At 34.9% G+C, this 67,477-nt stretch overlaps 2 protein-coding genes across 2 annotated transcripts; both read left to right on the top strand.

The window, feature by feature from the left end:
* Window positions 1–19,068: 19,068 nt before the first annotated feature.
* LOC149575911 (putative receptor protein kinase ZmPK1) lies at window positions 19,069–22,227 on the top strand. Its single transcript, XM_089815955.1, has one exon. It carries the CDS (start codon window positions 19,297–19,299, stop codon window positions 21,802–21,804), a length of 2,508 nt encoding a protein of 835 aa, XP_089672081.1. The 5' UTR covers window positions 19,069–19,296; the 3' UTR covers window positions 21,805–22,227.
* A 28,054-nt stretch (window positions 22,228–50,281) lies between these two features.
* On the top strand, window positions 50,282–52,903 carry LOC149575912 (putative receptor protein kinase ZmPK1). The gene has a single exon (XM_089816050.1). It carries the CDS (start codon window positions 50,282–50,284, stop codon window positions 52,742–52,744), a length of 2,463 nt encoding a protein of 820 aa, XP_089672176.1. The 3' UTR covers window positions 52,745–52,903.
* The last annotated feature ends 14,574 nt before the right edge of the window (window positions 52,904–67,477 follow it).

Genomic DNA, 67,477 nt, shown 5'->3' on the forward strand with positions numbered 1-67,477 from the left:
CCCATCTACCTGGACTCGCATCTAATATTAAAAATGATAAGCATCCCATTGATGAAATAATGTCTCAAGATGTTGGTACACCTTCCACTTCTTCCAAATCCAAAATTCCTCCTTCCAAACCTAAAGCTTCCCATCCTCCATATTCCAAGTCCATTCTAGGTCCTTATCTTCCATCCATTCTAGGTCCTTATGTTCCATCATCAAACCCTTCATCCCTTCCATCCAATTTGGGCCCTTACATAGATTCATCCACCATATCCATGTCTTCCACTTCATCCACTCATGCTCCTACTAAAGATCAACAAAGGCACACATCCTTGAATTCCTTCCAACGTTCACCATCCATACGCTCTCCTTCATGCACCTCTACCATAGCCAATGGAAGCAAATTAGATGCTAAAGAAAAAGCGAATGAAGCCAAAAATTCACAAAAGCACAAGGATCAACATGTCCCCTCTAAATGACATGTTCAAGAAAAGAAAAATCTGATCCAGAGCAAAATCAAAAGGCCATAAAGGCTAAAAATCAAAAATGCAAAATTTTTGTGGATACCAAAGCTACTTAATGTAGCAGTGAATCTCAAAGAAAGATTCAAAATGACATGGACAATTTGGCTAACCCAAAGGCTTCCACATCCATTTTGGGTCCTTATCTACCCAAATCCACCTTCCCAAATCCATCGTCTCCTTCATCCATTTTGGGTCCCTATATCCCAAAATTCAAACTTTCTCCTACCTATCCTCCACAATTTCCCCCTTTCCATCACCCTTCAAGGTGTGTGCCAATGACGATCTTTCCATCTCCTACATCCACCCATTCACAAGTCTTCCAACCTAGCATCCATCAACCATGTCTTTCTCCCACCCCCTCCACCCCCTTAATCCAACCTTTTTCATAAGGCATTTTCCTCCATTCACTATCCTACCAACATCTATGAGCAAATAATAAAAAATCCTTGAAAATAAAAAAGACATAGATATCAAGGGATACCATCCAGGAAAATAGATGCTTGAGTCCTCCCTTCATTTCCCTATCATGTATTCATTGCCTCCCTCTTCCACTTATCCCTCCATTCACTTTTCCTCTTCCACTTGCACTCCACACTGGGGGCAAGCTCCAACCATACTATACTTACATACATATCTTCCATGCTTCCATCCACCATTCATTATCCATTTCCATCTTTGATCTTGACTATCTTATTTGTTCCATCCATTTGTGCTTACTTTCCATGTCCATTCATTATCCTACATCTTTGCATCCACTTTCATATATTTGATCTTGACATGCTATCCATAGCTTGCCTCCCATGGTCCTTTTCATGTTCATTTCATCCGTTCTCCATCCATACTACTACATATTTCCATCCCCCTTTCATATGTCCTTGATCTTGGTTAGCCCATCTGTCCCATCCATTTCATATCCCACATTTCCTCCATACCCTTCATCTCATTATCCCTTTTTCATACCCTCCCTCCCATATCCCTTATTCATTCCACTTTCATTCCCATGCTCGTGATCACTATTAGAGGCACAATAGCAAAATGTTCATACATGCCTTGGAAGAAGACATGCCTTCCCATCCTCCACACGCTAGCCTTCGCACCATCTTTCCATTTTCATGCATCCTTACCTACCATATTTTCTTCCATTTTACTATCCTTGGTATGGGGCATTTGAACTCCTTTGAAACATGGTCCTTGGATCCCCATTATCTGATACCATATCCTTTGGTCCTCCATTCAAATATCTCCACCCTTCCCATCCATTTACCATTCCTTGGTTATCCCTTGTCATTGGTTCTACTCTATTCCACCTGCCATCAATTTTTACTTCTTCCAATCCATTCAATCAATTAATTTCTCCTCTAATCTAATCATATTCTCTTCTTCTAATCATTTCATTCAAATCATTTCCATAATCAATTCCTTCATTTTTCCATCTATTTGCATATACCTTGATCAAATTTCTAGTCTTCCATTCAACATGCTTTCCTCTATCAAACATTTATCACTTTCTTCCTCGCATTCCTCTTCCATTCCAATTCAATTCATCACTTATCTTATCATATCTTATCCAAATTCTTCTATTTATCTCATGACACTGAGCTTTAACCCATCAAACTGAGCTTATCACATAGTGATTGCAAACAAACTTACACAAATTCACACTAAGACTAAATGATTTAAGAACATTGTTCCTTTCACACTATTGCTAGTGAACAATCACAAACATTTCAATACAATTCAATCAAACAATCTTTTTTTTTTTTTTTTGTCTTACAAGATGAATCCTTCCTACACAGGCTTAACAATTTCACTATCAGAATCAAGTTCATGGCAATAACTGTGGATTGAGTGACTACTTGGAGATAAAGTCTTTTTGATGATTTTATCTTTGTGTATCAGAAATAGCCTCTCCATGTGTGCCTTGATCTTCACTATCTTGGTATCATTTGAATGGCTTAACCTGATTACACGTGTCATTTTTCAATATGATCTATTTTCATGATTCTTTAGCACATCTTAGTTGGTTTTCAAGTTATGGTTATGCATTGCTCACTGGGGGCAATGGGTTAGCACACTTTCCACCAAGAACCCTTACAAGACTTTGGGTGTGCCCAGACCTCTCTAGTGTGTATATGTCATTTGTTCCATCATGACTCTGAAACCTACATCTATTGTGCTAAGAGTCTAGTCCACGCAAAGGAATCTTGTCATCTATGCTACTATAGCATTTGGTGCATAACTCCTTTTGCAAAATCAAACTAAGTTGCGCTCTCCCATATGAACACAACTAAATCTCATGCATTCATGTAGTTAAGTTGCATTTAGATTAATCATTAGCCAATTCACCCCGCTTCATTCTGATCTTACCAACAAGTCATGCAAGGTCATCTTTTAAGCCTTTTTTCCTTTCGCTTTTCCTTCCCGTGTCTCTTTTCAAGAAAATGGGGCAAACTATATTCCTTTTTCACCCCATTTCCTCGAGGGGGCACCCTCCTCCCTTTTCGTCACTATGACACCACTCGTATGACTCCTATCCTTCTTTGGGGCAACCTATGTTTTCTTTTCTTTGATGTGATGCCGTCTCGACATCACATCAAAGAGGGGCAAAATATAGACACTTAAAATTGTCCTAAACACTATATTAATTAATTTTAATATTTTTCGTGACATTGTAATTAATTATTAATTAATTAATTATATTGCTCACATTCTTCTACTAATTTAATTAAACTATTTTAATTAAATGAGTTCATTCTCCTAAGTATTTAAATTTAATTTAAATACTCCTAGCCTTAATGTGTTAAAATTTAACACATGATTCTCCATCATCCCCTTTTTAAAAATAAACTTTGTTTATTTAATCCTCACATCCTATTAATCCCTCTAAACCCATGATTAAATTAAATCTTATTTAATTTAATCCTAATCCTATTCTAAAACCTAGTCTACAACCATCACTCTCATCCTTCTAAGCCTACCCACTACTTAATCCCACTTTATTATCCTAAATCCCTTTCTAAACACCTTTTTAGCTCTTAAGAGTTTGCTCACACGTGTGAGAAGCTCTTGATCCAATAAAGCTTCCACTTCATTTATGCCTCTTACACCTCTTACACATTTGACCCCCACTCCTTCCCCCAAGGTTGCTCACACATGTGTGAGCACACTTTGAGCCTCTCAAACATTAAAGGCTCTTTTTGACTTTTTCATGGCTTGTACTTTAGCCCATGTGTCTCCCATGTGGCACCTATGTGGATGCCACATAGATGCCACCTCCCCAAGGCCTCTCTCAAGCTTATAAATAGAGCCCTTGTCTCAAGCATTTTCCATCTCCTCCATATGCATTGTTATCATGCTAGTTTAGAGTTAGAACTTTCTAGAGATTTTATGCATAGTTACTAACCCTTTGGTAGTTGTTTATTTCTTGCATTTCTTTGTATATTCATGATAGTATTACATTCTTAGATTTTCTTTCTACATTCATTTCCATTATCCATTGAGTACTCTCAAGAATGGTTTCTTCCATAGCCATCTCTTGAAGTATTCTTCATCATTTAGCTTAGTTGCATATTCATTATTGCATCTTTCATCATCTTGGGATTCATAGTTGTGTTTGGAGAGAGCACACTCACATCCCTCCAATCTAAAACACACCAACATGGCCTCTCATGGGTGCCTTTGTTGAGCTGTTTGAGGTTGCATGAGGACTTGATTTATTGGTTGCTTGGAGTTGCAAAATTCAAGCATAATATTAGTTGTGTTTCATTTTGTCTTGAATATCTTAATATCTATATCCAACTAATGTTTGTTTGTTAACTCTTGCTTCTAACAAGTCAAATTCTCTTGCATACATGATCTCCATGACTTATACTCTGAAGCTTTTTCTATTGGCTCCTTGGGACATGATGTTAATAGAGGGATCATTAAGCTCCTCCCCAAGGACGAAGATAAGACCCTCATTAGGAATTGGAGGCCAATTACCATTCTTAATTTGTCATATAAGATTTTGGCTAAAATTATGGCTCTTAGGTTAGTCAAAATTCTTCCTAAATTTCTTAACTCTACCCAAACTGGTTTCATCAAGGGTAGATATATTCTCAAGAATCTCATAACTAGTTGGAAAGCCATGGAGTGGTCTAAATGCTCACACCAAAACTTAGCCATGCTTCTTTTGGATTTTGAGAAGGCTTATGACAGGGTTGAATGGAGGTTTATTCTTACGATGTTAGAGGCCTTCGATTTCCCTCCCTCCTTTTGTAATACTATGCAGGTGCTTCTTTGCAATGCTTCTGCTCAGGTTGAAGTTAATGATGTTCTCTCTACTCCTTTTTCTCTATGGAGATCCATTAGACAAGGGTGCCCTCTGGCACCATCTCTTTTTGTGATTGCTTTAGAGGCTCTTTTTTATATTCTTAGAGATAATTCTTTATCTCCTGATGTCAAAGGTATCTATTTTCCTAATGATGAAGAGCTCATCAATTGCCGGTTTGCGGATGATACCGTGTTGTTCTTTGAGCTTTTAGAAAGTAATTTTAAGGCTTTCCAATATAAACTCAATTTTTTTTGTTCAATATCTAGGGCTAAAGTATCTCAAGCTAAATCACTTTGTTTGGGGTGGGATGTGTGGCCCCCGAATTGGTTTTCTCAATACAATTTTCAATGGGGAGGCCCCAATAAGATCACTAGATATCTTGGTATCCCTTTTTCGGTGGAACCTACCTTCAAAGACATGTGGTCATGGGTTAAAGAGAAGATTGATAAGAAGCTTAACAAATGGCATAATAGGGCGTTATCTTTGGCAGGCAGAATTCAAGTTTGCCAGAAGATGTTGTCCTCTTACACCATTTACTATTCCTCTGCCTGATTTTTTAACAATTATCAGATTGCTGAAATTTAGAATTCCATTAGACAACCGATCTATGTATTGGGTTTCACTCGCCCACCAGAGCTCCTCTTTCCGGAGAGAGCTTACCTCTACTAACTATTTAGAATATATATAACCTCTTTATATATATAACCTCTTAACTAGCAAATAATCATATAACTACTAATATATATCTATATATATGTATATTATATCTATTTGGTCTGATGGCAAGGGTAATAATAAAATTCATTCTATTAAGTGGGCTTGGTGCCACACTGACAAGGCCCTTGGGGGACTTGGGCTAAAGGACTTAAGAATTCAAGGTATTGCCTTGTCTGCCAACTGGATTTTTCAATCCATGGATGGTGACTATCCTTGGAAAGTATTGGTTAGAAACAACATTGAGAGGGGTGTGCCTAAGAAAGCTAAATCTTGGAATAATCTCCCCTTTTGCGACCTTATTATTGGTAATTTTTCTGTCATGGTCCAAGGTTTCACGGTTTTCAAATCTATTTGGAAGGCTTGGGACCATGTTAGGAAACTCATCACTAACAAGGATTTTCATTGTAATAATCAACTCCATGGTGAAAGATCCATTTGGTAGAATCTTCACCTAAATGGTAAACCTTTGGCCTTTACCCAAGGGTGTTTTTCTCGATTGTGGGCTAAGAAAGGTATTAAATAGTTCATAGATCTCTTTGAGAAGAATCAAATCACTCCTTGGGATGAGCTTAAAAATAAATATGATATTCCCAATTCCCATAAAAGAACTTATAACATGATTGTGCAAGCTATTAATGGTCTTCCCCCTATATGCCATGTTGATTCTCAAGGGCACCTTAAATGTAACTGGCTTGGTGGAGTTGTCACAAATCTGCTTAAGGCCAAAAATATATACAAAATCCTTGATTTTAATATGGATATTATTGATCATGTCAATGTTGTTTGGTACTCTTCTTATGATGCTGATGTTTGGAAAAAAATACTTTGATATCTTGTGGAAGAATTCTGTTGAGCCTAAAATCAGATGCTTCAAATGGTTATTCATGTTGGACAAGCTGCCTATTAAGAGAGATTTATCTAATTCTGATATTTTTAATTAATGTAGAGTTCCTAAAACTAGTAGACATATTATTTTAGATTGTACTTTTGCTAAAGAAATATGGAGAATTTTTGGCATTGCTTATCTTATTGATGTTAATATTCTTGATATTATCACCGGTCATCTTAATGGTCTTCCTAAAGACACCAATTTATTTTGGAATATATTGTCATCTAATATTCTCTAGTAGATCTGGAAGTGCAGGAATGAGGAAAGGTACCAAGGTAAGCCTAGGGATCTTACTGAGTTTTTTTGAAAACACACTTATTTTAAAATTTCTTTGTAGGTGCAAGCTACTATGCTGATCAAGTAGGACAAGATGAGAAGGTTCCTTCATGATGGGCATGCTGCTTTTTTCTACTATGAGTTGAAGCATGGATACCAATGGCGTAGAACTCTGGATGATCTACAAGTTTTTTAGCAAGCTTGCATTAGGCTGAATAGAGAAATCAGTAAGAAAGTGAATGCTAGAAAAAAAAATTATTCAGGCCAATGCAGATTCAAGAATGTAAAGGCATCATTTGGATGGAGGGTCCCTTAGGTTGGACTACTTGGATGGTCAATTACTATGATGTTCTAGGTTAGATATTCCTTCTTCTCCTCTTTTTGTTATGTTGTACAACTGATTCTATTCTTCCTTTGTGAGGCTTGGCCTCCTTTGTTGGTTTTTGTGGTGGTACTTTGGCTGCTTTGTATTTTCTAAAACTCTTATATCTAATAGAAAAAGTATGAAATTCACTCTTATTTTGCATATTATTTCTACTATTCTAGAATCATAATGTAATAATTTTAAAGAGAATCAAGGTTTTTTTTACCCTGGTAGGGAGTGTAACTCGTTGCCTATTCAAAACACAACAATGGAACTCATAGGTTCATTGAGTGTAAGCATAAATATAATGCAATCTATCACATTTCTTGATATTCAAATACAAATTCAGATGAATAGAGGAAAAAACTAATTCAAGGGTAGAACCTAGTTGTAGCTTGCACTTTCAATTCTCCTCCACCCATCTCCACTTCTTCCAGCTTTGTCCCTCCAAGATTCATAAATGTATCTTTTTAATATTTCTCCCATAGGCACAACTAACCCAACTTATTCCTTCCAAAAAATAATGTAACTAATTCTTTTTTTAATGGTTGCATTCAAGAGTAATTTCTATTTAGTAAAATTTTTTGAAGGATAAATATTCTGACAAGGGTCTTGGTGGGAAAGAGGCTCAGTTTATTTGATAATGAAAGAATGGGTTGTGACATAATCTCTACTAAATTTGTTGATTGATTGATTTATTTATGTCAAAATATATAAATTAAGAAGTAGATGGGTTAATATAATTTTCCATAATAATGTTTTCTTACAACTCGAGAATTTATTTGCTGATTTTTATGTCCTAGGAGAATTTGAGACTTCTTTGTAATCATTTCTTCAATCTTATATGTAGATCATTGTTTGTTTTTTTTCTTTTTTTCTTTTCTGGATGAAATATTTTTCATTTACAAATTTGTTATAGCTTTCTAAAACAGGAGCATGAGCTTCTGACTGAAACTGTTTTAGTTAGACTCCCTCATATCATTCCATATGATGTAAGAGCTTTGTGTTTTATGCAAGATTGATCATTGGTGAGCTCATTAAGAAACATTATACTTCAAAAACAATCAAAGACCCATTGACATTATTTTCTTCTTATGATATAACACTCATATAATTATATTATATTATTCTTTAGTCTCTGTGAATAATGAAGAGATGCATTATTTATTGATGACTCTCATATATAGTGAACATAGATGGATAATTTAAACATAAATTTCAAAATCTTTTAAGTTTATTATAGAGCTCAAAACTTAAATGTTATTATTTAATTTGGACAATAGTTTAAAATTTATGGGGAAGATGTAAGGAAGAAAAGGTATACAAAATTACTTCCTAGGCTAATCTTGAGAGGATGGTTATCCAAATTTTAACTTAACTATTACAAAGATTTCAAGAGACAAATATGAGAAAAAATGAAACAATAGTGAATACATAACACATATATTATCATGGAGAAACACTTATAGGAGAAAAACCTTACACTGTAAGACATGCATAATGTATTATCAAATCAATAGGAGATTACGACACACTTGCAATACAAGTCCTTACAAGAGTATCATCTCAACTCAATCTTGGAGGAACTTTACAAGCATCCTTCTAGCACTTCATCTTACAAACAAAACTCAATACTCAAACTCCTCCCCAAACCCTCATTTAGTAGGCTTCTCACAACTTGGAAACCACTTTGGTTTTACAATACCATGTGAAAAACCTCCTTGAAATTTGTTTCACATCCTTAACTTGTGTTTCCCAAGACAGACATGAACCAAGTTAAAAATAGTGTCTCATGCCCAAAGTCTTATCCCCTAATTTTAACCCTTACAGTTTTCATGAAATGTACATAAAACTAGCCAAGACAATATTTAAACATAAAACTAATTGAGACATATTAAAAAAATAGCCAAATAGTCATTAAAAATAACTTAATAGTCATTAAAAATAAATAAATATTCATTAAAAACAACTAAACATTCATTAAAAATAACTAAATATTAATTGAAAATAATTAAGTATTCTTTAAAAATACAAAAAAGGAATAAAATGTACATACTTGGCATGCTAGATTCTCAAAGGAGGTTGAAAATATTAGATCAGAATGTTGATGTGAGCCAAGAAATCACATACTTTTCTCTAATCCCTTGGTCCACCAATTTTCCATAGTAAAAATGAGATAAAAAGGTAAAAAGTCAAAATTTATAGAATTTTTTAGTGGCAAAAGAGGCCTCGCTCAAATCCCTAGGCTTTGTTCAAAGCCCTATGCATCGGTTGGCACATGAGGATTCAAACAAAGCCTAGGGCTTTGAATGAAGCCCCTAGTCCCATGGCTTCAAATGAAGTCCTAGGGGGTCTTTGCACGAAGCTTTGGCTTCAAATGAATCCCCTAAAAGTTGGATTTCCAACTTTTCATCTAATGTTTTTGTAATGAAAAGTGGGAACCATTACTATGGCCTCACCCTAGGTGTGATTTAAAATTTCCACATAAGATTTTGTGAAATGCAAAGTTAGGGTGCCTAACTACAAGTTCTGTGCCTAAGTAAGTTGAACTATCTTAGAATGTTGTTCTCATGTTAAGTGTATAATTTGTAGTGTGATTTAATGATCCCTATGTGGTTATAAGTTTTAGAGGGATATGACATTAATGCAATATCTATATTTGAATAAAATAAATTAGTATTTTTTTTCTATTTTATATGTTTATGTTGATAGTTTAATTTTATTTTGTATTGGTTATGAATAATTGTATTAAAGATGTATTATTGAATAATATTTCCTTGTACATTTTTTTTTACTATATCAATTATTATTATAGTATGCATAATTAATGTGGGATGTTCAAAATATAGCAAAGAGAGAAGATAACATGACATAGTGAATTAGAATTGCATAATTTAAATCTAAGTATGCAAAAAAGAGTTTGAATACTAGTGCAATCTCAAAAGATTTTTTAGAGATATGTGAGTTAGCAGAGGTTGCACTAGATTTGAAGTCAACTAAGGACTAGAGAAGAAAAGTGAATTACTCCTCTAGAACTATGTTCTTGGGTAGAATATCTCTAAGGTATTGAGGGTGGTCGATAGATCATTGAAGGTGGTAGTCATCATCATATTAGTGAAGACAAATTGAACTAGGCTTGAGATAATTATAATTTCATTGAAAATAAATTTTACTTATTGATGAAGAAATAATTAAGGATCTATTGCCCATCATATACAATAGTGATAGTGAAACAATTTGTTGAACATAAAAATGGCATTTGAAAATTGCTCTTAAGTATGAAAATAAATATTAAACATAACAATAGGTTTTCTCCAAAATGATAATTGTTTCAATTTGGACATATTCTAATTATTCAATGTGTGTGTGTGTGTGTGGGTGTGTGTGTGCGTGTGCATGTGCGTGTGTGCATGCACGTGTGTGTGCGTGTGCGCATGTGCGTGTGTGCATGCGCGTGTGTGTGTGTGAATTGTGTTTCTAACACTACTAATCTAGAATTTTGTTAATTAAATCACTCTAATCATAAGATTATTTTTGTAATAGTTCATTTGTCTTTCTTTATTCTCTTTATTTGTGATGCTATTTTCTAGTGTACTCTATTATTTTCCTTGCTGTATAACTGTACACTTTAAATAAATTAATTTATGTAAATATTTTATAATTATAATTTTTAGGTGAGAGGCTCCAATAACACATTACAATGGTTGTGATATGATTTTCTTATTTAATACCTACACTTGTTGATTTAATGTCCAATATTTTTCATGCATTGTAATAATAATTGTCACTTTAAAATTGTTATTGCTAATGATGACTACCCCTAATTGAATGACATGTCTCATTTATTCTAAAAAGGAACCAATTGTGTGGTGCTACATCAGTTGTTCAAGTATGGATGTCTTTTGCATGATCATTGGTCTCACTATTTTTGTTTTGTTTTGGAATCCTTGGAAAAAATCATTTTGATATTGCATCATATTTGATTATGTGGTCCTAAAACTTTAGTTATAAATAGGGGACTTTCGAAATAAATTGTTGTAAAAAAATTGGGGGTAATTTGAGATTTCTAAATAAGATTTTGAAAAGCCAAAGTTAGGTTGCACAACTATGATATCCTCTCCCCTAGTAAGTTGAATTATCTTATAATCTTTCACTAATGCTAAATGTATAATTTTTAGTATAATTCAATGATCCATGTGTGGTTATAAGTTCTAGAGGTCTATGTCATTATTGCATTATCTATATATTCTAAACAAAAAATTATTACTGGGCTATTTTATATGATTATGTTGATCATTAACTTTTATAGTGTATTACTTATGAATAATTGTGTTAAATATATATTATTGAATTGTATTCCATTATAATGCATTCCACCAAATTCACCTAGGGCATGATCCCAATCTCATCCCTTTTAGATATCAGGGGACTTGCACTCAAAATGACTTGATCCCTAGTGGGCTATTTGTGAGTCTTTCAACTTCACTAATAGACTGATGCATGAGAAGCTATCAAAAAAGGAATAACAAGAGAATCCATGAGGGTATAAGACTTTATTATGATATTTTAAATCCATTTAAGTCAATATGTAAGGCTAAATAAAGCCATTTATAATCGATTGTCAAAGTTGTCTACTATGGTCAAATTATGTAAATAAACCCATGGAAGGGTAAAATGTGATAAAATTTCATATATAGTCTATTTTAATAGGTTAGTAAGGGTTTTATAAATTTTATGGTCATTTATGGAAAAAAAGAAGTTCTCAAATATGTAATAAAATCATCAAAAGTTTACAATATGTAAAGTTGATGTAAGAGAGAAGGTGAAAGGTCATAGGAGGTAGCCAATAGGTTAGAAGAATTTAAAAGGCATTAAAATATAAAGTATTAGTTGTCATTTACATTGTTTTATAAGTTTTAGAAGTTTGGAGAAGATTTGAAATAAGAAGAAGTTGGATTTTGTAAGTTTATTCCAAATATTTTTCCAGAAATCTGACTGTTGTTTTTATTGGTACAAGAACATATGAATAGATATATAAATGAAACTTATATTTTTGGAAAATTATTTGAGATTCCTTTTTTTGGTTTTGGTTTGATCAAATTTAATTATGATTTGAGAAAGTTATGATCCTTTTAGTGTAGATTGTTCAGAAATTGATTTTTATGTGAGCAATTTTTGAAGAAGAGTAATAACTTTTATTCTACTCATAATTTTGAGATATAACTTTAGAAAAATGTGTTTAAATAATATATATTTACTCTCTCATAAAAAGAAATGGTTTTATCTCTTCATTTGTATATGTTATTAATGGCTCTTTGGAGAATTTATATTTTGCCTTAGATTAATAAGTTGGCAAAATTATGTAATTGATGTATAAGATGAAGGATTTGAGCAAATACACAAAACAAATCCATGAAGCCCTCAAATACCTACATGTATAAAACCTATCACAGAGAAGAAAAAGACAAGAGGAGGCAAGGGTTTGCTTTGAAAATATGCAAATGTATTTTTAGATAAAGAAATGATGTAGATTATTACAAAAGATCAATCCTTATAAAAGGAGATCAAAACTCGAAAGGGTAACCTAAAAAGTTACAAAGGGTAACCTAAAAGGTAAAAGCTATTTAATAATTACTAATTAATTATTAAATAGAGAATGCAAAAGGTGCATAAAGAAAAATCTTAAGAAGGGAGAAAAGGTAATTTAATTAATGAAATTAAATTAACCTTTTTCTCTAACACCCCCCCTTAAGATGAGCAACAATGCAATTACAAACAATTCAGAAAGAGCAAGGAAACTACAATGCAATGCTGAAAGAAAACTTGGGTCCTGACAACAAGGCCTGATGAGGTACCCAATCACAACCAAATCTCTATGAAATAGAGAAAACCTAGTGGGAAAAACTCTACTCCAAAAAGAGATAGCTGAAAACTTAATGAAGGACTGCAGAAGCCTCCAACTAGAGGATTGTTCCAGAAAATAGGAACAAAGAGAAATCATGACGAAAACCACTAAAGCATGTAGAAGCTGCAAAGCTCTATCAAAAGTAACTACTGATATGAAGAACATCTATGAAATAGAGCTTGACCAAGTAGAGAAGACTATAATCTACATCAAATCAGGAGGCACAAAAAGGTAAACAACTGAGCTCAAAGATACATATGACATGAAACACCAAAGCTTGAAGAGTTGATCAATCAAACATGGAAGGCTACAACCAAAGTAGGAACAAAAGAAGAGTGTCTATATGGTAAATGATCCATCTCATGAAAATGCATAGGTACCCAACTACTGCATCCGTCTAGTACATAGGAACAAAAATTGAATACATAGCTCACTCCATCGAACCAAGGAAGCATGAGAAACAATAGAAGAACCCCCCAATGCAGACAAGGGTGAGGTGACAGACAACTGGAAAAGTGGGCCAAAAGAACTACAAATCAAGGAACCATGATCAAGATGCACAAAAGAGTACATATGTGTGTACTAAGTTGATCAATCTCAGACACGTCATGAGGCTAATGTCTCAAAAGGGAAGCTCACTAAACAAAGGAAGATGGCAAATGAAGGAAATATATCAACCCCCCATGACACTTTAATCATGAGTAGTGCATGTACAATAAGGCACAAGATATGGTGAATCTCAAGAATACAATAATCTGCACAAGTGTCCTCATATGACATTGCTCGAATCAGAAGGTAAAATAAGGCAAAACTACTGAAATGAAAATACAGATGCAATATGACACTTTATCTTAGTGCGTTTACAAGAATCCATACAAATGATATCAACAATAATCAAAAAGGGCAAAGAGCTATTATAGTAGATAGTACAACCCAAAAGAAGAAATCTCATGCCACATAAATGATCCTCAGACTTGAAACACCCAAGATATCCACCATAGTGAAATAAAGCAAAAACTATAATAAAAAGAGCTTGGAGCAGAATCTCAAAGATAAACTAGCATTTTTGAAAAGAGTACTGAATGAGCTTTCCAAAAATATAACATTTTTGAAAAATAGAGAACTTGGGATGCTCTAGATATGCCCTCCAGAGTGAAAAATAGAATATCCAACTTTGATTGCCCAAATAGGCAACCAAACTATATCAAAACCCAAAAATTCATGTGCCATTATCTCCCTCTGGAAACCAACTTTCTGGCGCTTCTTTTGGATTGAAAAAGGACCTTTGTATGCTCAAGATATAGCCAAGATGAAAAAAAGGACCTGAAGGGCATGCAAGAGGGATGATGTAGTGCTGATGTCATGCTGACATCAACATTTCATTGCTTTGAAATTGATGGCCTAGGGATCATTGTAGCAAAAAAAGACTGCCATGTGGCAGTGGGCCCAAAAAAAATGACATGGCACTTGACACATGGTAGGTGTTGGTGGCGCCATGTGGCCAGAGGAGGCAAAGGGGCCGAAGCCATTGGTGGTGGAGCAATGGTGGCCACAAGGGTAGCTTAGTAGTGACATTGTAACGATGGTGAGTACAACAGGCGATGAAGGCAACGACACGATGGTCCTAACAGCAGTGCGGTGGACTAGTGGTAGCATCCTATAACAGTGCTAGGAAAAGTAATGCCAACGGCCAAAAAAAGGAATGCCAGGACAAAAACAAAAAACACTAGGCTAGACTATTCTACGATGCCAACAAAGGGTTGGTGGGCTGAAAAAAAAAAGTTGTCAAAAAGGGGGGTTGTAGGCCGAAAAATGTCCTGCAGCCCTTTTTTTAATTTTAATTTTTAAAAATCACATTGAAATGCATGCAGAAGGTCGTATGACCTTCTGGGCAATAATGTTTTGCCTCTTGGATCAACATTTTCTAAAATGGACGAACTTTATATGGAAACAAGGGCTTTGATGCTTTCTAGATCCATTCATGAAGTCCATTTGGCCTCAAACTACTTTGAAAATTAGTGATCCCTATTTTCTCAAGAAATACCCAAAAAAACTCCAAATTTGATTTGTCAAACCCTCATTCTCCTTTTTCTCCAAATACTAAACATGATACAATAGATCTGGGTCTAAATACCATGAAGGATTTGAGCAAATACGCAAAAAAAATCTTTAAAGCCCTCAAATACCTGCATGTAGAAAACTTATCACAAAGAAGGAAAAGACAAGAGGAGGCAAGGGTTTGCTCTAAAAATATGCAAATGTATTCTCAGATAAAGAAAAGATGTAGATTATTACAAAAGATCAATCCTTATAAAAGGAGATCGAAACTCAAAAGGGTAATAAAAAGTTACAAAGGGTAACCTAAAAGGTAAAAGCTATTTAATAATTACTAATTAATTATTAAATATAGAATGCAAAAGGTGCATAAAGTAAAATCTTAAGAAGGGAGAAAAGGTAATTTAATTAATGAAATTAAATTAACCTTTTCCTTTAACATAAGAACCCATGTTGAAGCCTATTGAGTAGTAATCCAAAAATATATGTTCTAAAGGTATAGCTTTGCATCATTTTTTGTATCAAAGCTCATAAAATGGTCTAGGAAAAGGTGAGTTGAGTTTGTGTGAGTTGTGATGGGTTGAGGAGAGAATCTGCAGAGTGGCCAAAAGACTAGGTTGAGTGGAGAGAACCTAGCTAGGAGAAAATGGTCACAAGAGGAGTTTTTTCTCATAATAAGAGGATACTATTAGAAGCATGGATTTCATATTGGTATTGTCATGAAAATAAGAAGGAAGAGACAAAGAAAAGAGAGGAAGGCAAAAAGAAAAGAAAAGAGGAAGCTAGAATGAAACAAGAGAAAATAACAATCCTAATAAGAGAACTTTAAAAAAAAAAAAAAAAAATTACAGAGAGTAAAAGAGGAATTGAGAAAAATTATGGACAAGGAAAACAGTAATTTGGAGTAGCCATTCATTGAGGATACAAAGGTATGTGAAGATGGAATAGAGAACCCAATTATCAATGAAGAGAAGATTTGTCCATTGGAAGGACAAAGTGAACAAATTGATCTTGATATAAGAAAAAATCACCAAATAGGTGTTGATGAACGTTTATAATCAAAAGGTTCTTGAAGATAGAAAAGAGATGGACGTGGTAGTTGTTGATGAGCCTTAAAAGTCAATTAGTTTATAGTATTTCAAATTATTATTATCTTGGTGGTAGGTCCCTCTAATCCTTGCTACAATACATCTTTTTGTGATTTACTTTATTTATTTCATTTCTATTTAAGTTTACCAATCACCTTGTTTTATTTACTTTTATGTTTTTATTTTTGAAATGTCAATTCCTTCTTTTTTATAGGTTATGTGGCCTCATGATAAGACATGGATTTTCTAAAAGCCACTACTTCTCACGCTCTTAATCTAATTGATCATTCATCCATAACTATGGTTTAATAATTTAGTTTTATCATTGTCTAATATTATTTAATTTACTATAGTAAATGTATATTAATCTATGATAATTTATATATTGATAAAAAATGGTTAGTCAATATTTTTTTTAACATATGAATTATCTATTCATTAAATATATGATATATAATTTTCATTATTTATTTGTAAATTTTTATTGTATTGATTCATATTATTATTAAATGTGTTTAGATAAAGAATTAAATAATATATATTTGAATATATTTATATTAATCATTTGCTAATATAGGGTTATTTGTACATGATGCGCTTAAAATGTTACATCATTTGTCACTATCTTTAGTTTGCAGTTCGGCAAACTTGGCGAGTAGACCACCATTAGGAAGACTATATGGACAATTTATGCGAGATTGGCTAGGGTTAAGCCACTTCCCTAATGGTTTGGTACAAAATAACCATGTCAATCGTGTCTAGAAACTTTTACTATAAGTAAACCTTGGCCAAAAGAATGACTTGTTAAAGTAAGACTACAAAAACATAGTACAATTTTAGTGAAAAGTTGAAGCAAAAACATAAGGCATTTGCATGTTTTCATTTGAAGCATAGAGTAAAAGTTGTGTTCTTCATATCGAGAACATAATATATAAATATGTGTTCTATATATAATTAATTTTATTTGTATTTATTAATTTTTTATAAATTTGTTGAAATGCATAGAGTATTGGTTTTTTTATTCATGCATTTTGTTGCATTGTACTTGTTTAGAAGTTTCTTATTAGAATCCCTTGCACAATTTTGGCAGGAGGGATCAAAATCACACAACATTTGTGAGGAAAAAATGGTCGGTTTTAAATATTTGTATTAATAATTTATAAACATATGATTTATTTTGTATATTAGATTATATTAATGTGACATGGTTGTGAGTTTGGACCTAGTTGAAAGGAAAGTTTGTAAGAGTCGTGGTTAAACATTTTACAGTTTGTCAATATTTGTGAAATTAACTATTGCTTAGGAGATTTAGGTGGAAAACACACACATTCTACTTTTATATTAGTTAACAAATAAAGGTTTTGAAAGCATTGGGTTGTAGATGTAATATGAGCACAAACAATTGTAGTTGTAGGCATTGGGTGTCCATGAGAAAAATAAGCAGTTTGGTCTTGAATCTTTAGGGCTTAATTTTTCATTTATGAAATTGGATCTAGCTTTTACAAATTCCATACTAGTCATTGTATGGCAAATGCAAGACTCGTGAAATAGTTGAAGCATAAGACAATGAAAGACAGATCTAGCAACTAGTGCATGGAGAAATTCACATTATACTACAGATTTGCACAATTTTAAATTAGTAATCGATTAGTTGTTTGGTTTTCTCTTTTGTTTCCTAGCGAACATGATTTTTTTCCATTTGAAATAAATTCAATGTACTCTATTATTTTCCTTAGAATATAATTGTACATCCTATTTATATAAATTAATTTATGTAAATAATTCATAATTATAAATTATAAGGGAGAGGGCCCAATTACACATTCCAATGGTTTTAATAACATATGTTCTATTAACATCTACACTAGTTAATTTAATACCTCAACTTGTTGATTTAATTTCCAATATTTTTCAAAACATTATACCAATAGTTATGACTTAAAAGTTGTTATTGTTGACGATGACTGGCCTTAATTCAATGACACATATCGTTTATTCAAAATACACAAAGAAAAAAATTGTTATAGCTATGACTAACATAAATGATCAACAAGTTTAAATGATGTCATTTTAAGATATTTTTACATTTCAATTTTAGATGTTGGACGACTTAATGAAATAGTACAAACATCTGTACCATTCAAAGCTTAATTTAAAAAAATTAAATACCTATAGATATTGAAAAAAGAAGCTAAGATCGGTACATACTCGAGCTTGAATATTTATAAGACTATGGATTGACATACTATATTTTGATAATATTGTATATATGACATTTTTTGTTATTATTAAATTGCAAAAGTTTATTGAAGTAATATATTGTATATTATTTCAATATATAAACATGTACTATTTTAGAAAGTTTATGATAAGACAAAATTTTATTCAAATATTTTAAAATAATAAAATATAAGTTTTTAGGTAAGAGTCTACAATACAATGGTAACTTGCGAGCCTCTATGTAAAAGGTCTTGGATTCGAGTATAATCGAATTTAACAAATAAAAAATAATTACTAACAACAAATCATAAATAACCAATTTAGACTAAAAATTTTGATATTCCTTATTAATAATTAATAATTAAATATCACTTAATATTAATTACATAACACATATTTTATTATATATTTATTTTATATATTTAATTTTTTCTACAACTTTTTACAAATATTACTACTATAATTATTTTCTAATTTTAAATCCTTGACCAAACCCTAAAAAAGCTTAAGTTAAACAAAAGTGGGTGTCATACAAATTACCATTTATAATAAACTTCAATGCATATTAAAAATGATTTCACTAAGGTAGAGCATGAAACTGAAATTTGAAAATTGAATGTGATCTGTAAAACCTAAGAACGACTCAACATTAAGACTGTGAGAACTTTGAAATATGTCAATAAACGTCATTCGAATCGAAATATGGGACCATGCGGAAGCAAAGATGACCATGCACTCCCCCCACCACGCCCCACGCTCATACTTGTGTTGACTTTGCATACGTCTTTCAAATCCTGGGTCTTCCTTTCCCATTAAAAATCACGTTCCTAAAGTAGTCAAACGGAGCGTACTGTTCAAAACCCTCTTTCGTCAAGAAATGACCAAAACCCGCCATCAGCAGCATCAAAATCTTAACTTTTTAAAACCAGAGCTCGAGCTTTGAGAGAGGGCAAAAGAAAAAATGGCGCCCCGCTTCTCTCATCGTCTCTTTGTACTGTTTCTCCTCTGTCTCTCCTCCGCCCAGCAGAGCCATGGATTGGAGACCCTGACCCCAAAATCATCGCTCTCACCAGAACAGAACGAAACCGTGCTACTCTCTCCCGACGGAACATTTTCCGCCGGCTTCTACTCTGTCGGAGAAAACGCCTACGCCTTTGCAATCTGGTATTCCCGGACCCCCAAGCCCCAAACGGTGGTCTGGATGGCCAACAGAGACAATCCGGTGAACGGAAAAAAATCATTCCTCCTTCTCCAGAAGAACGGCGACCTGATTCTGAACGACGCCGGCGGGAGGATAGCATGGAGGAGCGAGACCAAGGGGAAGCCCGTGAACGAACTCGCGCTTCTTAACACCGGGAATCTGGTGCTCCGCGGCAGGAACGAGAAGATATTCTGGCAAAGCTTCGACTCTCCGACCGATACTCTCCTCCCCGGGCAGCCCATCACGAAGACCGCGCCGCTGGTGTCGCGAATGGGGTCGTCGAGCTTCAAATCGGGCTACTTCTCGTTCCTCTTCAACGAAAACAACTATCTTGTTCTCGTTTACCAGGGCTCCAACATCACCGCCATGTACTGGCCTTCCCCCTGGCTCAACGCCTTCGACAACGGCAGAACCACTTACAACATTACCCGGCTCGCCGTTCTCGACCACTCCGGCAGCTTCACCTCCAGCGATCAGTTCACTTTCAACGCCTCCGACTACGGCGAACAAGGGACTCTCAGAAGACTCACCTTGGACGTCGACGGGAATCTGAGATTGTACAGTCTGGTGGATGCCCGGAGGTGGGTGGTGACGTGGGTTGCCATGGCGGAGCAGTGCAGAGTGCAGGGACTCTGCGGGCCGAACGGTGTGTGCGTGTATTCGCCTCAGGCGGAGGCGCAGTGCGTGTGTCCGCCGGGTTTCGAGATGGTGGACTCCGGCAACTGGTTCAAGGGATGCAGGCCGTTAAAGGAGCTCTCTTGCGCCGCCGTCCAGCTTCTCCGGCTGCCTTACACGGATTACTACGGCTTCGACAAGAGTGGCTACTCTGCAGGGTTGTCATTCGACAAGTGCAGAGAGATCTGCATGGAGGATTGCTACTGCGTGGGCTTCGCGTATAGAGAGAGCGGCAGCGGGCAGTGTTTTCCAAAGTCTCTGCTCATCGGTGGGTACCAGAGCCCGGGGATCAACAACACGGTTTACGTCAAGGTTTCGGAGTCCGTGAGAGTCGTTAATGTTTCGTCTCTCGTGTCGGGGAGCTCTCTGCAGTGCAGCTCGACCGTGAAAGTTGAGTTGCTGCCAACGAATGTGACGACGTCGAAGAAGGGCACGCGAAACGACGTGATCGTCCCGATGTTGTCTGTCGTTTCGGCGATTGGGGCCGCGGAGATTGTTTGCGTTGTGTTGGGATTCTGGTTTCTGGCGACCGTGTCACGCGAGGTTGATGTGTATGATCGACAGAGCTACTTTGCTGTCCCGGGTGGGCTCAGGAGGTTTACTTTCGATCAGCTGAAGAGGGCGACTGGGAATTTTGGGGACATGGTGGGGAAGGGGGGATTCGGGAGCGTTTACAAGGGACTGCTTGAGAACAAAGCGGTGGCTGTGAAGGGACTGGAGGGGGTCGTTCAGGGGGAGGAGGAGTTCTGGGCGGAGATAAGTGCGATCGGGAGAGTGAATCACATGAATCTGGTCCGAATGATCGGGTACTGCGCGGAGGGGAAGAAGAGGCTCTTGGTCTACGAGTTCGTGGAGAATGGGTCTCTGGACAAGTATCTCTTCACTACAGGAAATCAGACTTCTCTCGATTGGAGTAAGAGATTCCAGGTCGCGGTCGGTACGGCGAGGGGTCTCGCTTACCTTCACGAGGAATGTCTGGAGTGGATTCTGCACTGCGACATCAAACCGCAGAACATTCTCCTGGACGAGGATTTTGTGCCCAAAGTTGCCGACTTTGGAATGGCGAAGCTGGTGGACAGAGATCGGACCTTCGAGTTCTCCAGGATTCGAGGGACGCGCGGGTATCTGGCGCCCGAGTGGACTACGAATCTGCCCATCACGGCCAAGGCGGACGTCTACAGTTTCGGGATTCTTCTGCTGGAGTTGGTCAGCGGGCAGGAGGCTACGAAATTCAATGAGCCGGGGATGAATTTCGTGCAGTGGGCTGTTGAGAATTATGTGAAGAAAGGCCGGGTGGAAAGTGTGGTGGATCCCAAGTTGAAGGGAGGAGCGGGCGGGAATGAGAAGGAGGAGATGGAGATGGAGAATGTGTTGAAGACGGCGTTGCGCTGCGTAGAGCAGAAGATGGACAGGAGGCCTTCCATGAGCGAGGTCGTTCAGATGTTGACGACCTCCGTCGACGTGAAGATGAAGAACAGACGTAGTTCAGATCAGCACGAAGAAGATCTGATCGAGATGGAAAACAGCGAGGTGGGGTTCGATTCAGAGGAATATTCTCTTCACCTCATCTCACGGAAACAAAGGGGTCGATAGAGGAATCGGGATTCATGGATATCTGTCATTTTTCTATAGAATTTTTCACTTGTTGTAGTGACTGGATTTCAATTTACTGCCTCTGTTTTAATGTGAATCCATTAGCTTCAGTTTTCAAATTTCCATAAAGGAGAATAGAACTGCTGTACCATTAATAAAAAAACATGTCAGATGCCGACCGCTGATGAAACGACGTGTTTAAATTGTATGACAACGTAACATGAGAGGGACTTGTAAGAGACCGAATTGTTAAACAGGGGAGAGGAGGCCCACAGCAAATTAATTAGTGAGCTCGTGAATGAAAGCGTTGATCATGATTATCTATATGACGCAACCAAGTATACAAAATGGATCAAGCCAGCCGGCGCTGAATCTTTCAAATATTAATATTACAATGTGAGGCCATTGTCTCTTGTGGAAAAATCTGCAACTTGTACTTGAACTGCCAAAAACGACTCTTTTTAATACAGTTGTATCACTGTTAATCGAGGAAAACCCGGAGCGTATCATGACCCACCGTCTTCAGTTTTGCATTAAACAAGTCACCACGCATCCCTGCTTTTCTTCTCTTCTCTTCTAGGAAGGCGATGACTGGAATAGTGGAGGATGTCCAATACTTTATCGTAAGAAACCTAGCCATTCTGTTATCATTTATTTTGCTTGGCGTAGCGATAATATTTGTAATGAGATCCAGCATACTAAAATTACTTATCGGAGTAGCGAGGGATCTCAAGTCCTTACTCCAACCCACTCCACAAAAGATTATCAGTTTGAGTTCCTCGAGTTCTAGACCGTTTGCTCACATGAGCTCAACTTATCAATGTGGTATGCAGTGGATAAAAATCTCATATGGTAAGTGGTTGTATCGGGCTCTATAGTGTGGGAGGATGTTGGCATAACAACTATATTCATGATGAGATCCATCTCCACCACCTTACGTGCTTTTCATGTGATGAAAAATCTACATCCTTTAAACACAACTTTAATTTGTAGAATATTTAATATACATATAATTTTGAGCCACTTTGTTTTGTTAAAAATATTTCTTATATGAATTGTCATTCCTTTGACACATGTTCAATGGGTAGATTGAGTTGAGCTATCTTAGAATATTGCACTAATGTTAAGTGAGTAATAGGATCCGTTTGTGGTTATAAGTTCTAGAGTACTGTGGAAAATTGAAAATCCTTCCCATTAATTATTTACCAGCTAGTTTCTATCTCCCTCCACTTTCAACTCTTGTTTTGATATTTATTAGTTTTTATCTCCACTTTTAACTATTATTTTTTTCTTTTCTTTCTATTTATTAGTTGTGATCTCCACTCATTGTTGTACCTATTCATTTAACTTTTGATTTTTTAAATCGATTTAGATTTTAGTTTTTAAATTATTTAAATTATATTTTTTTATTAATTTTTTTCTTTAAATATTATTTTTTAGTTTCTATAATTTATTTAGTCAATAGAATATTTATTGGACATTATTTTTTTGTATTTCTCTTATTAATTTTTCATAATAGAGTTTTTGATGGATTTTTTTAAATGATTATTTTTTTCATATTTGATAAATTTAATTTAAATAAATAATATTTATTAATTTACTTAAAAGATTTTAATAAATCTTATGTTATCTAAATTATAAATTATTAATACTAATTTGTTCACATAATAATGTAATTTAAATATCCACTTTTAACTATTTTTTTTCTTTTCTTATTTATTTAAAAAATAATTACTTTTGATCTCCACATTAGATTATGTTGTGATCTCTATTTATTAAACTTTTACTTTTTTAAATTGATTTAGGTTTTAGTTTTTAAATTACTTTAAATTATTTTTTTATAATAGTTTAGTTTTTTCTTAAAATGTTTTTTTTCAGTTTCTATAATTTATTTAGTCAACAGAATATTTGTTAGAGATGTCGTTATTTTTCATTTTTTTTCGTATTTCTCTTATTAATTTTTAGTAATAAATTTTTTGATGCTTTTTTTAAATGATTATTTTTTCATATTTGATAAATTGAATTGAGTTATAAAATATTGAAATTATTCTTAAGTAATATTCAAATTTCATAAATATTGTAAATTTTATATCTATGTTTTAATCTTCAACTTTTTTATTTTTGTACTTTCATTTTAAAAAACTTATATTTGCATTATTTAATGTTCATTCTACATTTTTCTCTTAAATCTCATCTCCTATTAGTGCACTCATTGCATGTACAAAAGCATGTGACTGCTAGTTATAATCTTCATTTTTAGTCCATGCCTATATAGGCAAGTGACTAATATTTTTTATTGCAACGAAATGCAATTAGTTTTCCTTGAAAATCATGCCAATACAAAATAAAAATATTTACCTTATAGTTCCGATGATTCTTATATTTATTATTAACTGAATTTAACATTTGTTCTGATTGGTCTATCCGAATTTCTTGGATTTTTAATCTTTCTTTATTAAAAATTAATAGAAAAAATCTTACAACCAATCACCAGTTAGAAAGATAAAATTTTAAAATATATAATAATGTTGAGGGATGCCACATTGAAATGTGAAATTTAGGACAACATGTGTTGAAAAGATGAAACACGACCATTTTGTATTTTATTATATTATTTAAATTGGATAGCTTGTAAGATGAGGACATAGCACATATAGGTTGCTTAGTACTTATGAAACATTGCATTTATGCTACGGTTGACATTAATTAATACACTATTAATGAAAATAAATGAACTTTCTACAATATTTATAATATTTGTTTCTCTCATATGAGTGCCACCACAAACACTTTCTAGAATGATTGGATTGTTGTGGAAAAAATACTTTCCATTTTATTAGTACTTGTTGGTAGGCAAATACCATTGTAATCAAATTTGTTTAAGTGTCTATTATTTGAGTTTTTTTAAACCAATCACAGACAAATAAATTTCATATCTAGAAATTATTTATTTGTATACTAATGTTTACTTACTCATTTTTTAAGTTTTTCAATTTATTTTAACGATTTCTTATCTTTTCCTTAGATGATAGGCTTTGCATCTTATACACAAATTGTATAGAGTGCTTCCATAGTGCTAGGGATAAGTTCCTTCTAAAGTGGATAATGGATGAAAATGTGGTTGCCCTACTCTTGTCATAGTTATACAAAGTTATTTTGATCTATTAAAAAATTTATGCTTCATTTCAAGATTTGATTCACATAACAATCTCTATAAAAAAAATCTCTAGGTATGTTTGCAATTTTTTTCTATAGTTTTTTGCACTCTATTTACTGGTTTTGCATGTTTATTGAGTCTTTGTTTTCTCTTCCATTCGTTTGTGTGTAATTGTTGTAAACGTAATGAATGGATTTGGAATAAAATAATTGGTAAATGTTTAGAGCACTTCATCTAAGATCCCTTTCAAGATGCATTATTTTATTCATTTGTGTTGTATGTAAGACGATTCAAAAATAAAACACGATTGAACTTTTTTTACACTACGTCCTAAAACAGTTGTAAATTGTCACAACTTGAAAGCTAGTTCTTTCATCTAAGATATGGTTATTTTTCATTATTTGTACCACCATTTTTGACATTTATTATCTTTCCATCTTTCTTTGTGTATTGTTTTTGAGATTTTATTATCTTTCTTAATTTGTACTATCATTTGTAAAATTCATGATCATTTGTTAAGTACTATCATTTTGAATCAGTTGGAAGAAAAATATGTTTTCTAGATTTCACTATACTAGAATTTTTGGATTTATAAATGAATAGATTATATTTATCGAATTTAATAGATTATTTTACATTATTAAAATGTTCATAGGTAGAATTATAAGGTTGAAGTCTTTTTTAGAAGACTTTAATGTTATTTAGGTTTTTCGATGTTATTAATTAAAGTTAGAACACCCATTTCATTAATACACTCTAGAACAAAATGTAGCTTCAACCTTTAGGGCAAAAAATGGTCATTCCAACCAAGAAGATAATTTTTTATTGTACAAACTTCATCACTTGAAGAACCATCAACAAGGTAGAGGATATCGATCACTCGTTGAGAAATGCACTAAAGTCCAAATTGCCCAACTTATAATGACAAATCCTAGCTTTTTGTGCCTTAGCCTTGAGAACCACATTCTTCCTATGATGGAGTTTGTGAATAATTTATTTGGGTCACATGAAGTGCTTGTTAAAATCTCGTTAAGATCAACAAGACTTCTCAATTACAACTTGGAGAATACATCGAAGCCATCGCTTGTTTCCGCAAAGGATGAGGTTTTTCTAGGATGAGTTCTTAAACTTCTTACAGATGCATCCATGTGTTCTCACTCGAACAACTTTAATCCCCACACAAGAAGCATTTTCTCCAGATCGTAATAAGTTATTAACAACTTTGTGAATCATTATCATCTGAAACATGTGATAGCTTCTAAAGGAACATAGGTTTAAAGTTTACAATTTTCTTAAGTTTTTTAGGCTTTATGCTATTGTTAATTTTTTTCCATCCTTATACTTTACGCAATGTTAGAAGTTTTGAATTTATGGTTCATAGCTTTCATAGGTATTTTTAAAAGGGTTTTTTCCTTTGTTAACTTGCTTCCATTGTTCTTGTATAAAAATATTCATTCAGTTTAATAGATTATCAAGATAAATTAAATTGAAAATCTAGAGAATACATTGTCAAACCTAAATAAACTCTTTCATGCAAATTTATCCCTCAAAAATTAAATGGTGTGTTAATAATGTTTTCTTCATGTCTTAATCCTTATAATCTATTACATATAATCTAGTTAATTCATGTACATAAAAATACTTCATTCATTTCTTTAAAAAAAATCAATTTAACTTTTTTATTAAATATAAAGATAGACCAGTTTCAAAATGTTTATTATATTAATCATAATTTCATAATTATTTAATAATTTGAATAGCTTTTAAATCTCAAAATGATATATATAATCATAATCCAATATTTTTTTTTTGGGTGAAACAATAACAACCGATGCAAAAGAGCTCTCGAAGAAAAGAATCAGAAAAGAAAAACTCTAGTCATTGCCTGATATAAAAAAGGAATGTAGAAGAAGAAATACTGCATCAAGAGAGAATATCTATCAACACTAATGAATCTTGTCCTAGAGATTCTTAGATCAAGAATATAGTAATTACAAAGAACCCAAAACTCATATGACTACAATTCATTGATTGGTGCCAGAGACAAGATCTAGAGCCCAACAAGAAATGTCACAAAGATTACCATCCCTAAGCTACATCAGAAACTTCAATTAAGACCAATATTAGGAAGCCATATGATGCAAGTGTAATCCAAGACCCTGACCTGCATATAATATCTCAAAAGAGCAATTGAGATCCATAAAAGAAAAAACATGCAAAATCATAGAGAAGTCATGGTATACTATCAAATAAAAATGAGGAGGACTCAACCTTATTCTAAACATATTCCTTTGTCATAATATTAACCAAGTTGGGGATATTAAGGAGGTAAAGTGGGGAAAGTAAAGAGTTGATAAAAAACTCGCCAGTACCCAAATTAGCCAAACAATTAGCTAAAAGATTGCCTTCTCTATAAGTATGTATGATGTAACATTCAGAGCTTAAATCAAGAAGAAACCATACTTGATGGACTAATTACATACATGATGGTTAATACACACATTAATAATAATTGATGAATCCCCTTCAACATGTAGCTTAGATATAGAAAGTGATTTTGCAAGTTCCAAACCAAAAAGCAAGGCTAAGGCCTCATCTTTGTTATTAGTACACTGAGGGAGAGAAGATGATTTTTCTGCAATCACATGACCTTTAAAATCTCTAATGACTATGCCATAGCCAGAGTTGCTTGGATTTCCTCTAGAGGCCCCATCAAAATTGAGTTTGAAATAACCCTCACTTGGAGGAATCCACTTGGTTTGTGTTTAGATAAGAGGAATCTTGGATGGACCTAGAGGAGTAGGAAGATGAGGGAAAAGTAAACCCTTCCACCTCTGAATAATATAGCCATCTCAAGGAGGAAAAAACATATTTACCCTTATATTTACTTACTAAAGCATTAACAAGCTCAATAATTGATCTCTGTAATCCTTCCAAAAGTTGAGGTATTGGGGATCACGTCTGTCTAAAAATTCTCTTGTTTCTTTCCCACCAAATTGCCCATACTACAAATGCAAGGATGCACTTCCAAAGAAATGAAAACATTGATTTAGAGTATAAGATTGGTCATGCTTGGAATAAATCCCATAGAGAATTAGGTAATGACATATGGAAATTAAGCTTATTAAGGAAAAAATGCCAACAATCTTGGGCAAAAGGGTAGTTTAAGAGGAGGTGGTCTGTTGTTTCTATATTTTTTGTAAGATTTAAATATTTCAACTTTTTAATTGAAGATTAAAAATACATGTATCATATTAATATTTTTATTTCAACTATTCCCAAACTTGTATTATATTAACATTAGATGGGAATTTGCAACATTTGAACATGTTGGTTGTAACGATTTGGTTAACCAGGTCTCCAACATTTAAAAATTCCCAATGTAAAAGCTTATGTAGTAATTCATGGGCATTGATATGATGCTCATCTTAATAAAGTAATACCATCGTGTGTGGATATTGGTTAAAGAGGGTGATCGCGTCCATTTGATTATGGTTTTAGGGTTTTTCAAAGGTTCTGGATGAATCATGATGGATTTGTTTGGATGTTTTACGAAAACAAAAATTATGTGTGCTTATATTTGGAGTTTATATTGGGTGATTGTGCTTATTTGATTATGATATTATTGGATTCATTTGTTAATTTGATTTCATTGATGGAGATAGGAGAGATTAGGGCTTTCGTTATGTTTTCATGTTACTTGTTGGCGTCATGAGTATATATATTTTGGATGCTATTTATTGAGCTGATGTTATTGAGAAGGTGGAACATATAATGGACTTTTCAAAATTTTAGTGGTCTATGGCCATTCTAATATATATATTTAATTCATGCAAAACAAAACTAAGGTGTAGCTATTCTTATTTTTGATTTGGACGATTTGTTCCCATTTGGTTAAACAAGTTATAATATTTTAATTGAGTCCTAGTGGAATGGGCATTTTTATGTTGATCAAAATCCTAGTACTTGATAAGTATCTCAATTTAAAACAAAAATATGGTTGTTGGAAAATTTGTAAATTTTAAATGGGTGCTAATATCTATAAGCTTATCCAGTGAATCTGTCCTATAATGTAATGTGTTTTTATGTTAATGCTGATAGGGTGAATATTATTTTAGGTCTTCTACTATTATTGAGGAGGTAGGAAAGGGGCTGAACCTTATTTAGTTCTATATATTTATCTAGTTGAGGGGTTTCTTATGTTAGTGTAATAAAAACTTTTTATTATCAAAAGTTTAAAGTGAAACTAAAATGGAAATAAAATCTTGAGATTTTGGAGTTTGTTACCTTTGCACTAATTTGGTTAACTTGGAATTTAACACTATATTGTGATCCCAATGAAGTGGGAGTTTTATTTGTAAATGCTGGTGTGATGAATACATATTTTAGTTAGTTTGTTATTGTTAAGGACCTGAGGTGGCTTTGTGAAGATTAAAGTAGGTCTTGTGAATGCTTATACATTTATCATGTTAGTATGATGTTACTTTTCTTAGAAATTTATTAAAACTTTAGTAAAATAATTATTTAAGGGATATTCTAATTTAACAAAAACCAAATACTATTAGTTTTATGTCTACATTTTTTTTAATTCTAAGGTAGGAGATAGATTACAATTTATTTTACTAACTTTATTCTTAATTAATGGGTATGTGTAGGATCATGGTGTACCAAACTATGGCCTTAAGTGGCAATGAAAAATCAACAAATCAGGGTTATGTCAACTTGACACATAATTTTAAAGTGGTTATGTACTTTATATCAAAAAGTTGTAAGAAAATAATTTGTAGGAAATTGAATGTACTTTCTAAATGACTAGGCCTTATCAGGAGAGAAAAATATTTGATTGGTCAAAAGTTTGGATTTTAATATAGTACTATGAAAATTTCAAGGCGAAAATAAAAAGTAGGTGTATGTCTGACCACCTTAATCAAAATCAAATGATAATATTTTTAAAATATAATTATAGATATAAAAAGTAGACTCATGCCCGGATGTGACACATATTTTTTGATATTTTTATTCCAAATAAATAATTAAATATGAATTTTCTACTACAACAATTTTGAAAAAAAAAACTCCTGTGTCTAACCACTTTAACTAATAGAAAATTTTACCAAATTTTTTAATTTTTTTTTTCCTTATACTAGGCAAAGCATATAATGTGATGCAACTTTTAGATTTAAAAAATGTTATACCGTTTGAAAGTTATAGCTATTTTTCAATCAGTATGTCAATTAGCACTTTACAATAATCTTCATTGATAATTAACTAATAAATACTTATCAAACTTAGAATTTGACAGAAATAATATAGATGGAATCCCGAGAGAGATATTAAAAAACCCTTTTCATTTCATTCAATTTTGATCAAAATAACATTGTCAGATGGCTACCCGAAGTCTGAGTGTCACTAAAACCCTCCTCAAACACGTTTTTTGGGTTGATCGGGCAGGGTTGGTAAATACCAGGCCTAATCGGATATCCGATTAGGCTCAGTGACTTCCAATGCCTATTTGCTGGGAAATTTCAAAAGGCAAGTTTTTTTCAATTTTAAATATGGAGATAAACAAATTTAAATGAAAATAAACATAAAACAATAACTTTAGACAATTTTAGAAGAAATTATATATTTCGTGACTGTGTGAACATTAATATTATAATTATTATTACATTATACTAATATATATGATTATTATTATTAAATATATATAATAGTATTATATGACAAAATTATTCTATATAATAATATATATTGTTATTATTATTATTAAATCTATAATCTAGTAACATATATGATTATTATTGTTTTATAATCTAATAATATATTATTACTATATTTAAATAGATAATATAGTATAATTATTAAATATAATATTGACATGTAATGGGTTGAAGGGGGTCATAGGTCACCCTATGACCCCCTCTGACCCATTAGAACGATTCTAACATGTCCGTAGGGGTCCTAGGACCCCTATGGACATATGTCATCATGTAATGGGTCAAAGGGGGTCATAGGTCAACCTATGACCCCCTTTGACCCATAAGAATGATTCTAATATGTCCCTAGGGGTCCTAGGACCCCTACGGACATATGTCGTCATGTAATGGGTCGAAGGGGGTCATAGGTCACCCTATGACCCGCTTTAACCCATAAGAACGATTCTAATATGTCTAGGACCCCTACAGAAATATGTTGTCAAGCAATGGGTCGAAGGGGGTCATAGGGTGACCTATGACCCCCTTTGACCCATAAGAACAATTTTAATATGTCCCTAGGGGTACTAGAACCCCTAGGGACATATGTTGTCATGTAATGGGTCGAAGGAGGTCATAGGTCACCCTATGACCCCCTTTGACCATATGAAGCATTCTAATATGTCTCTAGGGGTCCTAGGACCCCTACTAACATATGTCATCATTTAGTGGTTCGAAAGGGGGTCATAGGTCAACCTATGACCCCCTTGGACCCATAAGAACAATTTTAATATGTCCCTAGGGGTCCTAGAACCCCTAGGAACATATGTCGTCATGTAATGGGTCAAAGGGGGTCATAGGTCAACCTATGACCCCCTTTGACCCATAAGAACGATTCTAATATGTCCCTAGGGGTCCTAGCACCCCTAGGGACATATGTTGTCATTTAATGGGTCGAAGGGGGTCATATTTGACCAATAAGAACGATTATAATATGTCCTTAGGGGTCCTACGACCCCTAGGGACATATGTCATCATTTAATGGGTCAAAGGGGGTCATAGGTCAACCTATGACCCCCTTTGACCCACAAGAATGATTCTAATATGTCCTTATGGGTCCTAGGACGCCTAGGGACATATGTCATTATTTAATGGGTCGAAGGGGGTCATAGGTCAACCTATGAACCCCTTTGATCCACAAAAATGATTCTAATATGTCCCTAGGGGTGCTAGGACCCCTACGGACATATGTCATCATGTAATGGGTCGAAGGGGGTCATAGGTCACCCTATGACCCACTTTGACCCATAAGAATGATTATAATATGTCCCTAGGGGTCCTAGGACCCCTAGGGACATATGTCGTCATGTAATGGGTCGAAGGGTGTCATAGGTCACCCTATGACCCCCTTTGACCCATATGAAGCATTCTAATATGTCCCTACGGGTCCTAGGACCTCTAGGGAAATATGTCATCATTTAATGGGTTGAAGGGGGTCATAGGTCAACCTATGACCCCCTTGGACCCATAAGAACGATTCTAATATGTCCCTAGGGGTCCTCCCCTAGGGACATATGTCGTCATGTAATGGGTCGAAGGGGGTCATAGGTCAACCTATGACCTCCTTTGACCCATAAGAACGATTCTAATATGTCCCTAGGGGTCCTAGGACCCCTAGGGACATATGTCATCATGTAATGGGTCGAATCAACCTATGACCCCCTTTGACCCACAAGAATGATTCTAATATGTCCCTAGGCATCCTAGGACCCCTAGGGACATATGTCATCATTTAATGGGTCAATGGGGGTCATAGGTCAACCTATGACCCCCTTTGACCCACAAGAATGATTTTAATATGTCCCTAGGGGTCTTAGGACCCCTAGGGACATATGTCATCATTTAACGGGTCGAAGGGGGTCATAGGTTGACCTATGACCCCCTATGACCCCCTTGGACCCACAAGAATGATTCTAATATGTCCCTAGGGGTATTAGGACCCCTAGGGACATATGTCATCATTTAATGGGTCGAAAGGGGGTCATAGGTCAACCTATGACCCCCTTGGATCCACAAGAACGATTCTAATATGTTCCTAGGGGTCCTAGGACCCCTAGGGACATATGTCGTCATTTAATGGGTCGAAGGGTGTCATAGGTCAACCTATGATCCCCTTTGACACACAAGAACGATTCTAATATGTCCCTAGGGGTCCTAGGACCCCTAGGGACATATGTTGTTATGTAATGGGTCAAAGGGGGTCATAGGTCAACCTATGACCCCCTTTGACCCACAAGAACGATTCTAATGTCCCTAGGGGTCCTAGGACCCCTAGGGACATATGTCTTCATGTAATGGGTTGAAGGGGGTCATAGGTCAACCTATGACCTCCTTTGACCAATACGAATGATTTTAATATGTCCCTAGGGATCCTAGGACCCCTAGGAACATATGTCGTCATGTAATGGGTTGAAGGGGGTCATAGGTCAACCTATGAAAGAACGATTCTAATATGTCTCTAGGGGTCCTAGGACCCCTAGGGACATATGTCGTCATGTAATGAGTCGAAGGGGGTCATATCTATGACCCCCTTTGACCCATAAGAACAATTCTAATATGTCCTTAGGGGTCCTAGGACCCCTAGGGACATATGTCATCATTTAATAGGTCAAAAGACCTATGACCCCCTTTGACCAATAAGAACGATTCTAATATGTCCCTAGGGGTGCTAGAACCCCTAGTGACATATGTCGTCATGTAATGGGTCGAAAGGACCTATGACCCCCTTTGATCCATTACAACAATTCTAATATGTCCCTAGGGGTCCTAGGACCCCTAGGGACATATGTCATCATGTAATGGGTCGAAGGGGGTCATAGGATGATTCTAATATGTCCCTAGGGGTCCAAGGACCCCTAGGGGCTTATGCCATCATTTAATGGGTCAAAGGGGGGCACAAATCAACCTATGACCCCCTTTGAAATTTAGAACGATTCTAATATGTCCCTAGGGGTCCTAGGACCCTTAGGGACATATGTCATCACGTAATGAATCAAATGGGGTCATAAGTCAACCTATGACCCCTTCTGACCAATAAGAACGATTCTAATATGTCCCTAGGGACATATGTCGTCACATAATGGGTCGAAGGGGGTCATAGGTCAACCTATGACCCCCTTTGACCCATAAGAATGATTCTAATATGTCTCTAGGGGTCTTAGGACCCCTAGGGACATATGTTGTCATGTAATGGGTCGAAGGGGGTCATAGGTCAACCTATGACCCCCTTTGACCCATAAGAACGATTATAATATGTCCCTAGGGGTCCTAGGACTCCTAGAGACATATGTCATCATGTAATGGGTCGAAGGGGGTCATAGGTCAACCTATGACCCCCTTTGACCCATAAAAAAAAATTTAATATGTCCCGAGGGGTCCTCATTTAATGGGTCGAAGGGGGTCATAGGTCAACCTATGACCCCCTTTGACCCACAAGAACGATTCTAATATGTCCCTAGGGGTCCTAGGACCCCTTGTGATATATGTCATCATTTAATGGGTTGAAGGGGGTCATAGGTCAACCTATGACCCCCTTTGATCCACAAAAATGATTCTAATATGTCCCTAGGGGTCCTAGGACCCCTAGTGACATATGTCATCATTTAATGGGTCGAAGGGGGTCATAGGTCAACCTATGACCCCCTTTGACCCACAATAACAATTCTAATATGTCCCTAGGGGTCCTAGGACCCCTAGTGACATATGTCATCATTTAATGGGTCGAAGGGGGTCATAGGTCAACCTATGACCCCCTTTGACCCACAAGAATGATTCATTTAATGGGTCGAAGGGGATCATAGGTCAACCTATGACCCCCTTTGACCCACACGAATGATTCTAATATGTCTCTAGGGGTCCTAGGACCCCTAGGGACATATTTTATCATTTAATGGGTTGAAGGGGGTCATAGGTCAACCTATGACCCCCTTTGACCCACAAGAAGGATTCTAATATGTCTCTAGGGATCCTAGGACCCCTAGGGACATATGTCATTATGTAATGGGTCCAAGGGGGTCATAGGTCAACCTATGACCCCCTTTGACCCACAAGAGTGATTATAATATGTCCCTAGGGGTCCTAGGACCCCTAAGGACATATGTCATCATTTAATGTGTCGAAGGGGGTCATAGGTTGCCTTTGACCTACAAGAATGATTATAATATGTCCCTACGGGTCCTAGGACCCTTAGGGACATATGTCATTATTTAATGTGTTGAAAGGGGTCATAGGTCAACCTATGACCCCCTTTGATCCACAAGAACAATTCTAATATGTCCCTAGGGGTCGTAGGACCCAAACATATGTCGTCATTTAATGGGTCGAAGGGGGCCATAGGTCAACCTATGACCCCTTTTGACCCACAAGAACGATTCTAATATGTCCCTAAGGGTCCTAGGACCCTTAGGGACATATGTCATCATGTAATGGGTCAAAGGGCATCATAGGTCAACCTATGACCCTCTTTGACCCACAAGAACGATTCTAATATGTCCCTAGGGGTCCTAGGACCCCTAGGGACATATGTCGTCATTTATAGATTATAATACTAATAAGATAATATATTATTATATATTAATAACATATCTCATAATAATAGTAATATATTATAGATAATTATTATTATTATTATTATTATTATATATATATATATTACGTTATTATATTTGATAAAAATATAGGAAAAATAATAATAATTTAATTTAATAATATATATTAGATTTTTAGATTATAATAAGAATAACATAATGTATTAAAAGATTATATGTTGTATCTTTACGTTACGTTATTATATATATAATATATTATAATATATTTTTACATATTAATATAAGTGAAATAATTGATAAATTATAAACTATTAGCTCACAAACTCAATTTTCCCTCCAAGATGTCCCTGGGGGCATATCGGATATCCTATTTGAAATTGGATATCCGATATTAATGGCATCAATTTCCAACATATTCCTCGTCCCTGCAGACCCGACAACATCATTTTTTTAATTTTTTTTTACAAGTTTTACAAAAAGTTGCGTTTTGGGGTCCAACCAATTGAAAAAAGTTTAAAAATATAACCCTAGGTGTCCGATATTGTCATCTAATTTGGGAGCAGCAGTCGTCGCAACGCTAAACACAAAAAGAAGATATCCAATGAAGACATTGCGGCATATAGGGGAAGGGACAAAATGGAACACTGAAGAAAAAGACAAGGTATGCTAAATATCAGTCAAGTTGGCGATGAATTAGTCGAAGGTGAAATCATTGAGTCAGATAATGAATATGTACAGTTGGGGAATGAAAATGTACCTATTGAAAATGATAATGCCGAAATTGAAAAAGTAGAGAATAAAATTTTTGAAGACGAAATGCTACCAAGTCATAATCCAAATTGCATAATTGACCATGTCGAACATGACAATGCACAGGAACCTAACACACAAGAACCTTACATATCTCCTAATTATAATCGACATGAAGGTTCTAAAACACCAAAATGGATAATTGAAATTGATGAAATGATTATTACTAGTTTGGAAGGGAAAAAATTAGAAAGAACCATTCTGTTATGGGCTTCAATACTATATAAGATGTTTTTTGGCAACAAGATAGTGGTAGAACACTGTTAGCTTTTTATGCACTTATTAAAGATGCAAAAGATGAGACCTATGCTTTCCAAATTGAAGATTCGTGTCAATAAAAAGTTGGAAAGAAATACCATTATTGTGAAGAATCTTTTCAGTGCTCTCAATAGCATTGGGAAAAATAGCAGGGAGAAGGATAACAGAGCTTCTTGAAGGGTTATTACAACATCTTTGGTAAGTCATCATTTGAGAAAGGGTAGATATATGAGACAAACTTGTATTGATTTGAATTTAAATCATACTACGTTGAGAAGAGCACTTAGTCGACGAGAGAAAATTGATGATCCTCTTCAAAATGAAACATGGCCATTTGGTGGGAGACTTCCACATTTTGATAAGAAGCTATCCGATGGTGTGGAGGAAGAAATTACACAATTTTGGCACTCTAACTCACGAGTATCACCCAATGATAAAGACGTGTTAAAGTTAAGGATCGGCATTAGAGACCGCATGCTACATCCTAAACACTATTAGGAGCTAAGTCAAACTATGTTGTTCAAATAATTTAGAGAGAGTCATCCAAGTCTTCATATATCACAAAGGGCTTTTGAATCTTTGAAGTCATTTTATTGTGTGCCACTCAAAATTCGAAATACATGTTGTTGCAAATATCATGTTGAGCTTTCTATGCACTATGAACTATTACGCTCCATTCATTCTACTTTGCATAGTAAAAAAATGTTGGAGGATTGTGGTGCTAGTGGGCTTCCAAAATGAACAAGTCATTACCAAGGTGGTTCAACATCACCCATTAGTGTTGAACCTTTAGGCCCACCCTTCCAACTGAGAGGAAAACTAGTTCTTAGTCCAATTTAACATTAATGAAATACAGGGAACACTAGTGCAAAGCACCTAATCATTTTTATTTTCTTGATGTAATAAGGTCTAGGGATAGATCTAATGATCTCCCTGTGACCATCCACATTTGTAATGGACACAAGACCCCATGGTGCAACTATAAGCCTTGGCCATCAATTGGTCCAATAAAGTTGATTTTTGGTAAATTCCATATTTTTTAGGTAAGTCTAGATGTTTAGAACATTATTAGGGTCCCTAGGAGTTTGTAGAGTCTATTTGCAATCAAATTTGCAATAAAACTTGTCTTAGCGCAAAAATTGCAAAAAGTTGCTTAGCAACTTTTGCAATTTTCTTGACAACTTTTCAAAATCTAACTCCTAATGGCTAGAATTGTTCAAATTTTCAGTGTCATTAGCTCCAAGTGGGTGGGTGAACCCTAGTGACACCCTTGTTCCGACCACAGAGACCATCCATCATTCGTGGCCACCTCGCACTGAGGAGTCCCCAAGGTTCTCTAAGTGCATTTTGAGGTCAATCTTCTAAGGGTCATAACTCGGAGCTCCTGAGGGATATTGATGAACTATCAAATGCTACAAGATGGTGATGTTGAGGCCTAAAATAATCTATCTCATTTTTGAGAGATCACATTCTGTTTGCATTTGGCACAGCGATCTCGCTCGATGCCAAAACTCACAATGTGCCTCAGTTCATAGGTGCACCACAACGTAACTTTGACACCGCTGATCTTGGTATCGAATCATCAGTGCCATTATCTCTGGGTGGGGGGGGGGGGGGGTGAACCCTAGTGACACCCTTGTTCCAGCTACAGAGACCATCCATCATTTGTGGCCACCCTGTACCAAGGAGTCTCCAAGGTGCTCTAAGTGCATTTTGAGGTCGATCTTTCGAGGGTCATAACTCGGAGCTTGTGAGGGCTATTGATGAACTATCAAATGCTACAGGACAGTGATGCTAAGTCTTAAATAACCTATCTCATTTTTTAGAGATCACATTCCATTTGGATTTGGCATAGCGATCTCACTTGATGCCAAAACTTGCAGTGTGCCTCAGTTCATAGTTGCACCATAGCATAACTTTGAAACCGCTGATCTTGGCATCAAATTGTCAATTCCATTAGCTCTGGATGGGCGGGTGAACCCTAGTGACACCCTTGTTCTAGCCACAGAGACCATCCATCATTTGTGGCCACCCCATACCGAGGAGTCTCCAAGGTGCTCTAAGTGCATTTCAAGGTTGATCTTTCAAGGGTCATAACTCAGAGCTTGTGAGGGCTATCAATGAACTGTCAAATGCTACAGGATAGTGATGTTGAGGCCTAAAATAACATATCTCATTTTTGAGAGATCGCATTTTGTTTGGATTTGGCACAATGATCTCGCTCGATGCCAAAACTCACAGTGTGCCTCGGTTCATAGGTGCACCACAGCGTAACTTTGAAACCACTAACCTTGGCATCAAATCGTCAGTGCCATTAGCTTCGAATGGGCGGGTGAACCCTAGTCATACCCTTGTTTTAGCCACAGAGACCATCCATCATTTGCGGCCACCCTGTACCGAGGAGTTTCCAAGGTGCTCTAAGTGCCTTTCGAGGTTGATATTCTAAGGGTCATAACTCGGAGCTCGTGAGGGCTATCAATGAAATGTCAAATTCTACAGGATGGTGATGTTGAGGCCTAAAATAACCTATCTCATTTTTGAGAGATCACATTCCATTTGCATTCGGCACAACGATCTTGCTCGATGCCAAAATTCGCAGTGTGCCTCAGTTCATAGGTGCACCACAGCGTAACTTTGAAACCGTTGATCTTGGCATTGAATCGTAAGCACAATTAGCTCCGGGTCAGTGGGTGAACCCTAGTCACACCCTTTTTTTGGCCACGGAGACCATCCATTGTCCGCGACCACCCTGTACTAAGGAGTCTCCAAGGTGCTCTAAGTGCCTTTTGAGGTCAATATTCTGAGGGTCATAACTCGAAGCTCGTGAGGGCTATCGATGAACTGTCAAATGCTATAGGATGGTGATTGAGGCCTAAAATAACCTATCTCATTTTCAAGAGATCATATTCCATTTGCATTTGGCACAGAAATCTCGCTCTATGCCAAAACTCGCAGTGTCCCTCAATTCATAGGTGCACCACAGCGTAACTTTGAAACCGCTGATCTTGGCATCGAATTATCAGTACCATTAGCTCCGAGTAGGCAAATGAACCCTAGTCACATCCTTGTTCCAGCCACAAAGACCATCCATTGTCCGCGGCCACCTCGCACCAAGGAGTCTCCAAGGTGCTCTAAGTGCCTTTTGAGGTCAATCTTTCGAGGGTCATAACTCGGAGCTCGTGAGGGCTATCGATGAACTATCAAATGCTATAGGACAATGATGCTAAGGCCTAAAATAACCTATCTCATTTTTGAGAGATCACATTTCGTTTGCATTTGGCACAACGATATTGCTCGATGCCAAAACTCACAGTGTGCCTCAGTTCATAGGTGCACCACAGCGTAACTTTGAAACCGTTGATCTTGGCATCGAATTGTTAGTGCCATTAGCTTCGGGTGGGCGGGTGAACCTTAGTGACACCCTTGTTCTAGCCACAGAAACCATCCATCGTCCTCGGCCACCCCGTACCGAGGAGTCTCGAAGGTGCTCTAATTGCATTTTGAGGTCGATATTTTGAGGGTCATAACTCAGAGCTCGTGAGGGGTATCAATGAACCATTGACTACTACAGGGCGGTGATGTTGAGGCCTAAAATAACTTGGAGCTCGTGAGAGCTATCGATGAACTGTCCAATCAAGTCTCTTAAGTTGAGATATTTTGAAGTTATGTTGAAATTGAAAAGTTGTAGTATGAGGATAGTAACACAGTGAAGTGCTAGTTATCAAAGATTATGAATCTATGAATGAATTGGTGGTTGGGAATAGAATCCATGGTTGAGGAGTGGAGTCCTTAACTATGTTGAGATTATATTTGAAGCCAAGAGTTAGTTTTAAGGTTGAAGGTGGAGTTTAAAATCAGATTTGAGGTTATCTAAACCTTGTGTAGGAAGTTAACAAGTGTGTTTATGTCATGATAACACTTCAAATTATACATTGCATCCAAATTTAATAATAAAGGTTATTAAAATGTTATTAAAAAATTATTGCATTTGAATCGAATATAACAAACATAATCAAAATTAATGATATTCCATAAACATGAACAATACACATGATCCACGATAAATTGAACAAATACTATATACTAAATTAATATGTATATCATTGTGCACATAAATGACAAAAATATATATCAAAATACATGTATCCATAGACAAAATTTTACACAAATATATATATCAAAGATCATGTATCCATAGACAAAGTACTCAAATATATATCAAAATACATAGATCCATATACAAAATGTGGCTAATCATGCCATCAGAATGTGTATAATATCAATGATTTTGTATACAATGTGGCATATGCCATCTCAAAATGTCTCATGATGCATCCTACGACAACTATACTATCCTAGGGTGCTAGTGGATGATCAAAATGCAGCCTCTTCGTTGCACTAGGTGGATTGGATGCCTCCTACATAAACAAAAAAGGAAAACCCAAAGTTAGACTACTAAATTTATATGATTCTACGTATCTAACATTGAATTACTCAAATGCATAATGATCTTTTTTGTAATGGAGATTTATACTATCAAAATTTCATAATAAATACCTCTCTCATCGACCTCCTGCGCCAGTCAGGAGTACTCTTGTATGCCCTCAACAACGTTGGTACCTCTCTAATTGTGGGTTGTATATGTTCAAATAAGTTTGTCAGATGAATCTACAATTTAAACTATAACATTATAATGCATAGCATGCTAAATTTATAACATATTTAATCATGAATTCAAACTACAACTTACTATTGTAGGCTCCTCCTCAGGAGTGAGTGGCCATGTCATCAAATCTACATAACTCTCCCATCGGACCTCATGTGCACTAGGAGTCTCCCATGAGATACAAAATAGTAGTTTTTAATATCACGGAAATTAGTTTTGAAAATATTTATAAAGATAAGGATAATAAAAAATAAATGATACTTATACATACAATGGGGCTCTTAGTGCGAATGGAAATCCCTGATGGTCTACGACGCAGAATCTATACAAGCTCATCGCCAGTAGCCACGCCCTATATACAATAAAGAATGTAATTAAATGGGATTACCACAAACATTTTACAAGAATGCATCGATATTTAATCAAATAGAAAGTGCCTAATTACCTTTCCTTTGTCAATGCGTGTTGGCTCACCTCGCGCACTTTGTCACCCCGGGACAGGTGCTACCTGCAAGATAAAAGAAAGATTAGCAACCATATATGCTACAATATCAAATAGAAAATAAAATGCAAACACAACATAATGTATCGTAGATGTCTCAAGGCCAAATGAAATGGTCAAGAGTGTGGCATCGTCAATCTATCTGAGCTCCTCTTCGGTCATCAACTAAACATGAATGAAGATCACATACATATAAAAGTCAATATGGCTTAAAAATTAAAATTACTCTATTATAAAAATTAACTTTAAATTGCATATGTCATAACAAAGAAATATATACACGTACCGACTTCGAAGGAGTCCATGCCTCTGCATTCCCCTCCTCTCTCGCATCAGGATCTGTAGCCTCTGCGTGTGTGTCTGGTGTATCCTCATCTAACATAAAATGATACTCAAGAAGATCACCTATGGGACCCAAGAAAATATTCTTGCACGTAATGAAAGTGTGAGGCACACAAACGTGTGATGAGCTAGCCGATGATGAACTGGCACCAACATCATCAACACGATGAGATATCATTAGGCTACTCAGCCTATGAATGGCTTTGATAGTCTGAGAGCTAACCTCTATCATAATATCTGGATGTTGCACTCGAGGAGGGGGGGAGATATCAGTGGGGGGGAAAAAAGTGCTAGCTTTCTTTTGCTAGGAAGAGGGTCTATCCTGAGGAGCTCCTAGTCCTACACCCATGTTGGGCTTCATGCTCCAATAGTTCACTTTAAGTTTCAACACAAATTCTGCATATAATTTTCTAAGGAAATAAAATGGTATGTCTAAATTGCCATGTGGAGGGATATCAAAGACCATCCACCAACGATCCCAAAAGTTTGCACGTATGGTGTCATTTGTGCACCATTTAATCGATAGTTTGAATTTTTTTTGGGTCAACTGGTAAACCCATTTTTGGGTTTGCAAAAAGGCTAGCCAAATCATCTTTCCTTATGTTGAGGGCCACAACCTCATCATAATCCAAACCATCACCAAACATCTTGTGCATTTCATCACGCTAATGAAGAGTGACATTTTGTTGGTTTGTAAGGGTTTCAATGTTATCCACTATGGTGTTTAACGTGGATAACATAGGAGCCAATGCGGGTACATTATTATATGTTCTATGCAAACCTCTCAACTCTGTGAGATTTTCATTTATCAAATCCTCGATTCAAGGAGAGTTTTGGGGGGGTAGAGGATCATTTGGTGGGGTGTTACGAGGAATATTATTCCCTGCCTCAGTGTCATCATTCTGATCAGTCATTCCTATTGAATTGCAAAACGTAATATATATTTTTTAAAAACCTTAATTTTAACCTTTTTTTTCAAAAAAACCCTAGATTCAACTAAAACAAACAAAATCATCCTAAAATCTATTGAATTTAAGTTAAAAATTAGTTGGAAAAAAAAAACCTTAATATCTAATATCTGATATTCGATCGTATATCCGATTGCCCTTGCTAAAAACTAGCCCCAAATAACATAATAATGGGCCCGTGGGTCTATGTTTTTTATTTTATGTTGTGCGCAGGTATCGGATATCCGATATGCAATATTATATATAAATGCTAACATATAATATCTTACATTTTTATTATTATATTATATTTTATATATAATATATTACATTATATTATATTTTATATTATATTATATTATATTTAATATTTTTTTTTTTTATATTTTATATATATTATATTACATTACTAAATATTATAATATAAAATATTATAATTTTTTTTTTATTATTATTATATTATATTTTATATATATTATATTACAATACTATATATTATAATATTGAATATTATATTATATTATTATAATATAATATTATTAGTATAGTATAATTATTATTATTATTATTATTATATTATATTAAATAATATATTATACTATTATAATATAATATTTTTATATTATTATAATATAATATTATTATTATATTATAGTATAATAATTATAATAATTATATCCGATATGAGATCGGATATCCGATAAGACTCGGCCTTAACCTCTAGGTTTGGTACCTAGATAGGTGAAAAAAAGTCAGAGCGAATTTTGAAGCACTTTTAAACGTCTTCAAACTCTACTTTTTTCACATTGCCACTTTTTGGCACACCATGATCCTGCACATACCCTAATAGAATAATCCTAAGATATTTGAATAGTCAAATAATTAATTTTATATATGTAATAGATTATAAAAATATATGTTCTATTTTTATCAGAGTCCTCTAAAAGCACAACTAACTTTTGTTTACTTCTTCTTAGATTCAACAAACCGTGTCATACAACTTTTTCAATGCACAACACATTTTTCCAAGTAAGAATATTCTATTTTCCCCATAGTTAATATAAATGGTGAATGTTATTGATGTTGATAGTTATACAAATAAAACTAATGGAATCATAGATCATATTGATATTGTATTAGCAAATGAGAACTTGTTTAGACTAAGCCCATTTCATTATGTTGTTGGAGATTTCCTATTTGATAGTCTTGAAGTTTTGCTGCATTTCAATTTCACATCTTCACAATTATGAAATGGTGTAATTGATTACTTCATGTCATTAGTACTTACAAAGGATATAGATGTTTTAAAATCATCTCAATATGAATTACACCCAAGTATTAGGTAAGTGCACCAAGTTGTGGTGCCAAAAGGGGGTATAAGTGGACACCTTTTTTTTGAAATCAATGATTTTTGAACTTCAACAAGAATTTGAAGATAGTTACACTCAAAATTTTAAGATATGACAAAAGCAAAAGTAGTAGTCCTTTGAATCTAGTTTCTAAACTACTAATTTTTTTCAAAATGGTTTAGTTTTAGGTCCTCAAAAAAGGGGCCCATAGAAAGTGGTACTATTTATTCCAAAAAAATATAACATAGTACAAAGTGTGGCCCCCCTAAAATTTTAACTTTTTTTAAAAAAAAATTTAATCGCTCTAGTCAAAAGTTACCTAACACTATATAGTTTATCCCAAATTTTTTGGGTAATTTTATAATGTGTATTTTTCTTAATGAATTTTTTAGTTAGACACATCCCAAAAATGTGAAATATCTATGTGCTACCCCTAAAAATGATTAGAAACTAATCTAAAATCAAAATTTCTTTTTTTAAAGTGTGTAGAATGGAGTCTAGTTTCTAAAAAACTAAGGTGTTGCAAAATTTGATAAATGAGCTAAAATCTACAGCCGAATTAGTACATGTTGGTTTTTGACAAAAAATGGACATACATTCAAAAGAAATTATAGATGAAAGGCTTGAAATAACTCAAATAAAAAATAAATTATATGGTTATATAGCTAACACAGAGACCTACAATGTCATGTAACCTAATTTTATCAATGCTCAACCACGAGGAAACTTGAAGGAGAGCACACAAGAAAAATTAATCATTTTTTGTATGTATGCAGAAAAACATGTCTCAAGCTAGTTTATAGATTCCAAACCTTTGGGTTGGATCCCCAAGACAAAACCAAGCCTTAGACTTGGTAGAATGCAAAGCTTTGAATAGCATGTGCATGCTATAGTGCACACATACTATTTAAATCTTTTTAAATTTGAGTCTTAATAGCACGTATGTGCTTTAGTGTGCACACACTATTGAGACCTAAATAGTGCATAGAGAGGGAGGGAGGAGAGAGAGAGAGAGAGAGAGAGAGAGAGAGAGAGAGAGAGAGAGTAGGGGATGGGAGAGGGGAGAGAGAGAGAGAGAGAGTAGGGGATGGGAGAGAGAGTAGGGGTGGCAGAGAGAGAGTACAGGATGGGAGAGACAGATTGAGAGTAGGGGATGGGGAGAGAGAGTAGGCGGTGGGAGACGAAGTGGGAGAGGGAGAGCGAGAGAGAGAGAGAAGAGGATGGGAGTGTGTGTGTGTGTGAGACAGAGAGTAGGGGATGGGAGAGGGGAGAGAGAGAGGGGGGATGGGAGTGTGTGTGTGTGTGTGTGAAAGAGGGAGAGTAGGGGATGGGAGAGGGGACACAAAGAGAGTAGCCTGAGAGAGAGAGAGAGAGAGAGAGAGAGAGAGAGAGAGTAGGCAGTGGGAGAGGGAGAGAAAGAGGGGGGGATGGGAGTGTGTGTAAGAGAGAAAGTAGGGCATGAGAGAGAGTAGGTGGTGGAACAGGGACTAGGAGAGGGAGAGAGAGGTGGGGATGGGAGTGTGTGTGAGAGATCTAGAGAGTAGGGGATGGGAGAGAGAGAGGGGGGGATGGGAGTGTGCCTGTGAAAGAGAGAGAGAGAGTGGGGGATGGGAGAGAGAGAGAGAGAGAGAGAGAGAGAGAGAGTAGGTGATGGGAGAGGGAGTGGGAGAGGGAGAGAGAGGGGGGATGGGAGTGTATGTAAGAGAGAGAGTAGGGGATGGGAGAGAGAGAGTAGGGGGTGGCAGAGAGAGAGTACGGTATGGGAGAGAGAGAGAGAGAGAGAGAGTGAGAGTAGGGGATGGGAGAGAGTGTGAGAGTGAGAGAGAGAGTAAGGGGTAGTGATAATACTTTACTCTAAGAAACCTAGCCATTCTTTATTTTTAAAATGTCAATTCCTTATTTTTTTATAGGTTATGTGGCCTCATGATAAGACATGGATTTTCTAAAAGCCACTACTTCTCATGCTCTTAATCTAACTGATCATTCATCCATACCTATGGTTTAGTAATTTAGTTTCATCATTGTCTAATATTATTTACTTTATTATAGTAAATGTATATTAATCTATGATAATTTATATATTGATAAAAAATAGTTAGTCCATATTTTTTTAACATATGAATTATCTATTCATTAAATATACGATATATAATTTTCATTATTTATTTGTAAATTTTTATTGTATTGATTCATATTATTATTAAATATGTTTAGATAAAGAATTAAATAGAATACATTTAAATATATTTATATTAATCATTTGCCAATATAGGGTTATTTGTACATGAAGTGCTTAAAATGTTACATCATTTGTCACCATCTTTAGTTTGCAGTTAGGAAAACTCGATTCCCTAATGGTTGGGTACAAAATAACCATGTCAATTGTGTCTAGAAACTTTTACTAGAAGTAAGCCTTGGCCAAAAGACTGACTTGTTAAGGGAAGAACACAAAAATACAGTACAATTTCAGTGAAAAGTTGAAGCAAAAACACAAGGCATTTGCATGTTTTCATTTGAAGCATAGAGTAAAGTTGTGTTCTTCATATCGAGAACATAATATAGAAATGTGTGTTCTATATAGAATTAATTGTATTTGTATTTATTAATTTTCTATAAATTTGTTGAAATGCATAGAGTATTGGTCTTTTTATTCATGCTTATAATTATTTTTTTGCATTGTACTTGTTTAGGAGCTACTTATTAGAATCCCTTGTGCAATTTTGGCAAGAGGGATCAAAATTACACAATATTTGTGAGGAAAAAATGGTGGGTTTTAAATATTTGTATCCATAATTTATAAATCTATGATTTATTTTGTCTATTAGATTGTATAAATGTGACATGGTTGTGAGTTTGGACTTAGTTGAAAGGAAAATTTATAAGAGTCATGGTTAAACATTTTACAGTTTGTCAATATTTGTGAAAATAACTATTGCTTAGTAGATTTAGGTAGAAAAAACACATATTTTACTTTTATATCAGTTAACAAATTAAGGTTTTGAAAGTGTTAGGTTGTAGATGTAATATGAGCACAAAAAATTGTAGTTGTAGGCATTGGGTGTCCATGAGAAAAACAAGCAGTTTGGTCTTGAACCTCTGGGGCTTAATTAGTCCTTCAACTTCTCTTGCACAAATACACAAAGTCAGCAAAAAAATTGTCAAAAAGAGAGAACAATTTCCACATTTACACCAATGACATGAGTTACATCAATGGAGAAAATACTAAACAGTTCACGGACTTGCACTTGCATATTCCCTTTTTGACTATCTTCAAATAACAATTATTCTTTTTTTATTTTATTCAATATTACATATTATATGATATGATTACTGTGTCCCCTATGATCAGCCAACCTTAATCCATAGACAAACCTTGTTATGTCTATTTTATGGAACAAACTTTTTTTTGCTCACACATGATTCTATTTATTTGAAATTGATTTAGTCCCTATCACCTCGGGACAGGGCCATCTAGGGGAAAAAGTGTCATCCTTTATGGCCCTTGTAGTTACAAATCTATTGGAATTTGGAGAGCATGTTATGATAGTTGACGACCCAAATAAGTAGGTTATGTAAATTCCAGTTTCTCCATATCTTGCAACCAAGAAAAGAAAACTATAAGAAGTTATAAAATTAAGTGAAATCAGTTAGAGGAAAAAATATTTAAAAGTGTTTCATCACTTGGTGTGTTAGTTAAGTGGTAGTGGTGTTTTTATGTTCACTAAAGTTCACTTCTTCTAAATCATTGTGATCATAAGATTGTGCATCTATTGATCTAATGCTCTTGGAATTTGAGCTTCAACTTTATTAAATGGAGATGAGGTCCTTGGTTCATCACCTCAACATTTAATAGCCCTAGATAAAAAAATGTTGACATGTTACGTCAGCATGACCAATACCTTAAAACTTTACCATACGCTTGAAAGAATAAAATATCTAAAGAAGAGAAACAAAGAAAGATCTAAAGAAGAAGAAAAGAAAGATATAAGAGATTAGATAATTACTTGATTCTTATCTTCCAAATGAAATCATCCAGCTTTGAGGTGAACTTGAAACACCATAAGAAGTTGAGTAGCTCTCTAGTGATAGGGCATCCCATGTGACCAGGAGGAAGCTTTCTAGCAGCTTTAGATGTTGAATATGGGTGACAATATTTCCATTCATTCAAGGATCTCAACACCCATATGAATAGTGGAAACAATCCTATTGCAAATCATACCAACCACGTTGTCTCCATTGATGCTTCCCTATATTTCTATCTCTATAGCTTTTAAGGCTCAATATGATTTCTCTCTTTCTCTGATCTTTTATATTGTAGCAAAAAGTCTTGTTTATAATGTCATTCATGCATTTTTCATTTATGAAATTGGACCTAGCTTTTACAAATTCCGTACTAGTCATTGTATGGCAAATGCAAGACTCATAAAATAGTTGAAGCATAAGACAATGAAAGACAAATCTATCAACTAGTGCATGGAGAAATTCACCGTATATTAAATATTTGCACAATTTTAAATTAGTAATAGATTAGTCATTTGGTTTTCTCTTTTGTTTCCTAACGAACATGTTTTTTTTCCCATTTGATTCCATTTATCTAGAAATAGTTACGGGGACAATGATATTGTCATTGCATTTGAAATAAATTCAATGTAGTCTATTATTTTCCTTAGAAAAGTATTGTACATCCTATTTATATAAATTAATTTATGTAAATAATTCAAAATTATAAACTATAAGGGAGAGGACCCAATTACACATTCTAATGGTTCTAATAGTATATGATCTATTAACATCTATACTTGTTAATGTAATACCTTAGACTTGTTGCTTTAATTTCCAATATTTTTCACAACATTACACCAATAGTTATGACTTTAAAGTTGTTATTGTTGATGATGACTGCCCTTAATTCAATGACATGTATCCTTTATTCAAAATACACAGAAAAAATTTGTTATAGCTATGACTAACATAAATGATCAACAAGTTTAAATGATGTAATTTAAAGATATTTCTACATTTCAATTTTAGATGTTGGATGACTTAATGAAATAGTGCAAACATCTCTATCATTCAAAGCTTAATTTATTTTATAAACAAAACAAAAACAAAAAACCTACGAATATTGAAAAAAAAGCTAAGATCGGTACCTACCAGAGCTTGAATATTCATAAGACTATGGATTGACATACTATATTTTTATAATATTGTATCTATGACATTTTTTGTTACTATTAAATTGCAAAAGTTTATTGAAGTAATATATTGTATCTTATTTCAATATATAAACATGAACTATTTTAGAAAGTTTATTATAAGACAAAATTTTATTTTTAATATTTTAAAATAATAAAATATAAGTTATTAGGTAACAGTCTACAATACAATGGTAACTTGTGAGCCTCTCATGTAGGAGGTCTTGGATTCGAATATAATTGAATTCAACACATAAAAAAATAATTACTAACAACAAATCATAAATAACTAATTTAGACTAGAAAGTTTGATATTCCTTATTAATAATTATTAATTAAATAACACTCAATATTAATTAAGTAACACATATTTTTATTATATATTTAATTTTTTCTACAACTTTTTATAAATATTACTATTATATTTTTTTCCTAATTTTAAATCCTTGACCAAACCCCTAAAAAGCTTAAGTTAAACAAAAGTGGGTGTCATACAAATTACCATTTATATTAAACTTCAATGCATATTAAAAATTATTTCACTAAGGTAGAGCATGAAACTAAAATTTGAAAATTGAATGTGTTAATTTTGTATACGTCTTGATGTCTATGCCGGCATCAAAACGACATTTTAAAATTAAATTTAAATTTCAAATACAGTTTATAATTTATTTTTATTTTATTTATTAAAATTGAAAACTTTCAAATCTTGAGTCTTCCTTTCCCGTTAAAAACCACGTTACTAAAGTAGTCAAACAGAGTGCTCAGATGTTGAAAATCCTCTTTCGTCAAGAAATGGGATTAAATAGTTTACTATATTAGTCCTGCAAATGAATTTCTTAATTGGAAATCTGGGTTTTCTCCTCCTCCAAAACCCGCCATCATCAGCATCAAAATCTAAACATTTTTTTTAAACCAGAGCTCGAGCTTTGAGAGAGGGCAAAAGAAAAAATGGCGCACCGCTTCTCTCATCGTCTCTTTGTACTGTTTCTCCTCTGTCTCTCCTCCGCCCAGCAGAGCCATGGATTGGAGACCCTGACCCCAAAATCATCGCTCTCACCAGAACAGAACGAAACCGTGCTACTCTCTCCCGACGGAACATTTTCCGCCGGCTTCTACTCTGTCGGAGAAAACGCCTACGCCTTTGCAATCTGGTATTCCCGGATCCCCAAACCCCAAACGGTGGTCTGGATGGCCAACAGAGACAATCCGGTGAACGGAAAAAAATCATTCCTCCTCCTCAAGAAGAACGGCGACCTGATTCTGAACGACGCCGGCGGGAGGATAGCATGGAGGAGCGAGACCAAGGGGCAGCCCGTGAACGAACTCGCGCTTCTTAACACCGGGAATCTGGTGCTCCGCGGCAGGAACGAGAAGATATTCTGGCAGAGCTTCGACTCTCCGACCGATACTCTCCTCCCCGGGCAGCCCATCACGAAGACCGCACCGCTGATGTCGCGAATGGGGTCGTCGAGCTTCAAATCGGGCTACTTCTCGTTCCTCTTCAACAAAAACAACTATCTTGCTCTCGTTTACCAGGGCTCCAACATCACCGCCACGTACTGGCCTTCCCCCTGGCTCGACGCCTTCGACAACGGCAGAACCACTTACAACATTTCTCGGCTCGCCGTTCTCGACCACTCCGGCGGCTTCACCTCCAGCGATCAGTTCGCTTTCAACGCCTCCGACTACGGCCAACGAAGGACTCTCAGAAGACTCACCTTGGACGTCGACGGGAATCTGAGATTGTACAGTCTGGTGGATGCCCGGAGGTGGGTGGTGACATGGGTTGCCATGGCGGAGCAGTGCAGAGTGCAGGGACTCTGCGGGCCAAACGGGGTGTGCGTGTATTCGCCTCAGGCGGAGGTGCAGTGCGTGTGTCCGCCGGCTTTCGAGATGGTGGACTCTGGCGACTGGTTCAAGGGATGCAAGCCGTTGAAGGAGCTCTCTTGCGCCACCGTCCAGCTTCTCCGGCTTCCTTACACGGATTACTACGGCTTCGACAAGAGTGGCTACTCTGCAGGGTTGTCGTTCGACAAGTGCAGAGAGATCTGCATGGAGGATTGCTACTGCGTGGGCTTCGCGTATAGAGAGAGCGGCAGCGGGCAGTGTTTTCCAAAGTCTCTGCTCATCGGTGGGTACCAGAGCCCGGGGATCACCAACACGGTTTACGTCAAGGTTTCGGAGTCCGTGAGAGTCGTTAATGTTTCGTCTCTAGTATCGGGGAGCTCTCTGCAGTGTAGCTCCACCGTGAAAGTTGAGTTGCTGCCAGCGAATGTGAGCAAGTCGAAGAAGGACACGCGAAATGACGTGATCGTGCCGATGTTATCTGTCGTTTCGGCAATTGGGGCCGCGGAGATTGTTTGCGTTGTGTTGGGATTCTGGTTTCTGGCGACCGTGTCACGCAACGGTGATGCGTATGATAGAGAGAGCTACTTTGAGTTTCCGGGTGGGCTCAGGAGGTTTACTTTCGATCAGCTGAAGAGGGCGACTGGGAATTTTGGGGACATGGTGGGGAAGGGGGGATTCGGGAGCGTTTACAAGGGACTGCTTGAGAACAAAGCGGTGGCCGTGAAGAGACTGGAGGGGGTCGTTCAGGGGGAGGAGGAGTTCTGGGCGGAGATAAGTGCGATCGGGAGAGTGAATCACATGAATCTGGTCCGAATGATCGGGTACTGCGCGGAGGGGAAGAAGAGGCTCTTGGTCTACGAGTTCGTGGAGAATGGGTCTCTCGATCAGTATCTCTTCACTACAGGAAATCAGACTTCTCTCGATTGGAGTAAGAAATTCCAGGTCGCGGTCGGTACGGCGAGGGGTCTCGCTTACCTTCACGAGGAATGTCTGGAGTGGATTCTGCACTGCGACATCAAACCGCAGAACATTCTCCTGGACAAGGATTTTGTGCCCAAAGTTGCCGACTTTGGAATGGCGAAACTGGTGGACAGAGATCGGACCTTCGAGTTCTCCAGGATTCGAGGGACGCGCGGGTATCTGGCGCCCGAGTGGACTACGAATCTGCCCATCACGGCCAAGGCGGACGTCTACAGTTTCGGGATTCTTCTGCTGGAGTTGGTCAGCGGGCAGGAGGCTACGAAATTCAATGAGCCGGGGATGAATTTCGTGCAGTGGAATGTTGAGAATTATGTGAAGAAGGGCCGGGTGGAAAGTGTGGTGGATCCCAAGTTGAAGGGAGAAGCGGGCGGTGATGAGGAGGAGATGGAGATGGAGAATGTGTTGAAGACGGCGTTGCGTTGCGTAGAGCAGAAGATGGACAGGAGGCCTTCCATGAGCGAGGTCGTTCAGATGTTGACGACCTCCGTCGACGTGAAGATGAAGAACAGACGTAGTTCAGATCAGCATGAAGAGGATCCGATCAAGATGGAATACAGCCAGGTGGGCTTCGATTCAGAGTAATATTCTCTTCACCTCATCTCACGGAAACAAAGAGGTCGATAGAGGAATCGGGATTCATGGATGTCTGTCATTTTTCTATAGGGTTTTTCACTTCTTGTAGTGACTGGATTTCAATTTAGTGCCTCTGTTATAATGTGAATCATTTATTTTCTCTTCTCATATTTAAAGGAGAATAGAACTGCTGTACCATTAATAAAAACACGAGTCAGATGCCGACCGCTGATGAAACGACGTGCTTAAATTGTATGACAACGTACCATGAGAGGGACTTGTAAGAGACCGAATTGTTTAACAGGGGAGAGGCGGCCCCCAGAAAATTAATTAGTGAATTAGAGCGTTGATCATGATTATCTATATGACACAACGTCCGAGTATACAAAATGGATCAAACCAGACGGCGCTGAATCTTTCAAATATTAATATTACAATGTGAGGCCATTGTCTCTTGTGGAAGAATCTGCGACTTAGTACTTTAATTGCCAAAAATGACTCTTTTTAATACAGTTGTATCACTGTTAATCGAGGAAAACCCGGAGCGTATCATGACCCACCATCTTCAGTTTTGCATTAAACAAATCACCACGCATCCCTGCTTTTCTTCTCTTCTCTTCTACGAAGGCGATGACTGGATGAATAGTGGAGGATGTCCAATACCTTACCGTAAGCCATTCTGTTATCATTTATTTTGTTTGGCATAGCGATTATATTTCTAATGAGATCTATCATTGTGTGATATCGCTATTAGGATTTAATTGTGTGATTTTTGAGTCAAACTTATTGACCCATATTTCATGAGTAGTGATTCAATATGAATCCATTTCTCATTAGAATAAGTGGAACACTTAGCACTCATTGGATCTAGGTGATGCTCATAGGGTTGAAGCACTGGAACTTTTCGAGAGATCTATCATACCAAAATTACATATCGTCACTTTGAGTTCCTCAAGTCCTAGATCTTTTGCTTACATAAGCTCAACTTATCAACGTGGTACGTAGTGAGTAAAAATCTCATATGGTAAGTGGTTGTATCTAGCTCTATAGTGTGGGAGGATGCTGGCATAATGATTATATCCATGACAAGATCCATCTCCACCACCGGTACATGCTTTTCATGTGATGAAAAATCTATACCCTTTGCACACACATCTTTAATCCATAGAATATTTAATGTACATATAGTTTTAAGCCATTTTGTTTTGTTAAATGAATTGTCGTTCCTTCAACACATGTTCAATGGGTAGATTGAGTTGAGCTATCTTAGAATATATATATATATATATATATATATATATATATATATATATATATATATATATATATATCGGTAAACGATTGAAGCCTTTGATTATATTAATTAAATGAAAATAAATACAAAGGAGTGTCTCCATTCAAACGGGCACTGGTAGGAAAGAATGGAGAAGAAAACCTCTAGTTTATTATAAAATCACCGACATCAATCATATTCTACCTTTGATCTATTATAATTAAACCACTTCTGATGAATTCCTTATCCAAGAGAACCTCTCTAGCCAGAGTATTAGATCGATAGGCATCATTGCTTTCCTGAACTATATGTATCACATAAACCTTATTGATTTGCTTAAAGAATAGATTACTAAGAGGATATAGTTAGTACGCTTAATATGGATACTAAAAAATTGACCTCCCTAGTGGATAATGCAGAGCTTTGCAACTCGATTAAACTAAGAAATCATTCGTGCTAGATTAAAATTTACAAAATATAGAAAAAAATGGTCCTATCATTAATAAGTTCGAATAAAATTGAAACCTACTAAGACTAAATTTAATTTAGCTATGGAGACCACAGAGCAGATAAAGCAGGGCATTGTCAAATAGGATATCTTGGTTGAAGCCCAATGACCATAGATCTTATTGGGAAAGATTTTAAATTCCTTCAAGAAAGAAAGAAAGAACTTGTCTTAATTTGGGGAGAACTTATCCAAAAAATTGATGAATTACTATAATCAATATCCTGATTGCAGCCTCAAACAAAGCTTTTCTAGCTAGCAATGCTAGAGCCTTTGTTTATGGTAGGCAAAAAATGGATAGGACTACTATTCCAACTAAAATACTAAGATTTGTTAAACTCAAATTATCAGCAAATAATTAAACTTCAGAGATTAAGATTCATTTAGCAATTACTTGAAGTTGATCCCATTACCACCATTATACTAAAAGTAACAAACATCTTAGATTTTTATTGAAATAGAAGTAAACAACAGAACCTCACCATCAACAGAGGTCGAAAGGGCCAAAATCAAGAGACCGTATTCTTAAATTTATTTACCATATATATATATATATATATATGTGTGTGTGTGTGTGTGTGTTATTTACAATCTAAAAAGATACATGAGAAAGTAAAACCTTGAGAGTAAACTTGTTACAAAAAAGAACCCGACAGAAGGGTGAAACTAGCAGAAAATCCTTCCAAGCTATATAGTAGCTAGATACAAAAAGGAAGGAGAGAAAGAGAGAACAAACAAAAACTTGTTTAAACTAAAACCAAACTAAGCCAGAAACAAAGAACTAACAATCTGTTGTAGAGAGAAAAGGGAGTGAACAGGGTAACCCATACCTAACCTAGCAAAAGGAGACATAAAATAGCACATGAGAGCCAACCTACTTCTAATAAACCATGATGACCTCAGAGATGTCATTAGGTTTCTCTAGCTGGAAGAAAGGTGGGAATTCAAACTCAGTCTTCCCCCTGCTAGTCTTTTTAGCATTTGGAGTGCAGAATTTCAAGGCCTCAATGTTATCTTGAGCCATGCTTGGATGGATGTAGGCATTAAAAATATTAAGGTAGTTCCTCAACCATTCTTTTTTGTCATCTTCAATAATCCCTCTCCACCTGAGGAGGAACTGTATATTGGCCTCCATTCATGGCCATTCTTTGTAGAAGGTTCTCGCAAATGACTAGAGCAAGGCATCGATAAGCTACCTCCAATTTTGAACTACCCAGTGAGAGTGACATGTAATTTTCTAGGAAGGGGATCCTGCATTTATCATCAATGTTATGGATGACTTCTTCCAATCCCTTTCGCCAAACTGGTTCAAAGATGTTGCAACAAAGCCTGATCATGGCCCACGGTTCTACCTTGGCTCTGGCCAAACAACCGATAAAAGCCCCAATAATATCGTTGTTGGTCTACCATGTATAACTATAGTTGAATGAACCTTCACCAATTAGACCTTCACAATATAATCTGATCTAATTGCATGCATGAAAGACTGGAAGCATTAAAACATTCATAACACTTGACACAATATTTGGTAACCCACAAACCTTCCAAATAAGAAGTACAAATGGGGTAGTGATGATACCCACAAGATTTAGTATTGTAGTATAAAGTTAGCTTGTTAAAGCTTACAATTGATCACTTTTGGTGCTCTACCCTATTAGGAGCAATAACGACTATTAGATCCACCTTGTGAAAGGATTTACAACATATAATGAAGTATGCACTCAATTCAGAGATTTGGAAAGAATTGTTAAGTCCACCTTGTTAAAGGATTTGATTGATGCACCTATTAGGATGAATTAGTGTCTAATCTCTAATCTACAACTTGGTTTCCTGAATGAGATTCCTTTGAAATATAATGATCACCTTGTTGTGATAGATAAGACTCTACTTTTCCTTATACTAATTGTAGCCTTCTTCTAATTTTCACTCATGTTTCTTCTTGCTTGTTACACTTTGATATATTGGATATTATAAGATGTATTACATATATACCAATCCAATAAATTACCTTATGGAGTCAGCTACAATACCAAATTTAGTAATCTTCATTAAGTCAACTCACTACTGGAACTCGAGTTTAGACGACCACTTAGGTGATATTCTAACACTCGACAACACTTTCAACTTGGCAAGCTCTGGCATTCGTTTAACATTGATGATCGGTCCACATTGATCACTTTGGAGAAGTTCAAACTTGGTTAGCACTTGGTGACTTGGTGAATACTGAAGAGCTCAGTAGACACTGAAGGACTCAGTTTACATAGCAGAGCTTGGTCAACACTACCTTCATTCTGCTTTGTTAAGACTACCAGCTCGGTAAATGTTGATAAGCTTTGTTAACACTACATAGCTCGATTAACATTACTTCCTCCATGATTTTCATTGATGAGCTCGGTAGACTCTGCTAAGCTTGGCAGACACTACTATCTATATGAGAAGCTTGGTAGCAAATGTAGAGATCGGTACCAATGTAGACAATCAATCTGATTAAGTGTTCAGTCACTAGCAACAAATTATTTGACCATAAGGTCAACAATATCAAATATTCTCCCATATTTTGGCTCATACATGTTTTACATTTTTTGAAGTCTATTGTATTTCATTTTAAGATTTTGGAGTTGTAATGACAAAAAGGGATGATCAGCACCCAGGTCTCTGTCCTCAAGAATGACACTGGCTATATGTAGAGAAGCATGGACACCTTTAAACTCCTTCATGGTTGCCTTCAAATTGCCAATGTGAACAAGCTTTATGACTCCATAGGGAGGCAAAGAAATAATATCATCTAAGTCAGACTGCTTTGAAGAAAGAAAAACTCTCAACAAAGCTAGTTTTGTCCCCAATCAACATCTTTCTCCAACTTATCATAACAATAATAATATTATTAATCATTTTGGTATTTACCTATTTTGGAATTATTTCTATATGAAATTCCTTATGTGGAAACCTTGATGAAGGGCTATGTGATTTGTGGTTTGGAATATTTTTGTGAAAATATTTTATTTTTTTTTAGGAAAAAGTGGCAAGCCACTATAAGATTTTATTAATTCTGATTCAACGAGGTCAACTGGGAAAGAATCAATAAAGAAAATCCAGCATCGTCCCTAATATATACATAGATTTATATAGTTTAAGCAAATAATTACAAGGGGTGTATCAACTACCACCCAACGATGAACTAGAGAATGCCTAGGCATTGATTTCTTTGGACTTTTCCGAGCAATATCTTCATGACAAGCTTATCCTAGCAATTATGCTCTAATACCAACTGACGCAAGCAAGGAGACAAATAACTACGGCCAAAGGCACACCCAGCTATCCAAACCACCCTGCAAGAGTTAACACAGCGAAAAGCACAACACAAACACAACACCAAGGAGAGAGAACAAGATATCTTTTATTAACTCATCAAATATTCACCATACATGCCCAGCTGTAAGGCCTTCTAGGTTATGGCCAATTACAAAATACATTCACATTCAACGATCCAACTGCAAATTCACACTTTCAATTCTGCTCTCTCTAATCTTCTTCCCCAATCTACTTAACTCTAAGCCTAAACACTCTATTTATACTTGCCAAAACGGCTTACAGAACATTCTAGAACATTACATAATAGAAAGGCTAACACAAGATCCTATCATTAAATTCATGATCAAAATTAAATATGCAGGTTGACTCCCACTAAGAACCAAAAATAGACAACTCGGCACCCACTGGGAAATTGGCACTCGGCATCAACTAGAAACTGGCACTTGGCATCACTCGGCATCCACTAGAAACTGGCAACTCGGCACATGAAGGAATGCTCGGCACATGAAGAAACACTCGACACCAACTATAGGATGAACAAAATGAGTAGGATAACAAGGCAACCCAGGATGCTCCTGCATCAGACAACCAAGGTTGAAAGAAATGATTCTCCTGAATCATTGAGATGTCCCAACTTGAGCTGAATCCAACTCAAACTAAGAAATCCATGAAGCATCTTTAATAGGTTTGTTCTTCCACTTCACCAAATATTCATAGTAATCTTTTCCTCTTGTACTCTTGCCAACTCTCTGATCCAATATCTGTTCAACTTCATCAATCTGTTTCTTAGGATAATCATCTGGTATAACAACTTCATCCTCTGACTCGTGATACTCATACAAATCAGCAATATTAAATATACGAGATATATCCATGCCATCAAGTAACTCAACTTCATATGCATTACCACTGTCAAACTTCTTGAGGATCTTACAAGGTCCAAATTTCTTCATCTTAAGCTTGCTATATGTTCCAACTGGGAATCTTCCTTTCTTTAGATGAACCATCACCTCATCACCAACTTGAAAATCATGGTGTCTTCTAGACTTATCAGCATTCTCCTTATACTTCTAATTGCTTTATTTCAACCTCAACTTCACTTCCTTAATCAAGGACTCCATAAAATCAGCAAATTCTTCTCCTACAGCCTTTTCTTTTCTTCACCAACAACATCTCTCAAATCTAATATACCTCTAGGATGCATTCCGGTAACAATCTCAAAAGGTGTCTTCCCTGTACTCCTATTCACATAATTATTATATGCAAATTCAGCTTGTGCTAATACCATCTCCCAATTACTTGGCTTATCCCAACTAAACATCTCAGCAAATTTCTCAAGCTTCTATTCATAACCTCTATTCGTCCATCTGTTTGTGGATGGAATGTAGAACTAAACTTCAATTCAGTACCCATCTTCTTCCACAAAGTCTTCCAAAAATAGCCAACAAACTTATTGTCTCTATCTAAAATAATGCTTCTTGGTAATTCATGCAATCTCACAATCTCTTTAAAGAAAAGTTCAGCAACATGCTTAGCATCTAATGTCTTCTTACATGGTATAAAATGAACCATCTTAGAAAATCTATCCACTACAACAAATATAGAATCATACCCCTTCACTGCTTTAAGCAATCCAAGAACAAAATCCATACTGATGTCGGTCCAAGGTTTCTCAGGAACAATAATAGCTGTATACAAACCAGTATTTTGACTCACTCCCTTTGCAACTTGAAAAACTCCACAATTCTTTACAAATTTTTGAACATCCTTATACATTTGTGGTCAATAATATTTCTCTTTTAGCAAACTCAATGTCTTATCAATTCCAAAATATCCAGCTAATCCACCACTATGTTTTTCCTTAATCAAATTCAACCTCATAGGACTTCTAGGAATACACAACTAAATACCTTTGAACAACATACTTACTTGAATGAAATACTCATCATACTTACTTATGTGATCTGTCAGATTTGGTGCTCTGCACTCTCTCCGTGCCTCAGAAAAATCAGGATCAACATCATACAATTATTTCATCTCATCAAAACCAAGAACTTCAATCTTCATTTCAGTCAACAAAGAACATCTTCTACTCAATGCATCAACAACTTTTTTAGTAACTCCACTCTTATGCTTGATCACAAATGTAAAACTCTGCAAATACTCAACCCACTTCATATGTCTAAGGAGCTTGGCATGGTCTATGCAGCTTGGCATGGTCTTCAGAGCTTGGCATGGTCCTTGTTTTCTCGGCATGATCTTTGGAGCTTGGCATGGTCTATGGAGCTCGGCATGGTCTTTAGTTGTTCGACATGGCCTGAGAATTTGGTGTCTATTTCAGGCTATATAACTAATTTTTCACAATGAGTTAAAGGATGAAACTTTCAGATATTGAAGAGAGCTTAGACTTCTTCCTATGGTTCGAAGCTCGAGTTCTAATTCATTCAGAGCTAGGAGATATTGCAATTTTACTAAGACATCAATTTTGGGAATTTAATTGTTGTAGGAGGCCGACTTTGGCATTTAATTTATGTATTTGCATTTAATTTGTGTTTTGGGCTGACTTGTGGCTTATATTGGTATAATTAGGGGTTGTGGGGAAGTCTTTAGTCATTATTCATTCACTCAGAAGAGGAGTGGGTGTGGGAAGTAGCTGAAGAGCGAGTTTTCCTGAGTCTATGAATAGAGCACCAAATGTGAGCCAATTTACACTTGGATGAAGTTGGAGCAGAGCTAGTAGCTATGGCTTGGAAAATAAGGAGATAGCTTGGTGGGCTTGTGAGCACAAGTTGAGATCTTCTTGTGGCTTTCTACTAGAGTGTGGATTTGGACTAGCTAGGGTTTGGGATTGGATCTTGAGGGATCTTGCAGAACTATTACTTGCTTTGTATTTGGCCGTAGGTGTTATTTTTATTTTTTATTTTTTTCAATAAGTATGACTCAAAAATAGTTGTCAATCTACCCAACATATGTTCTATTATAGTTGATTATAGTCAATTGAGTGTTCAAATCCACATTATTTATTTTCAACTTTGACTGACCCACTCATGATGAATCTTAAAAAGGAAATATTTCCTATTCAAATATATTTCAAATATAAACTACACACACACACACACATACATACATACATGTATAAAATAAATCACTTATAAAATTTAATGATTTTAGGACAATTTAAATTTTTATATAAAATTTTAGGACAATTGTATTCAACCAAATTTTGGGGCAATCAAATTCTTTTATATGAAATTTTAGGGCAATTGGAATGTATTTGATTAAATATCCACTTGTAAAGTATATAACAGTTTGGAAGTCAATGACATCTTTTGACTCATAAATTAATACCATGAGCTTCTCCACAATAATGATAACTATATTTATTTGTGAACTAGTTTATAGTTTTTCCTAGTCAACAACATTTTGCATTTGCATTCATTTGCTTTCTTTATTTTTGAGAAGATTAGATTTGAAAAGTTTTTGTATGTTTTCATCTGTTAAAATTTAAATACATTGAAGAGTCTTATAATATTTGACTTTTCTTTATATAATTTGATAGGTTTTTGTATATTTCCATCTATTAAAATTTAAATACATTGAAGAGTCTTATAATATTTGACTTTTCTTTATATATCATTTATTATGATTCAAAAGACAGGGCACATATTATTATATCATTCTAATTAGGAAATAGTAGTTGTAAGATACTATGATATAATAAAAGGAAATATCATATTACTTTAGTTTAGAATAATTCTATACTTTTTTAGGTTATGTAAATATGGAACATTGTTTATTTAATATATTTTGATCTATACAATGAATTCGTACTATGAAGAGATTATTTAATATTTAGTACATATACAACTTATTTCTTTAATTAAAAATTATCTAAAATTCTTTCTTTTATTTGAAAAAAAATAAAATAAATTATGAAATAAATATAACTATAAGATATTAATCATTCTTTTTATTAGATGCTTACAAAACATCAAAAAATTAAAATTGAAAAGCAATATTGAATCTATCTCTAACAAGTTTTGAGCTTGTAATAACGGTTATACAACTACTAAGTTCCAGTTATTATTGTTGTTAAACAAGTTACTGTACTACTAACACAAGAAGTACTAGCCACTATGTGGCACTTGTTATTATTCCATTGCAAAATCCTTTAGATGAAGATTTGTAGTCTATCAAATGAGAGCAATTATAATTTCAGATTTTTTTTGTCCATTTGGGTTACGATTAAGGTTTTCCTTTTTTTTTTGTTCTCAACAAATTTATGAGATTCTTTAGATTTTTTATATAAGGTTTTTCTAGGCCAAATGAAGATTGTCTGAAAGTTGATTTTGGGAAGATAAATTATAAATTGAAGGGCTTCAAGTGCAGTTGATCTTAATTCTAGTATGTTTCCCACCATTTTAAAGTGTGGTTATTTTGATCTTATCATGATGTTGTTGAAAGGAGAAGAGGGTTTTAATTGCTTTCCACTATATTTTGTTATTTTTAGTGTAGGTTTTTAAATTTTAGATTTTTTCTATATGTCATTGAGGAGCTTTGTAATTTGTTGTGAAACCCTCATTTTGTGTCTTAATTATTTTCTACCTATCTAAAGATTTTTATCTCAAGGATAGGGACTATTACCATCTTTAGTATAAGGTTGAAATTAAGAACCATAATTTTGACCTTTTTGTTCTTAGTCAGACATTGACGCCTCATATTTTTGTCACTTCCTTCAACTACTCAAGTAGTTGATACGCTATGAAAGGCAATCTCAAATCTTCCAAGCCCAACTGCTAGAAATTAAAGAAGTGGAAATTGCCTTCCAAAATAGTCATATGTCCAATATACCATTGCTTTCAACTTCAAATGCATCTTAGAGGCATTGGGAATTTTTTTAAGTATAGTTCTCAGAATAGTAATGTTAATGTGGTATCTAAATGTAGTAGTAGGACTATGATCACTAGGGCATTTATCTTTTCTACTTAATGAAATATCATGCTTATAGATTTCTTGTGGTTGCCTAATAAGATTGAATTTGAATTTTGTTACTATTGAAGGCTCTTTATTATTATTTTCTCAATCTTTTGATTGCCTAAATCATGGTCTAGCGCCTAGAAATTCAAGACTTTTTCTCAATTTACATGCTTCTCATTGTGGTTTTATAATATAAATATGGTCACCATTGTTCTTTTCCCATCTAAAATTTATTGGCAAGTTGAGTTACTTTCTACTGGTTTCCAGGTCCATTGTGGAGTTATTTCTGAAGGAGGAAGGCTACTGAAGAGAAATGTTTTGGTTTTATTATGGCATGCAAGATTCCTTTTAAGTATCTTGATGAATTCAAGGTTTAGGTTTTTCCTTTGGTTGTATTAATTTCATTAAAATGTTGTAGCCAACTCTTATCCAATTATTGACATTTTGTGAACTAATATTTGAGCCCTTACTAATTCATTATTTTTAGCCTATAAGTTGTTACTAGTTATGAAAATTACACAATTCTATTGAATACTAAGAAAATACAATAAAATATTCAAATAGTAGAAGAACTATAGATATTTAAAAATAAAATACCTTCAATTTGAACTAGTTCTTTCCCTCCATACATTGATCTTCTTCTTTTCTATATATGGATTTCTCACATCTAAAATTTGGAAACCAATTAATGTGGATAGATTCTTGTGAAATACTAAACTCCCTTTAAGATAGCTAAAACCATACAATCCTAATCTATAGTTGTATGAAACCTCAACCAATGTTGTCATGACAAATAGGCACATGTTGACAAAGTATTGATCTATGCTACGCAAATTAAAGAGCAAGTTTCTCTTGGTAGTGCAAGTATGTTAGAGTTACAACATTTTATTTTTTGCATTGTCCAAAGATTCTTCTCAACTGTACAGGCCTCATTTTTTAATAATATTTTACCAATTTATTTATTTTGAACAGATTTTGAAATATAAATTTATATAAATGTTCATGCCAATTTTTCTTCAAAGATCTATTTAAAGAAGTGAAAGTTGGGAAAAAAACTACAAAAATAAGTAAATATTCAAATTATCTAAAGAGTTGGGTTTTTTTTGTTGTTTTTCTATTCACTTTGTTCTTATGTGATGTTCCTTACTATTTTTAAAAGTCATTAGTTTTACTTTTTGAAATTTCAAAAAAGAATCTTACACGAATGAGCTCTCCATCTCATATTCTAGCTCACATAAAGCCAATAAACATATCCAACTCAAATAAAGTCAACATATTCCAACTCAAATAAAGCCAATGGATAAGAAAAACTAGATTATAGGAATGAAGTGTCCATCTTCATATTCATATTCAATAAGTCTATTATTATCTACCCTACTTCCTTGAAAAGCCAAAAATGGATATTCAATATGTTTTTTACAATTTTTAAAGTTAATAATTAGTCAATATTAACATATTTTTATCATTGATAGGAAGCCTTGTTCAAATTTTACAAAGAGTAATACCATTGTTTGAGATTCCTATACACTCTCGATTGAAATGTTTTTCTCATACACCCTAGATAAATGTTTTCTTATTGCATTATTGCGTCAGTGTATATGCTATTTTTTTTCATTTTCAAAACTAAATTAAAAAGTGTCCTCCATTATTATAATGTACACATATATGCCTCCAATAATATCTCATTACATTGCTTTTTAAAACTAAATATTAAAAATAGCAGAAGAATATTTTTTCACATCCTCACAGCTTTTTTCTTTATTAGAGTTAAATATCTTGTCTAATTTTAATCTCTAATGACAAAATTGAATATATGGTACTAACTTATTTTTGGATTTGCTAATTTTTGATATCTTTAGAAGCAAAACAAACACAAAGTTTGTAATGTAGGGTTGAACAATTTTTTTTCTACTTTGGGTTGGATGAAAAAGATCAAGGAAATTTTTTTTGAAAAAAGAAATTCTTTTGGTTTTAGTATTGCAAAAAAATGTTAATCAAGTTGTCTTTAATGTTTTCACAACAAATTTTTTTTTTTTTTTTTTCTGAACTTTGGCTTTGTAATTATGAAGAACATGTAATTAATTTTGTAGGCCCATGTCTACTTTGTATGCTATCAAGAAAATAAACACATATTATATGTATAATGTGCACTTAGTACTATGTGAAGGTTTCTAAGTTCTTATACATCAAATGTTTATAATATGTGATTGTATCTATATCGTTGGGCTATAAATTACAAAATAATGTACTTAAAACTGCAATTCTTGTTATACTTAAAATATTTGCATTCTGTGATTATATCTAATCATTTGACTTCAAATTGCAAAATGATGTACTTAAAACTGCAATAGGTATTTCATGCTCAAGAATGCAGTAGACACTACATTTGGCCTTATATTATAAAAAGAAAGTATTTCGTGTCTCAATTTCAATTCCACTACATAATATAATTCTACATTTAGCAATAGGTAGGGATTCTAGCTCAAACAAATCTCTTGTTATTATATCTATTTTTATTAAAGTATGCATAGTTCATATTGAATATTAAAAATATAGTGAAGAGAGAAGATAATAGGACACATCAAAATTAGAATCATGTATGTTAGATTCAAGTCTTGAAACAAGAATTTTAAGACTAGTCCTATTTTAATTTTTTTGTTAAAGCATCATTTAGATATGTGAATTAGTAGAGGTTGCAAAAGATTTGAAAAGTGAACTAAGGAAAGAAAGAAAGTGAGTTACTCTTCTATAACTTTTTTCTTGAGTAGAATGTCTCTAGGGTATCAAGGGTGGTGGGCAGATCATTTAAGGTAATAGTCTAATTCATATTATGAAGAATAAATTAGGAGCTTCAAAAAAAATTCCAATTAAAGAACAAATAATTAAGTAGACTGCAAAATGGTGCAAGACAAGCTACGCAATGGTGTAGGACAAGGTAATCTTTAAGAAACCCCACTCCAAAAAAAGATATAAAATATTGGCGAACCTTTCATTATTTTGAAAAACAAAATTATTTCTACTCACGAATCTTTCAATTTTTTTATTTTAAAAATTATTAATATTGGTGATTATTTTGGAATCATAATTTTTGTATAGAAAATATTGCTAAATCTCAATAATAATAGAAATTTCATTAATCACCATAGAATATTACAAATGAAAATTGAATATTTTTTAACTTGTGAATTATTATGAGGATCATTACATTATATTTTAAATCAATAGTGAAAACTAAATATTGGCGATATATCCCTTAAGTAACTAATAATTATGATAATTATTGGTGAATTAGTTTTAATTTCTCCAATAATAAATAATATTTATATGAATCAAATCTAATCATATATCAAATATTATGGGAAATCTTTGAACATAATATTTTCAATAAAATAAATTATTGAGCGATTTTAAATATTTTAAAGATAAAATTTATAAAAATATGGCAATTTAAGTTGCATTAAATCTTAACTTATTAGCCAAATTACTAACCAAAATTTTCTAAAATTATCCAATTTAAAAATATTAGCTACTAAGAAATACCTTGGTGCAGGAGCACCTAGGGGAGGCAAATTGAAACACTAGTTCTACTAGGTCAATTTTGGCTTGTAGTGGTTCTAGCCAAGTCACTAGTGAATAATAGGACATTTAGGGTCCTAGGGGTGTTTTTATGTGGTAGAGTGATCAATTACATGGTTAGGAGGTGAATTGTCAACTTGTGATTGAAAGTTGCTCAAGTGGGCAAAAGTTGCACAGTTGCTTCTAAATGTGAAAAATTGGTCTTGGAGCCCAAAATGGTTGGATAAACCTTGGAAAATGGTTAAAATTTGGTATAAGGTCTAATCTAACCAAAAGGCATCAATTTAGAAGGTCCAAACAAGTTTGAGAAGGGGATGCAAAAAGTTGCAAAAGTTGTCATTAACAACATTTCTTGAAAAGTTGTTTTTCGACCCTTGGTAGTTATGAACTGATGGAACTAATGGATTTAGTGTACATAAGGTTTTCCATGGCTATTTTGATGGGTTGGATGCTCATTTTCATGAATTTGAATAGCAAATCCATTCTTTTTGGTGTGCAACTTTGTCACAATCATCTTGCAAGATGAGCATTTTGATTTGTATGGATTGAATAACAACATTGTATAATATGGATAGTTATATTAGTGTATTTCCTTTCTCTATGTGCTAGATTAGGAATTATTGAATTCGTTTATTTAAGGTTTGTAAAAAAGTTCCCTCCCAAATAGTTTACTGGTCTAAATAGGATTGGGAAGACTAAAATGCATCTCTGATAAAATCCCAAAGTGAATTCATCATAGCCTATTGGGACATGAGAGTGAACTCAATATAAAGTGTACATATCCATTTTGTATGTTGGGGATGAAGTTTTTCTATTTTTAAACTATTTTCCTAGGCAAGATAACAGGGTCCTAGCAAGGAGCAAGAATCATTACAATTACTTTTGAAGAGCTCAGATGGATAAGCAGCATGAGTATTGAATTTGAATGTGATCATAGATGGTGTTAGAAACTAGTGGAAGTGTGAGTAAGGATATTAGAGTTCCAATAAATAAAGATTTAGATCCATTCCTAAAAGTGGTTGATTTCCTTTGTTATTTTAGGATAATTGGGGTTGGGGTTGTACTGACATGTTGGAAACCCTAGACCTAGAAAATATTA

The sequence above is a fragment of the Cupressus sempervirens genome, chromosome 1, assembly GCF_028749045.1.
Source record: "Cupressus sempervirens isolate cs-2001-9-10 chromosome 1, ASM2874904v1, whole genome shotgun sequence".
Lineage (NCBI taxonomy): Eukaryota > Viridiplantae > Streptophyta > Pinopsida > Cupressales > Cupressaceae > Cupressus > Cupressus sempervirens.

What these genes read in the sequence shown, in the direction of transcription:
- LOC149575911 (XM_089815955.1), top strand. Translation starts at nt 19,297, where the DNA reads ATGGCGCCCCGCTTCTCTCATCGTCTCTTTGTACTGTTTCTCCTCTGT.
- LOC149575912 (XM_089816050.1), top strand. Translation starts at nt 50,282, where the DNA reads ATGGCGCACCGCTTCTCTCATCGTCTCTTTGTACTGTTTCTCCTCTGT.